The sequence below is a fragment of the Hermetia illucens genome, chromosome 1 (assembly GCF_905115235.1).
Source record: "Hermetia illucens chromosome 1, iHerIll2.2.curated.20191125, whole genome shotgun sequence".
NCBI classification, from domain to species: Eukaryota; Metazoa; Arthropoda; class Insecta; order Diptera; family Stratiomyidae; genus Hermetia; species Hermetia illucens.
The window spans coordinates 60,922,369-60,983,316 of NC_051849.1; the positions used below are offsets into that span (position 1 = coordinate 60,922,369).

Here is a 60,948-nt window from a genome sequence, read left to right on the forward strand (position 1 = left end):
GATGGCTGTGTGCTGGAGAGTTTTTTGCTGAGACACAGGGATTATATGTGTGCTATTTAAGATGGCATGGCCGCCATTCGAGCTTATAAAATGCTCATAATGGAAGAGCGGGTAAGAACAACCATTGCAGAATGCGGGGTTCGGCGAGAATGTGGTTACACTATTATGGCACCGGTTCAATACAATAACAGGCATAATACTGTACGCAAGATGATTCACCATAGCCTTACATACAAGCATGGGCCGCAGCACTACTTGATAGTTCTTACAGCATAGACCGGCAAGTCCTATCTGGTCGCCATATTCCACACAACAAGCCCGAAGTGCTGTTAGTTAATAAGACGGGTCGCTTTGCATATATTATTGATGTTGCTATCCCCCATAAAAGTAGCATTGAATTGAAGTTCATGGAGAAGAAGGTGAACTATGAACCACTAGCTCGGGAAATCAAAGAAATTTTACATCTCGAGCGGGTGGTTGTATTTCCCATAATATTGTCAGCTATAGGTATTGAGAAATATAAGCCTCATAAACGTTCACGCCCCTACAGAGGAGACTGCAGAGTCGGAGAAGGATACCTTCTACGAGGCAGTAGAACGAACCCTCGAAGCCTATCCCAGATATGATATCAAAATCATACTTGGGGATTTTAACAGCCAAGTAGGGAAGGAGCCCGTATTCAGGCGATACGTTGGCTCCCACAGCTTACACGAAAAAACAAATGATAACGGACTGCGGACTATTCAATTAGCAGGGTCACACGAAATGGTTGTTGGAAGTACCTGGTTTGCGCGGAAAGCGGTCCACAAACAAACGTGGGCCTCTCCAGACGGGACCACTTTCAACCAAATTGACCACGTGTTGATCGAACGCCGCCACCTCTCAGCCTTGATGAATGTCAGAACATATAGGGGGGCCAATATAGACTCGAACCACTTTCTCGTTGGCATGGTGCTCCGAGCTCGAATAACAATACCACCTAGAATCCCCTCTGACAATCAGGTGAGAGTGAACACTGAAGCCATCCACAACACAACCCTCCGCGACACCTATAAGAGGGAAATGGATGCCGGAATAACCGCAGTCAACAGAGGACCTGGAGATGAAGCATCAACAAATGATCTTCACAACCACCTGAAGAACTATCATGGATACGGCCACAAATATACTTGGCCCCAGCCGTAAAAGGAGTCGGAACGGCTGGTTTGACGATGAATGTAAGCTAGCAACGGAACGGAAGAATGCCGCATACCGAGTAATGTTGCATTCTCAAAGAACACGGGCACGCGCAGAGACTTATCACGAACTCCGTCGAGCGGAGAAGCGACTTCACAGACGGAAAAAGGAAGCCTGGGAGAACCAACAAGTCTGTGAACTAGAAAAGTACAGGGAACAACCGCACCAGGCGCGGTAGTTTTACCAACAAGTCAGCAGGATGAAGTCTTATACACCTCGATGCTCATCCTGCCGAGACAAAGAGGGAAATCTGATTTCCGACAGAATGGGCATATTAGAGCGATGGGTTTTGTACTTTGATGAGCTACTAAACAACCAGAACATCGGCGAGTTGGAGGTCCCGCCAACTGAAGACGACGGACAAATACTGCCACCACCAAGTTTAGGAGGAACAGTCCGTGCAATTCATCGGCTAAAAAATCATAAGTCGGCAGGAGCCGATGGAATTACAGCCGAATTGGTTAAATATGGAGGCGACCAGTTACACCAAGTGGTTCATCAACTTGTGCTCAAGGTATGGGACAGCGAATCAATGCCTGACGATTGGCAACGAGGCATTATCTGTCTCATACATAAAAAGGGAGATATCACACAGTGCAGCAATTATAGAGGTATCACGTTGCTGAGTACCATCTATAAGATATTCTCCACTATCGTGCTAGGCCGGATAGCCCCATACGCCCAGAACGTCATTGGCCCATACCAAAGAGGCTTCACTCCAGGCAAATCAGCAACAGATCAGATTTTCTATCTGCGGCAGGCGATGGAAAAACTGTTGGAATATGGACAACAGTTGCACCATCTGTTCATCGACTTTAAAGCCGCCTATGATAGCATAGCCAGGGTAAAACTGTACACGGCCATGAGAGAATTCGGTATCCCGACGAAATTAATAAGACTGACTAGGCTGACCCTGACCAATGTGCGAGGCCAGATAAAAGCAGCAGGATCACTCTCAAGACCATTCGACATCAACAACGGTCTACGACAAGGGGATGCCCTATCATGCGTCCTCTTTAACCTGGCCCTCGAGAAAGTGATCCGTGATGCCGAGGTGAATGCAAGAGGTACGATCCTCTTCAAGTCCATCCAACTACTGGCCTATGCTGACGATATCGACATCATGGGAAGAACCACCCGAGATGTACAAACTGCCTTCATCCAGATCGAGCAGGCGGCGCGAGATCTTGGGCTACACATCAATGAAGGCAAGACAAAATATATGGTGGCAATGTCAGCACCGAAGCCGAATCAACCAACAACATCAAACCGCACTGGTCAAACACAAACACGAAGGAGAATAAGGATAGGAGAATACAACTTTGAGACCGTTGACAATTTCTCCTATCTAGGGTCGAAAATCACAACAACGATGATGAAATCCGCGCACGGTTGTTGTCAGCCAACAGAGCCTATTTCAGCTTACAAAGACTGTTCCGCTCGAAACGTCTCACCATAGGGTCAAAGCTCTTACTGTACAAGACTATGATCTTGCCAGTCCTGATGTATTCCTCGGAAACTTGGGTTCTTAGCAAGAAAAATTGCGAACTCTTGGCCGCGTTCGAGAGAAGAATCCTCCGAAGAATTTTTGGCCCCCTACATGAGGATGGACGATTCCGTAGCCTACACAATGACGAAATCTATGAGCGATACCATGACCGTCCGGTTGTGGATAAAATCCGGCTCAATAGGTTACGGTGGGCGGGTCACTTAATCCGTATGGATGAGGATGATCCCACCCGGAAAGTCTATAAGGGCAATATCTATGGTAGAAAAAGAAGACGAGGCAGGCCCTGCCTAAGATGGAGCGATGGTGTGGGCCAGGACGCCAGACAGCTTTTAGGGATATCGAATTGGTGGACCTCGGCGCAAAACCGGGATGTCTGGAGTTCCTTATTAAGGCAGGCCTAGACCGGATACCGGTTGTTGCGCCGTTGATGATGATGATAGGTATTGTACCAAAATCCCCCACGGTTTCCCTTGATATCCTGGCACTATCACGCAGTCTATGTAGAAATATTCCATTCTGCATACGTGCTCGATGTTGCGGGGAGTTCTGGACAGATTCCCCCATTAACCTACCATCAGCCACCAACGCCCCTTTATCTTTTATCTGGCGAGGTTGTGGCAACACGGGATATATCATAATAATACTCGTTGGTGCAGCAATCCATATTGTATTAGGGCTTTGGAGTGTGTTAAAGCACTTCATTTGACATCGTGACGGTACGCTACAGTACGCTGCAGGAGGCAATGTGGACAGCATTGGGCTCCCCCGAGATTATTACCCTGATTTGGCTTAGGTACTTATTGAAAGCTGAGTCGACTGGTATCCAAAATCCAATCACGACAACAAATCCCTCTGCCACCAGTGAGATTTGAACCGTGACCTTCCCCTACGACAGCGTAACACTAACCAATTGAGCCATCCGGGCGCTGCTGTGTAAATACTGCCGACTTTTTGCAGCTGAGGTGAAATATGTTTGTTGTTTTACCGTGTGAATTTATTGTAGTCTTAGGTTTCGTAGAATGTCAATAATTTATCAAAGTGACATAGTGATGCACTCAAGTTATTCATATAAGAAAATCAAAAAACATTTTATCCGTGAGGCGTCGAGTTTCCCGAGTTTGCCTTGTTTGGTATTGTGCTCTACTCAGCAATATCAGAATTCAGTGTGAGAATTAGTTAATAAAATATATGCTTATGAAGTTGGATACCTTGTAGAGTATTATCGTTGGATGGGATCGATTGACCTATGTAAACACCTGTAGTTTCCTAATTTAAGGGGAGAAGATAAACCGGTTGGGAGAAATGGCGTTCAAGGTCAGAAGTAGGAAAACACATTCCATTTTGTGGAAATAGCCATTGCTCTAATTTGTTCAGTGGTGCCGTTGTTTCCCAGTAAATTACTCATATAATCCAAAAAGATTTGTTATTCAAGGTTTTGTGGTTTTTCTGTTTGTGCCAATGCCTTGAAATATTAATAGCATTTAACTTCGATAAGTTGCTGTTCGGGGTATGGAGGCATGCAAGTGATGGCGATTCTATAATATCTGCAAACCTTAACCACATATTCAATAAAATATGTTATTTTGTACAGTAAGGAATCGTTTCCAATGTACGATGTTCCGATATACATATCTACATCGTAGGTAAATCGTTTTTGTAACTTACACTGGTTTTATCGAATATCACCACTGAAACAGACTAACTTATGTATTCACCACTGCGTAATGCTATGGTATTTTAAGCTACTTGTCCTTAGTTCTACAAATCTATATTTATCCCTAAGAAGACACACATGTGTGTATGGGTCGACAAAATATTCAGCACATGAAAAACATATTACTGATAGACTAGCGATGGATTAACCAGCATATAGTTTATCAGAAAGTGAATCATCCCCTACATTTTATGGACGCCCATTTTGAATTTAACCCTTCAACTGCAAATGGGGTCATTATGACCTAGCAAGTTTTTTTTCACATAACGAGAGGATCTATTCGACGCCACATTTTCTCCCCCACTCTTAATCTATTGTCATCATCATCAACGGCGCAACAACCGGCCTCCGTATAAGGAACTCCAGACACCTCAGTTTTGCACCAAGATCCATAAATTCGATATCCCTAAAAGCTGTTTGGCGTCCTGATTTACACCATCGTTCCATCTCAGGCAGGGTTAGCGTTGTCTTCTTTTTCTACCATAGATATTGCCTTTAAAGACTTTCCGGGCTCGACCATCCTTATGCCTCCCACCGCAACCTATTGAGACAGATTTTATCCACAACCAGACGGTCGTAGTATCGCTCAATTCTTCGGAGTATTCTTCTCTCGAACGCGGCCAAGAGTTCGTGATTGTTTTGCTAAGAACCCAGTCTTCTCTCCTCGCCTCCGAATACATAACGGCTGGCAAGATCATAGTTTTATACAGTAAGAGCTTTGACCCTATGATGAGAAGTTTCGAGCGAAAAAGTTTTTGTAAGCTGAAACAGGCTCTGTTGGCTGCCAACAATCCTGCGCGGTTTTTTGACTTTAGAAAGGAGAAATTTTAAACGGTCTCAAAGTTGTTGTTCGTTCTTTGGATTTTGGCGCTGACGTGGCCACCATCGGCTTCGTCTTGCCTTCATTAATGTGCAGCTCAAGATTTCGGGCCACTTTCTCGATCTGGATGAAGGTAGACCGTACATCTCGGGTTCTCGTCAGCATAGGCTAGTTGTCGGGTGGACTTGAGGAGGATTATGCCTCTTGCATTTACATCTGCATCACGAATCATTTTTTCCAGGACCAGGTTAAGGAGGACGGATGATAGGGCGTCTGTTAATGTCGAATAGTGAATGGAGAGTGGTCTTGCTCCTTCTATTTGGCCTCGCACAATGGTCAGGGTCAGCCTAGTTAGTCTTATCAATTTCGTCGGGATACCGAATTTGCCCATGGCCATGTACATTTTTACCCCAGTGATCCTATCATAGGTGGCCTTAAAGCATCTGATGTTCATATTCCCACCGCTTGCCGAAGAGAGAAAATCTGACCTGTTGCTAATTTGCCTGGAGTGAAGCCTCTTTGGTATGGGCCTATGATGTTCTGGGCGTATATGGCTTTCGGGCCTAGCAAGATAAAGGAGAATATCCTACAGATGGTATTCAGCAACGTGATAGCTCTATAATGGCTGCACTGTTTGATGTCCCCCTTTTTATGTATGGGGCAGATAACACCTCGCTGTCAATCGTCAGGCATTGATTCGCTGTCCCACACTTTGAGCATCAGTTGATGAACCACTTGGTGTAGTTTTTCGCCTTCATATTTAACCAATTCGGCTGTAATTCCACTGGCTCTTGGCGACTTATTATTTTTAAGCCGATGGATTGCACGGAGTTTTCTTTTATACTTGGTGGTAGCAGTATTTGTCCGTCATCTTCAGTTGGCGGGACCTCCAACTTGCCCATACTTTGGTTGTTATGCAGTTCATCAAAATACTCAACCCATCACTTCAATATGCCCATTCTGTCGGAAATCAGATTTCCCTGTTGGGCTCGGCAGAATGAGCAGCATGAGCATGAGGTGTATAAGGTTTCATCCTGCTGACTTGTTGGTAAAACTTGCGTGGCTAGTGCGGTTGCTCCCTGTACTTTTCGAGTTCGCAGACCTGTTGGTTCTTCCAGGCTTCCTTTTTCCATCTGTGAAGTCGCTTCGCGGTGATTGTGAAGATCATTTGTTGATGCTTCCTCTCCAGGACATTTGTTAACTGCGGTTATTGCGGTATCCATTTCACCCTTATAGGGCTGTGGTGTGAACGACTTGAGTATACACTCTCACCTGATTATCGGAGGCGAGTGGGAACTCGGAGTACCATGCCACATTATACCCGGTATACATTATGGTCATTCATAAATTCCACCACTATATCGAAGACAGCTGCTGTAAAAGACGAGAAGGAGAAGATTACGTCGCCTATGTTATTTTTTAGCATTCTCTACCAGGAAGTTGCATACAGCCGCATTTTGCGCACGTGTGCAAAAATAAATACAAATAAGGGGAAGGATATTTGTCAAAAAATAATTGCTATCTATCTATTGCGGCTTTTTCTCCAAAGTAGGTTGCAACAGAGCCCTAATTTGAGAACGGGTTTGTTTGTTTCTTATGTTAGTACGTAGCCCGTAATGTACATGTATATTTTGCATGCCAAATTACTCAGTTCAATGTTATATTGGGATTTATAATTTGGAGTTGTAGTAGCTACCGTAACTTTATTAGTAATGATACGATTTTGATCAAAATTAGGAATATCATATTTATATCTGGCACATGTATTCCAATAATTGTTTTGGAACCATAAGTTAAACTTTGGGGGGTTACCCAAAAGCATTATAATATACTATTATTAGCTTCATTAGAGTAGATATTGATACGGAGGGTATTTTGAGGCTTAAACATCGTATAGAGGCAACTTCATGATTTTTTTCAGATCTTTCGGTTGGGTAGTTCGTTAAAGAAATCATCACTTTCGACTGTCTGCACTCCCCACCTTTCAAACAAATGTCAAAACTGGCGTTGAAAAGTTCTAATTGAGACCTTTCATTGAATACCAAACATGACTATATTCGGTGAAGAAAAATCGTACACTCCCCTTTTGCATGTATGAGAAGCCCCCCCATCCTTAATCTCAACGTACAAAGATGTAACCCACTGCATGGGGCGTTCATAGTTCCCACCCTTTCACCAAATTTCGTGTCAATAGGTATAGATGCTTCTGGGAAAAGGGCGTGTAACAGACAGACAGACATTGAACCGATTTTAATAAGGTTTTGTTTTACAAACTAAATTTCTGGAAAATTCTTTTTAGGAATTAAAATTCAGCACCGTCTTTGTCGCCAGTAGAAATTTCGGGAACAACTTGTTGCCATCTTCAGTACCGGGTGTATGATTTTGACAAGTCGTTTCAGATCTCCCTCGCCATCTGGAGGGTCGAGCTTATCGCAAAGCTATTTTTCCAATGGGGCCCTCGGGCGACAGCGAACGATAAACGAACCGTATATGGTCCTTTGCAGAAAAAAGTGGAGGAAAACTTAAGGACGAACATGCTTCGGGGAAAGACTTCATCCAAGTAGTTTCTAGGGCACAAAACAAAGGCCAAGACGACGCGGCGATAAAAATCTTTTGGCTTAAGTAAAGGCTGGTACTAATAGCGAAGCAAGAAACAGAGAAGAAGAAACTAAGGCGAGTTAGACTACCAGCTACAGATAGAGGACAAAATCATGGCGGAAATCGCAATAAGGTTAAGTTTAAGATAACCGTCATAGCAAACGAAAAAAATGACCTTCAACAAACAAAATTTAACGATGGATGAGTACAATGACAATGTAGTCAATTTTATATCCTTAGGTATAAAACTGACAAAAGACGGAAATTAACTGGAAGAAATAAATGCAAACATAGCTTTTCACTTGGTCCTCTGGAATCCGAGTCCTCCGAGTATACAAAACGATAATAAAACCTTTGCAACGCTATGAGCTGTATCAAATATTTGACTACTCTTCGAAAGCTGCAAGGGCATGCCACGTTCAGCGTATGAATGACACTCGGGTATATGAAAAGAATATTCAAAGCGAGAACAGGAGGACTAAGATCGGTGGGAAAACCCCGAAAGTGCTAGACAGATTCTGTTGATGGAGACACCACATCACTGCTTGGATTTCGAAAATGGAAGAAGGACATTCTTTAGTCAAGGCCAGAAATGGGCTGCATAGCTTCGACGACGACGTAGCCTTCATTAAATATGCATTAAGTATGTCAGGCTCGTATGCCACTTTAATGTGATTCTGATATTCTATGCACATGTGACACGAAAGAAATCTAAAGTAACTATTAATATAGTAGGATTTCTACCAAACTTTACAGTAGTTTGGTTTTAATATGGTCTATATTATATCAGACATTTTTGATTCTAGGATGAACTTCAGTGATGGGGGCTTCCATTATTAATTTTTCAGGGTCATAATTCACGAGAATAGTTAACATATGAGAAAAATTCTGAAGTGCAATAAATGAAGAATTTTCTTTTCCCCAGTTTTTTTATATTTGCTTTATATAAAGGTACATTACCACATTTCAGAAATTTACTGAAAACCCCTTAAACTCCATTCTAGGATAGTTGGACTAACATGAACCTTAATAAAGAGGACGATGCTGCAATGTTTGGTGGGAATCATACTATCGTTAGCAAATTTTTAGTAGATTAAAATGGGACTTGGGCACCGTAAGATATCGTAGGTTGCCAATATCACATTAAACTAGAACCGCTATACAGCTAACAAATGCTACATCTACGCCGATTAGATATTCTTTATAAACTATATATTTTATTCTTATACATATACTATAAATAGTCAAATTTTTATTTATTGCTTTTTTTTTTACTTTCTAGATTATAAGTACTTAATATCAGTTCTTTGCATTGGTGAGAACCATGTACAACGGTATTGAATGAGTTAATGGAAGCACGAGGATTTGCCTTAAGTAAAATGGACGTGAAGTGTTCTCATTTTAGCTGTTAACTTATTTTAGGATGAATAACAAATTCAAATCTTCGTAGAAACTTCAAAGAGCAAATATCATGCCACCTTGAAAATAAACGTGTTAATATTCGATTTGTAAGATTTATGTGAAAAATTAAGATCGGCTTATTGTGGGTCCTTCACCTCTAATTTAATCGTAAGCAGCTGCCTAGAATAATAAATTGTTCACTTATTAAAACACCTAATCTATTTGTTTCATTTCACGCAACCAATTTCAATTTTTAGTTCAAGTTCAAGTTTTTTGGGAAGGCAAAACTCTCTCTCTCTCTCTGAAAAGGGAGATATCGCGCAGTTCAGCAATTATAGAAAAATTATTTTGCTGAGTACCATCTATAAGATATTCTCCGCTATCTTTCTAGGTCGGATACCCCCTTTCGCTCAGAGCATCATTGGCCTATACCAAAGAGAGGGATGGAAAAATCGTTGGAATACATTAGTTAGTTTTCATCGACTTTAAGACCGCCTATGATAGCATAGCGAGGGTAAAAGTGTACACGGCTATGAGCGAATTCGGTATCCCGACGAAAATAATAAGACTGACTAGGCTGACCCTGACCAATGTGCGAGGCCAGATAAAAGCAGTAGGATCACTCTCGAGACCATTCGACATCAACAAGGGTGTAAGACAAGAGGACGGCCTATCATGCGTCCTCTTTAACCTTTTTTTTTGAGGAGGTCGAAATCTTCAAAAGACACTGGTCTGGACACACCAGTGTGTGGGATTTTTACCCACTAAAACCACCCCCGACTCCTTCCCTGCCCCGCGGAACCACCATAAGGTATTACATCACGGGGCGGAGTCAGCTCACTCTAGCTTTGTCACCTTTCTTCCACACGCGGCGCACGTGACCGCGTTTTTCTCCTTTCCTCTGCCTTTCGCAATTTATCTTGAATAGATGCGATCATGGAGTTGACCGCATCTCAATTCTCTTGATGTGCTAGCATTTTCGGCACCAGATTTTCTGGTACCAGCACCTCTCCTAGATTCTCTTCTAGATTCCTCGTTTCTTCCACAAATCTCGGGCAGTGGAAGAATACATGCTCTGGGTCCTCTGGGACTCCATCACAATTTGGACAGTCGGGTGAGGTCTCCAATTTAAACCTGTGAAGGTATTGGAGATATCCTCCATGTCCCGTGAGAAACTGGGTGAGATTATAATTAATCTCACCGTGTCGTCTCTCCTACCACTCCTTGATGGCAGGAATGAGCCTGTGAGTCCACCGACCCTTTCCCGAGCGTTCCCACCGCTCTTGCCATCTATTTATGGATCTCTCCCTCTCAGTCTTCTTCGTTCGCGATGATAAAGAGGTTGGCTTCGCATTGTATATATTCGCCATCTCATCTGCCAAGATGTCAATCGGCATCATTCCAGAGATGACGAATGCTGCATCATCTGAGACAGTCCTGAAATCAGAGCATACCCTCAAGGCTGTCCTCCTGTATACTGCAGTCAGTTTGTTAGTATTAACTGACATCTGCAGTGCCTCCTTCCAAACTGGGGTCTCATAGAGCATGATTGAGGTCACCACCCTGGCTATAAGCAACCTAGAGGTATGCCGTGGCCCTCCCACGTTCGGCATCATCCTTGCCAGGGCCATACTAGTAGTGGACGATCTATCGCAAACATACTGCACGTGTTGTTTATAACTGAGCTTCCTGTCTATCACCACCCCCAAGTATTTGATGGTCGGCTTGGAAGTGATGATATGATTCCCGATTCTTATACAGGCGTAGTTTCTCTTCCGGCGCTTCGTGATGAGGACCGCTTCTGTTTTTTCCTCCGCCAGTGTCAGACCTGAGCTCTTTAGCCAACTTTTAACAGCACTGATTGCTTCGCTTGAGTATAACTCAGCATCTTCGAGATGCTTTGCGACAACAACCAGTACAATGTCGTCAGCCACTGTGGCTTCCTTCGGAAGGGGAAGATTAAGTACATCGTTGTACATGATGTTCCACAGTAGTGGGCCCAATACGGAGCCCTGCGGGACACCCGCGGAAACGACGTACTCCTGCGGTCCGTCATCAGTGTCGTACCAGAGCCTCCTTTCAGTTAAATAACTATCGACGATAGCAGCGAGATAGGCGGGAATACCAACCTTCGCTAAGGATTTCCGAATTAGATTCCAATTGGCCGAATTGAATGCATTTTTCACATCCAGGGTTACTACCACGCAATATTTGCTGGTACTACCCTTTCCGTGGATTGCATCTTCGGCCAAGCCAGTAACTTTAACCTGGCTTTGGAAAAAGTGATCTGTGATGCTGAGGTAAATGCAAGAGGTACGATCCTTCTTAAGTCCACTGGTCTATGCTGACGACGTCGACATCATGGCGAGAACGGCCCGAGACGTACGAATTACCTGCTACACATCAATGAAGGCAAGACAAAATATATGATGGCAACGTCAGCATCAAATATCAACCAACCAATAACATCAAACCGCACTATTTAATTTTTGCTATCTTTTACATAGGAGAATTACAGTGGAAGAACCACGTAAACGCAATGGTGTTGTCCAGTGCATGAATTGTCAAGAATTTGATCAGACCAAAACATATTGTACACTTTCTAGTGTGTGTGCAACCTGCGGTGAGCTCCACAAAACAGTTCTTTCCACAAAAAAAAAAGGATCTTTCAGCCAGAAAATGCAGTAATTGCGGATCAAACCATAATGTCAATTATAGCTAGCTTCTGGTTTCTTCAAGCTTCCTTGTAAGCTCACTGCTTGACCTCCTGGTCAATCCTACCCATTGCTCTCTGGACCGCTCGCCTGGCCCGATGATAGGCCGACCGAAGATCAGACAATTCACAATACCACCAGGACTTGGGCCTTCTACTGAAAGAAGTATAACGTCTCGGAATCGATGAGTCGAGATCGATGGGGTAGCCATAAACTCTTTTCAAGGATGTATCAGGCATAGTGTCCTGGTCCAACCATACATCTGTGAATGTTTGCTAGTTAATTGCTTTCGCAGACCAGCCTGATGTTCTGCTCATTTTTAGACGAGCATATTTCCAACCGTAGGGTCAGGTTTCACTCTTCTTGATATGTCTGTGTAGGATACGTTTCCCATGCTTGAAATGATGATCGCTTCGGGGCGAATCATGATTTTCTCCTTTTATTTTTGGCTTTTTTGGTCCGAACGTAGTCCAACCGTCGTGTATCTTTTGCGAGATCGGCTTCCTTGGTGACGCTAGTGTTTTAGGCACTATTTTCCAGCCTACCAAGGTTTTAGGCCCCTTCCTGAAAGCGGGTGATACACCTTTTGTTTTTTGGGAACCTGCTGATTTCCTGGACGTTCGTCTTGTTTTTCCTTAATCCTCTTTTTCTCTCCCCATCTACGAGTATACGGTTGGGTGTCACCTGCGTTCACTGCGTTATCGGAAGGAGTTATTTTAGTGCTCTCCTTCGGTTCTTTCGCATCTTTTCGCGATTTGTTATATACAATCCTAAAGCTCTAACCATATACTTAATTGCTTGGGGCACTTTATCTTTATCTTTGATAAATTTCGATAACTTAACAATTTTCGCTCCGAGCAAATTGAAGGGTGATTCTTCCAAGTCGAATTTTTGTTCCACAGCCTCCATTCTTCTTTCCATATATTTTCTGACATTAACGGGGTTCTCTTGGCCCAGACTTTTTTCCGCTTTGGATATTGGAAGAGATCTCACAATCGTTGAGTTTCTTCTAAACTGGTCCGGCTCTCGGTCCTAAGGAGTTTCCCTTAATCTTTATGCTCGGATGCAGTTGGTCTGCACTGACATCAACCGCATTTTCTGACGACCACCGTTCTCCCTTGCGCACATCCATCTGCGCTTTTGGTATGGGTGTTCTGAGAACCGATGTGTCCGGTTTAAACACCTCTTTGTCTAAGCTACTTTGATGCCACGGTGACGAATCTGTCCGCCACCGAGGCACTGCATGTCAGGGATATCGACGACCGGGAGTCTTCTTGCCCACTCTCAAAACCCGCGGGTCCTGGGGTTCCAAGTCCTGCACTAAAGTTTATACACCTTCTCGTCGTCCAGATCGGTTTATTATTCTGGGTGACCTTTCAATAGCCATGCACACACACCTTCGAATGCGTACAAGTACATTTTCATACGTATCCGCCGAGCATTCCCTTATCCGCACGAAGGGACGGGCCTGTTGGGAGATTGGCAACTCCTCACACTCTGTCTATCTGCATGTTACACTCGACTTACTCGCAAATGGCAGAACCAATTGTCACAATATTTGGTGAGAAGGTGTTGTTTTAGATAATTATCCATAATGAAAAAAGTTTAATCTGGACAAACCATAATAAGGGATCTAGAAGATTACGGGAGGTTTTTAGTAACAGAAACTTTGGTCTGTACATGAAAACATAAATAATTTGGCTGACAGTAATTTTCATTAGTAATCAGAGTAATTTAATTGATTATTACAATTTTTAGTTTATTGCTAAGTGGTCATGTTTTATTGATACATTTTTAATAGTAAGGTTATAATTATGAAACAGCAAAAATTGCGTTTTTCCTATTTTATTTAGGACATACTTTACTCGCTGGTGCTTATTAGCAGAATGCAATAGTATTATGCACTTCGAAGTATAATCTTAATTTCATCATTTTTATCATTTTATAGTACAATTTATCTTTAGCCTCGAAATTGTGGTTCCGCGTCTTTGCAATCGATTGACAGTGGAACGGCTGGACTGGAGTCGATTTGAGGCAGCGATGCAAACACAATCTTTTCTAAGTGAAGTGATAAGTCGCATTAGGTTAAAAACGAAAAAAGAAGTGATAGTGAAGAAATTCGCTGGAGGACAAATTGGAGACACCACCCCAAATTTTCAGGGAGTAGTCTGTTGCAAGGAAAACTAAATTGGTAGGAATTTAGCTCGCATGGGAGTTTCGGATGGGTAACCTCTATTTGACGCTTTGCTTGAGACTTTCTGATGTACTGTGTTGCGGCGGCCGCAACTGACCGATGGATAAACTGCATTTTCTCGTAATCGATAATTTTCAAATATTTGTTGAATCTGTCCAGATTTCTATTTAATCGAGGTGCAGTATAACCAGAAGAAAAGGGGCGAAGTTGCTGGAGAAGAAAATCGTAAAGCGGCACCATGCAAAGTTGAGTAGGGATGTCAGGCTACTGCAAAGAGATAACCCCGTAAATGCAAATGTGATTATATTCAACGGTGAGATGGAGGGTGGAAGAAGGAGGAAACAAAAGGAATTTTCATTGAGGTTTTGGGGCGGAAAGGCGGAAGCGAATTTTGTAAATTTATTGAGGTGAGGAAGTGTTGGGATAATCCAAAAGAAGTTTCCAATAAGTACAAACTCTTTGTAAACTGTTCATCAAGGGAGTATTGGTGGCATCATATTAGTCCCTAATAAATTTTAAACTCCCCTGGAGAGCTCTCGAGGGAAGGGGACCGTCTTTTTTAAGGTTTTGTGTAAAACAAAACCTTATTAAAATCGATTCAATGTCTGTCTGTCACACGCATTTTTCTCCAAAACGGCTAAACCGATCCGAACGAAATTTGGTGGACAGATGGGAACTATGAAATCCCACGCATACAGTGAGTGGCATAAATTTAGGTGGAGTTTAAAGGGGGGCTCCCCATACATGCAAAGAGGGGATTCAAAAATTTTTTTCACCGGATATAGTTGTGTAGGGTATCAAATGAAAGGTCTCGACTTGTATTTTCCGAAACTGACATTAGTTTTGGCATAAATTGCAAAGTGCGTGAGTAAGGAGTCAAAATGTACGCATTTGAAGTGAGACAGGACTCATTTTCGGAAACTACCCTACCCAAAAATCCGAAAAAAATCAGGGTGGTGCGCCTAGATGAAATATAGGCTTCAAAATATATCCCATTCCGATATTTGCTCAAATAAACTTACTAATAGTATATTACTACTTTTTAGAAATTTACTGAAAAACCCGCCTTAAATTCATCCTAGGACTTCTGAATTTTATACCAGCATAGGGGACAATATTTTGTATATATATGCTAAATTTCATGGAAATCAGGCAATTAGCGTCAAAGTTATAGCAGTTCAAACTTAGCAATTTCCCGCGAGTTTACTGCTTCCAAAGCCATGTAAATCAGATGCTGACGTCATAATTACCCGGAATAATTGACATTCGCGTGGAATATTAAAGTCACATTTATGAAGAATCTATTTATCTGCAGCCCTTTTAAAGGTTTTGTGTAAAACACTTATGTGAAATCTAATCTTCGAGAGATGTCCCATTCCGGTATCTGCTCAAAAAATTTACTAATAGTATATTAGCAACTTTTAGAAATAGACTAAAAAACTCCCCTTAAGTTCATCCTAAGTGTACTAAATTTTGCACCGACATAGAAGACAGCCTCGTGCATACACATGCCAAATTTCATGAAAATCCAACTATTATTGGGAAAGTTATAGCAGTTTAATTTTATCAATTTCGTGTTAATCAACAGCATCCTAAGCCATACAAATAAGATGCTAACGTCATAATTAACGAGAATAATTGAAAGTGGTCAAAGGGTAGTATAGGTCCCGGGGCGAAACGTGGATTGGTACCCACGATGGAGCATAAAACCTGGAAAATGCCTGCTGAACCAACACCAACAGCTCTACTACCAAACCCTATCTCCACCTCCACGTGGTGACCGCTGGGAGCTCTCTCTTGACGAAAAGCTGCAGACGGAGAAGGATGAAGGCGAGTCTCCCGCGCCTAAAAACGGGACAAATTGTACCAACCGGTCCTCCAGGTTGGGGGTTGGGTAGGGCTGACAACCCTACACGGAAAACAACTTGTTACGAAGCCACAACAGGAGCCTCGGACAGGACGGATTTTAAAACGACGAACCCGGCAACGACAAAGGAACAACGATTTGCGCATTTTCTCATGGAACGTGCGCTCCCTGTACAGGGATGAAGCTGACCAGCAGCTAGCCGATACCCTGTCCCAATATAGGGCTGATATAACAGCGTTGCAAGAGATGCGATGGACAGGGACCGGTTTCCTGGAGAAGAGCCACTACACCATATATTATAGCGGTCATCCAGTAAACCATGTGCTCGGAGTAGGTTTCTTAGTCAGCCAAAAAACGAAACCTGCTGTTATCGGCTTTGAAAACATAAGCGAACGGCTATGCACTCTGCGCTTGCGAGGCAAGTTTAGAAATATAAGCCTCATAAACGTTCACGCCCCTACAGAGGAGACTGCAGAGTCGGAGAAGGATACCTTCTACGAGGCAGTAGAACGAACCCTCGAAGCCTGTCCCAGATATGATATCAAAATCATACTTGGGGATTTTAACAGCCAAGTAGGGAAGGAGCCCGTATTCAGGCGATACGTTGGCTCCCACAGCTTACACGGAAAAATAAATGATAACGGACTGCGGACTATTCAATTAGCAGGGTCACACGAAAAGGTTGTTGGAAGTACCTGGTTTGCGCGGAAAGCGGTCCACAAACAAACGTGGGTCTCTCCAGACGGGACCACTTTCAACCAAATTGACCACGTGTTGATCGAACGCCGCCACCTCTCAGCCTTGATGAATGTCAGAACATATAGGGGGGCCAATATAGACTCGGACCACTTTCTCGTTGGCATGGTGCTCCGAGCCCGAATAACAATACCACCTAGAATCCCCTCTGACAATCAGGTGAGAGTGAACACTGAAGCCATCCACAACACAACCCTCCGCGACACCTATAAGAGGGAAATGGATGCCGCAATAACCGCAGTCAACAGAGGACCTGGAGATGAAGCATCAACAAATCATCTTCACAACCACCTGAAGAACGTTATCATGGATACGGCCACAAATATACTTGGCCCCAGCCGTAAAAGGAGTCGGAACGGCTGGTTTGACGATGAATGTAAGCTAGCAACGGAACGGAAGAATGCAGCATACCGAGTAATGTTGCATTCTCAAAGAACGCGGGCACGCGCAGAGACTTATCACGAACTCCGTCGAGCGGAGAAGCGACTTCACAGACGGAAAAAGGAAGCCTGGGAGAACCAACAAGTCTGTGAACTAGAAAAGTACAGGGAGCAACCGCACCAGGCGCGGGGGTTTTACCAATAAGTCAGCAGGATGAAGCCTTATACACCTCGATGCTCATCCTGTCGAGACAAAGAGGGAAATCTGATTTCCGACAGAATGGGCATATTAGAGCGATGGGTTGAGTACTTTGATGAGCTACTGAACAACCAGAACATCGGCGAGTTGGAGGTCCCGCCAACTGAAAACGACGGAGAAATACTGCCACCACCAAGTTTAGGAGAAACAGTCCGTGCAATTCATCGGCTAAAAAATTATAAGTCGCCAGGAGCCGACGGAATTACAGCCGAATTGGTTAAATATGGAGGCGACCAGTTACACCAAGTGGTTCATGAATCTATTTATCTGCAGCCCTTTTTAAGGTTTTGTGTAAAACACTTATGTGAAATCTAATCTTCGAGAGATGTCCCATTCCGGTATCTGCTCAAAAAATTCACTAATAGTATATTATCAACTTTTAGAAATAGACTAAAAAACTCCCCTTAAGTTCATCCTAAGTGTACTAAATTTCGCACCGACATAGAGGACAGCATACACATGCCAAGTTTCATGAAAATCCAACTATTAGTGGGAAAGTTATAGCAGTTCAAACTTATCAATTTCGTGCTAATTAACAGCATTCTAAGCCATACAAATAAGATGCTGACGTCATAATTAACGAGAATAAATGAAATTCCAGTGAAATATTAAAATTCCATTCAAGAGGAATCTAATTCTCCCTAGCCCTTTTTAAGGTTTTGTGTAAACACAAAACCTTATTAAAATCGGTTTACTGTCTGTCTGTCTGTCTGTCTGTCTGTCCGTCACACGCATTTTTCTCGGAGACGGTTGCAGCGATTGACACCAAATTTGGTGGAAAGCTGGGAACTGTGAACGCTCACGCATACAGTGAATTACATCCTTTTACAACGAATTTAAGGGGGGGGGTCCCCATACATGCAAAAGGGGGGTGTAAATTTTTTTTTCATCAAATATAGTCATGTGGGGTATCAAATTAAAGGTCTCGGTTAGTACTTTTCGAAGCTGGTCTTAGTTTTGACATTTGTTGGAAAGGTGGGGAGTGCGGGGGGTTGAAAGTGACCATTCTTTTACGGGGGCCATTCTCAGAAACTACCAAACCGAAAAATCTGAAAAAAATCAAGAGGCTGCCACTATATGGTGCCTGGGCTCCGAAATACCTTCCACACTGATATCTGCACAAATAAAGTTAATAATAGTATATTAATATAATTTTCAGTAATTCGCTTCAAAACCCCCCTTAGGTTCAAGCTAGGACCACAAAATTTCGCAGCAATATAGAGTATAACATAGAGCATGATCTTACCAAGTTTAATACGTCAAAGTTGTCGCTTCTTTGCAAATTCAAGACTGTGAATGTCAATATCATCCGAAAGTGGATATTCTCACGTAATATATGCATATATTACATGCCACGTACTAAGAAATACACAAAACCTTTCGTACCTGAAGCGTCCAGCTTCCGGTTTCCCGACTTGTTTATATTTGATGTTGGTTAAATTGTTTTCATTCGCTAATAATATTAAACTGAGAGCGTGAAGCGTATGAGGTTGACCATTATCAACATAGGGCTTTCCATCAAATGATTTATTTAAATCGCTTTCTAGAAAATAGAGGGCAATGGAATTTTTAGCTATATTACACGGAGCTGTCGTGCACTCATCGCTCCTCACATCTTTTTCTTTTTCTTCAGTTCACAAGCGGGGTCGGCTCATGATGATCGGTTTCGTCATTTTATTTTATCAAATGCCTGATCAGGATGTAATCGCGAGAGCTTTAAATCCCTATCCAGCGTATCAAGCCACCATTGTTTTGGCCGGCTTTTTGGTTGCGTACGATTGCTTTTGATGTTCTGATCAATACTGGTTGTTGAATTCGAAAACGCCTCTCTTTTTCGCAGTTTTTCCACGATCGATGCAAACCCATATCGATCGCGGATATTCTCACTTCAGACGTAATCGAAACGTGTCACGCCACCAGTGCAATGCAACATCTTCGTCCCCATTACCGGAAGACGCCGTTCATTGTCCTTTATAGTCGGCCAACACTCAGAACTATAGGGAGTGGCAGACGGACGACATTGCAGTAAATTTTAAATTTGGGACGTGCGCTGATACGTCGATCACAAAGAACACCAGGTTGCATTAATGCGTGAAACAATTTCATTACGCAGTTCTTCATTGGCTGATAACGTTGACTCGAGATATTTAAATCGCTGAGTTCTGGCAATGACAGTAACCTGCCCTTCGAGATACTTAAATCGCTCAGTTCTGGCAATGGCAGTAACCTGTCCAGAACTGAACGATTTCAATATCTCGGGTCAATGTTATAAGCCAATGGAGAACTACGCTATGCTCCTCACATAGGGAAACACAAAACCTTTTATACCTGAAGCGTCAAGCTTCCGGTTTCCCGACTTGTTTATATTTGATGTTGGTTAAATTGTTGGCATTTGCTAATAATATTAAACTCAGAGTGTGAAGCGTATGAGGTTGACTATTTCAATACAGGGCTTTCCATCAAATGATTTATTTAAATTACTTTCTAAACAAGTCGGGAAACCGGAAGCTGGACGCTTCAGGTACTAAAGGTTTTGTGTATTTCATAGTACGTAGCACGTAATATATCCATACATTATGTGGAAATATCTTCACTTTCGGATGATATTGACATTTATAGTCTTGAATTTGCGAAGAAACGACAACTTTGACGTATTATAACTTTGTTAGTAATAGTGCGATTTCCACCAGACTTGGTAAGATCATGCTCTATGTTATACCCTATATTGTAAAACGCCTCTCTTGCAGTTTTTCCACGATCGTTGCAAACCCATATCGACCGCGGATATTCTCATTTCAGACGTAATCAAAACGTGTCACGCCACCAGTGCAATGCAACATCTTCATCCCCATTACCGCAAGACGCCATTCATTGTCCTTTATAGTCAACACTCAAACTATAGAGAGCGACAGACGGACGACATTGCAGTAAATTTTAGATTTGGGACGTGCGCTGATACGTCGATCACAAAGAACACCAGTTGCGGAATGTCACTTCATCCAGGTGGCGTTAACGCTTGAAACATTTCATTACGCAGTTCTCCATTGGCTGGTAGCATTGACTCGAGATATTTAAATCGCTCAGTTCTTTCAATGGCAGTAATCTGCCCCTCCAGATATTTAAATCGCTAAGTTCTGGCAATGGTGGTAACCTGCCCAGAACTGAGCGATTTAAATATCTCGGGTCAATGCTATAAGCCAATGGAGAACTACGTTATGCTCCTCACATAGGGAAACACAAAACCTTTTATACCTGAAGCGTCAAGCTTCCGGTTTCCCGACTTGTTTATTTTTATGTTCAGGTTTAGATCGTGTCTTGTTCATTTCTATAAATGCATGCGAATCTCTGCGTTTGGTTTATTTTTCGGGATCCGTTTTTGGGATAGCTCTTCCCTCTTGGTCGTCTTCGACCACTAAGGATGGTCTTTTGACCATGGAAAAACCAAGTTTGTCATTATAAAATAAGCCTCAGTTTCAGCGATTACCTCCTTACCGGCGCTAAATTTCTTTCTAACGAGTTTTTGAGGCTTGAGAACGCTGGGGAGAATACGGTGGATGCGGAAGCAGTTCGAATCATAATTAATGCAATTTTGCGATCATTTTTATTGATTTGTAACACGATGCATTGTCTTGACGAAAGACTACATTCTTTTTTTTCAAATGGGACCGACCGACCGACCGACTTCACTGTGCACATCCAAAATTATTTTGTGGACTTTTTCCTCGGGGCTCATTTTGCCTCTTTTAAACTTAGCAAACCGTTGATTTTCCTGCTGTAATTCCGAATAATGTTTACCAAGTCAAGCTTTGCTTCAGCAGTATTTTTCTTCGCCAAAAGTAATTATTTATTAACAGGCGCTATTCCTATTTATCTAACTAACAAAAGTTGCTTCACTCAAAATGCTCTATTCCACAAACTAATACTCCGACAGCTGTCAAATTTGTACCTGTCTTTTGAAGGTTAGGGTGAATTAAAAATCGTATGGATTTAATATTGGTAGCGCCACCTGAGTGTTAGCCCCTTTTAGCCCAACTTTGTCCTGTATGGGGAGAAATGGATAGGTCACACATTAAGAAGGAAGGAAAATTCTATTCTTTCCCTTTGGAAGTCGGTGAGGTAGATATATGCTATCTAGATTGGTGGTATGTCATCCTCCCGAAAGAGGTTTACAATAATCATGATTGCAATCGGTTTGTCTGCCAGGGGATGAATCTACCCCTAAAACACCCACACTTACAGGTTTACCATTGTTATTCAATCCAAATGTTGTCGATGCATCGCTTCGCATGAATGTAGTAGTAGGTCTTACATTTATGTTGTGAGAAGAGAATGTTCTACAATTGTATTGGAAAAGGATATAAGTTGCAAGCGTTTAGCAATATACTGCAGTCGGAATTTAAACATAATAGTGATAGAACGTGGAATCAGTTCCAAGGAGCAGTTAGTGAGTATTAATTCAAAACTCTGAATATTATTATTAAGTTTTTCTGAATGTTTTGAACCCCAAAATGGCAAAGGGCTGGAAATATAGTCGCTCTTATGATAGAGTGCAAAACTTTTTACGTTTGCTTTATGTGGGTAGAAACCAAAGAAAGTGTTCTGGGACTTGATTGCAATTTGTTTATCGTGGAACCACAAAGCATACCGCATTCCTTACACGGACGAACGTATCCTAGGATAAATTAATAAGGTCGAATGACATAGAGTTTCCTGAGGATTCACTAAAATTGGATCATGTATTTTCAATGAAGTAGCATTGAGCTACATCGCTGGGAAATATTGATAATGTTTTGTCCTTTGAATATTCAACTAGCCAGTTCGCACAAAAGAGAAATCGTTACATTGCTGCCTCGACATAAAATAGAAAAGGGATTTTCTATTTGAAGGTATACAGCAATTTGTCCTGTGGCCTTATTTGTATTTCAGGCATGACAATCCATTCGTATTTTATTAGAGTAACAAATTTTTAATCTAGAATTCTAACGCTAATCCGTTTCACAAAAAATACTGTTTTCATGTTCAATACGATGTAGATTGTTTTCTAATCATCAGCGTGCTCTTTTTGCGATGTACCAGATTTCTCTTTCTATGCAACCAGGGAGATAGAGGACTCCAATAGGCGATTTTGTGCGCCAATTCTTTGACTTTGTGCTCTGCTTCGATACAGGTTTCACTTTGACCATCACATTAGAGCAACTTATATCAGGTGGAACTACATTTTCTGTTGTCGACTTGAAAGCCTTTGAAACCATAAGAACGATCTTGCTTTAAATGGTGATTCCACTGCTTCTGACGGTCTATCTGTTACCGTGTGAACGTATTTCAGAAAGTACAGAGTTTAATTTCCTCCTGGACTCCTCTTCTGTTGTGCACCATGAATGTACAAATGTAATGGAATAGTCGTCCTTCCTTAATCTTCTTTTTCTTCGGCTTGTGTTTCGTTCGGAAGTGGAGTTAGCTCATTTTCATCGCCATGATGCGAGTTTTCGGCAGTCAATCCCACCCTCAACTTCGGCCTTCGACAGAATTTCCCTTGGTGAGCTATTAAAGCGGATATTTCAAAACTCATATTTGGAACAGATGGTTAGCACGTTACGGACTGCTTCCAGATCTTCAGCATGGTTGTCTTGGATATTCAACAACTTACCTTACCATCCAAGGAGAGATGGCAGAGCGTACCATTCTGACCATCAGGATAATTTCTACCGGAACTCTCTACCATAATATCCTACAGGAGTTTTCGGAAATAACTCACCCAGGCGAAACCGCCGAAATGGTGCCTTACCGAACTAAGTATCATATATTTACAACGCCATGACCACTAATTGCTTTAAAACTCAGACAATTAGCTGTGGACAAGTGAAAATCGTGAATCTGAGATTTCACCTAAGCGCTCTATGGTAAAAGTGTATTTTCAACAATAGAACTGGTAAAAGCATTTAGCCAGATCCCCTTAGCTAAAGAGGACATACCCAAGATTGTCATCACAACACCGTTCGGATTTTACGATTTTACCAGCTTTTTGATCTTTTCTTATGCCTACATAAATAACATATTAGTGGGTTCATTTTCACGTGAAAAGCACACAAATCAATTAAGAATTCTGTCGCAATGGATGAAAGAGTATGGAGTAGCGGAGAATCCAAGCAAATATAGTCTTGGTCAGAAACAGGTTCCTTTCTTAAGATAGCTGGTTTCAAGGGAGGGGACATATCCCTTGTCAGTCAAGGTCAAAACGGTCCAGTCGTACCTGCAACCACGAAACGTGCCGCTGCTCGGAGCATTCTTGGATATGTTAAATTTTTACAGAAGCTTCATACCCAAAGTAACAGTAGTACCGATACCACCCAACAAAATTCATCACGACAAAATTAAAGGATCCAATCAACTGGACCTACAAATCTACCGCAGGTTCTAAAGTTTCCAACATGGCATTGGAACAGGAAACGTTACTTACGCATCCGAAATGTGATGCACATTTGGCCATTTTCTGTGATTCATCTGACTTCGCGATTGGATCAGTCCTGCAACACTGGATTCTTCTCAAGGAAGCTCCATCTAGCAGAACGTTTATACCAAACATATGACCGGGAACTACTGGAAATGTATTCAGTGATAAAACACTTTCGTCATACAGTCGATTTATCCATCATCTTGACGAATCACAAGCCCTTCTATAGAAAGTGTTAGTGAGTACTCCCCACGTTAAATTCGTTTAGATTATATGGGGCAGTGTACCACCGGATCCTGTTGCGACAATTGAGGAGTATGTGGTATCTCAATCTACCGACAATAAACTCAAAATTTTGCAACAGAGAAACGTAGGGCTCCGACTAAAGCAATTCTAAATACTGGGAGTCAGCTGCTGGTGTGGTATGTCTTCTGATATCATTTGACCTTACGTCACTCGTTCATTCCGAAAACCTGATTTGAACAGCTTACAGCACTTATTCAACCATTGAACAGATGCCACTGTTAATCTGATAGCACTGGGTCATCTGTGAAAACCGATTGCACGAGGTGGACGCGTGGTTATGAGATTTGTCGGTAACCAAAGGTGACTCGTTATGTAATTGCACCATCTAATTGCTAGAGGGTTAAGTAGAGTAGTCACTTGGTAGAAAAGACAGTCTACTCACATATTTCACATTGTGAACACTACCATGGAAATCGGGTCGGTGTTACAGATGAATGCAAGTAAACACATTAACTTTTCTAGAAAAGGCTTTTGTTGAATTTCTACCGATTTATCCAGCTCATTTGCCCTGGTAATTCCTAAAGTCTATAACAGAGTAATTTCTTTCATTGGGGTTTAAGGTTTTCGTAGCGAAACAAACAGGATGAGCCCTCTGCGATACTCCACTCCTATTACGTATTGAAAAGCATCCAAACTTAGAGGAAATCCGGAAATAGAAGACGTATGGTCGTTCTGTTCATCATTAATTGACTATTCTTATAGTCTTATAATCAATTACGACAATTCTATCATTTCCGAAATCTCCACATTATGTTTTAAGGTTTCGGATACGATTTTTCCTGAAGAATTCGCCATTTAGGAATACATAGGCCACTGTTAATATGGAAATTGCGGCTCCTTAATCTACTATGAATTTGAGGGGATCTAAATTTATTTTTGCATGGGGAAGGTTGGCCTGTAAGGGAACATTGTCATTTCAGTTTTGTTTTACAAAAACCTTATTAGAATCGATTCGATGGCTATCTATCTGTCACACCCGATTTACTCAGGAACGGCTAAACCCATTATCACGAAATTTGGTGAGAACGTGTTGTCTGTGAATCTCTTACATAAAACAGGTGGTATCATTTTCCACTGGATTTTAGGGCGTACATTTTTTTCACAGAATATGGTCGTATGGGGTATCAAATGAAAGGGCTCAATTAGTATGATACTTTTCGAAACTAATGATATTGTTGACACCGGGTGAAACATGAAGACTCAAAATGTGTCTTCCAAAAAAATGTAACAAGTCTCAACCCAAAAATATGAAAAAAAATCGCATGCGTGCATCCGTATGAAACCTAGGCCCTAAAATACACCACATTCCGCTGTTTGCTTAAATAATTTTCCCGAAAACCTCCCTTAAGTTCATCCATACAAAATTTGATAGAGTTATGAAAAATAATATAATACATAATTTTGGAAAATTTGACAAGAATCCAACTATTAATAAGGAGAAACTCATAATTATCCATATCATTGTGATTATCAAACAAAAGTGAACTCATATGAACGACGGAGTTGGAGTTGGAAACATATGTATATCAAGGAATCTTTCGAATTGGAGATAACGCGAATGGGAAAACAGGAATTTCTCACAGAATTTTGAACACAAAACTTTTATACTGAAAACGTCAAGCATCCGGTATTCCGACTTGTTATTTATATCCCAAGATTCAGGAGGGGGAGGTTGGAACCCTGTATTATGTGTACTAACCTGTTAAAATCATTGTGTTGTGTTGTTATGGTTCTGACACGATTTCTGTTATTCCGTTCCGTATCATCATCTCATTTTTTTGGACTAGATTGTTGGATTGGAGTCTATCCACTTGTATCAACATTTGGGTAGACTGAGTTGAAAAATATATCAATTGCGTCCTCTAATGTTGATGATAAGCAAATTGTTTCCTATCACTTCCATCATATCATTGCCTAAGCCAAAGATGGGAAGGGTTTTATTGTTAAGTCTACGTGGTTTGCTTTTGATTCCGCTATAAAAATTGGCACTATGTGTTTTGAATTTCATAGCTGTGAATAGTCACATCCTTTGATGGACTGTCACTGTCAGAAGGGTTAAAGTTGCAAAAAACATGTGAAATTTACTATGTGTCTCAGCTTTTACTCCCCATGATGTCACTGCAAATAAGATTTGCATCATTGTCATAAAATGCGCTACTGAGAGAAGATCCTTTTTTCTCCCCACTTTTGATATATCTATAAATGTAGGCTATTTTGAGTCAATTATTGATGCTACGTAACTTCCTCGTGAGGAACTCTTGATTTTGGAGTGATGAATAAAGTTTACGAATTTGGTAGTCGCAAACACGCAGCACCATGACTATGAATATTGATGGGTAGCATCCTCAATCAACAATAAAATTACTTTTAGAGCTGAAATCTTTTGTACGAACTAACAATAAAACTGTATTAACCCAAAAAAAAAACTTTCACACACCTTCGACTTTGTGTGCAATACAGGTGGAACTAAAAATAATCCTTCACTTAACCACTCCACTATGTGTTCATCGAAACTGTGTAGCGGCTTTGCGACATGAGCGGTATGTCATTCGCCTTTCCCAAGTATAATCCGACAGCAGAATGTATTCAATAATATATAATATTCGCTATTTTGATTTTTTTTTCTTCCGTTGTAACATTTAATTACCCCTCTCAATTTCATAATTCCTATCTCGACATTCCTTTAGATCCAACATTTAAAATAATTACTTGAAAAAACCTAACAATTAGTCGCTTTCCCCTAAACTCAAGAATCCAATTTCATTTGAACAAATTTCACTTTGAATTTAATAACAATTCTTTATTGCCATTGAACATTGACCGATAAAATTATACGTTTACCTGTTTTGATGCTATGTAAACTTGCACCAGTTACGTATTATTAAATATATAGACCCAGCGGTTGACCTGGACTAGAGCGAATGAGTATGCACTTAGCCATGCAAAAATGGTGTTAATTTTTGCTTTCACTGACCCTACGTTAAATTTCAACACCAGGGTCGTCGGAATCAGAAATGAACGGGGATGGGACTGGCTGATTAGAGGGACAGCTGATTAGCTGGACACGGGAAGACCGTTTTTGCTGGTAGAAAAAAGTGGTCGCGGAGGAGTTCTGTTGTAGTGGTTTGACGAAGACGTTACCTTCATAAGATTAATTGTTTTGTTGTTCATCGAGTGGTAAGTTTTGAATTGAGAATTGTCGCGATGATGTGAAAAATGTTCGTGAGTTTAAAGCGGGATGGTGTACATTTTTAAGGTTTTGTGTAAAACAAAAGCTTAATAAAATCGATTCACAATCTGTTTGTTTGTCACCCGCACTTTTTTCCAAAACGATTAAATCAACTCGAAAGAAATTTGGTAGAGATATGGGAATGAATGAAATCCTACATAAATTGACATCCAGTTTTCACCGAATATAGCCACGTAGGGTATCAAATGAAAGCTCTTGATTACTGTAAAGTGCGCGAATAAGGGGTCAAAATATGCACACTTAAAGTGCAACAGGACTCATTTTCGGAAACTATCCACCCAAAAGATCTATTAAAAATGACGGTGGCGCGCTTAGAGGAAATTTAGGCCTCCAAATTTTGCCCCACTATTCGGATATCTGTTCAAATAAACTTACTAATCGTATATTACCAACTTTTCGAAATTGACTGAAAAGCCCTCCCCCCCTAAAGTTCATTTTATCACCAGTATAGAGGACAGTATCGTGTATACGCATGCCAAGTTTCATGGAAATCCGGCTAATAACCGCAAAGTTATAGCAGTTCAAACTTATTAATTTTTCGCGAATTTAATGCATCTGAAGTTATGTAAATGAGATGCTGACGTCATAATTAACGTGAATATTCGATATTCGAGTCAAATATTAACATTCCATTCATGAAACATCTACTTCACTCCAGCTCATTTTCAAGGTTTTGTGTAAAACAACACCGTACTAAAACCGGTTTACTGTCCGTGTGTCGGTCTGTCTGCCTATCACATTTTTCTCGGAAACGGTTATAGCAATTGACACCACACTTGGTGGAAAGGTATGAACTGTGAACGTTCACTCATACATTATTTTATGTGGAACTTTGTTATCAATGGTGTTATGAACTAAAAAATACGAAACCGCTAATCGTGGGGCCATTCGACGTCTAGGCGGTACGATGACCAGGAACGTTGCTTCACAAGCTGCGGCTGTTTCGCCGCTATCTTTTGCGACCAGTTCAGTAGGTTTGCATAGACAGTGGGTGAAGTGAGCTAAGGGAATGAACCTCTTCTTCACCCGCTCCTACTAGCAAATAACGGCGGGGGCGTGTACAACATCTTACCGCCCCTTGTTGGACCAGGGATTCGTCGAGCGTTTCCACACAATTCGCGCACGTGAATGTGAAGCTGTTGAGGTTCGGGAGGAATTCCAAAGAGTGTCTGTGGAATTCTCGGAAATTGATCCTTTGCATAGACCAGGTATTCCCAGGCTCTAAGCATCTCCACCAACTGCGAGAACTCTATCTCAAATCAATGATTAGATTGCATCTCGGCTATGTCCTGGTATGTTGCTGCTGTACAGTCACTTGTTTCGCTTTCGCGATAGTTGAGAGACCGAAGAGATCCACCATGAAAAATTGGTCTGGAACGTCGTCATGACTCACTAAGGCAGGACATTGCTAGGCTGACTCAATGCAGCTCTGTAAATGCCAGCAGATGGGTGAAGAGTAAAGTGCAGAGGTTTTAGAGGAACTATGCCATCTCCAGTGAAACACCCGTAGTTGAAATTCTGGACCTACTAAAGCAGAAACTTTCTGTCGTATGCAGTGGGTTACGACGGCACGGCGAAAATCGCCCTAGTTGTGTTCAGAATGCAATATACGCGAGGAACCAGCGGAGCTTTTTCATATCTCTCAACGAATCCCAACAGAACGTCCAAACAGTGCAGTTTCTGTAACGGAAGCGAAAGAATATTAGGGTGGAGTTTGGTTGGAGTTACCCGCTCAGCACGCTGAGCATTCTGAGTGGATCACCGCGAAAGAACGCGGGGCCCAGGTCTGAATCGGGTGCAGAATTTCTGGTACAAGAAATTTACCAGTATACACAGTCGGTTGGTACATAGCAAAACTTAGGTAATTTTTTGGCCGGAGGAATTTCCACACTTCCTCACTACGGGAATTCCTTATCTCTAAAAAGTACACGGTTCAGGACCCCGCGGACACAAGAACGATTACTTGCTTACCAACCCTCTACAAATTCATAACGTCCATTATTAGTGGAAGGGTCAATGCGCACTTCGAGACCAACAACATTCTATCCGAGGAGCAGAAGGGCTGCCGGGTTGGGTCAAAGGGTTGCAAAGAGCAACTCGTTATCGACTCGGTAGTTGTCAGACAAGCAACTAGAGGCCAAAGAAACCTCTTTAGTTGCTATATCGATTATGCCAAGGCTAGCGTCCTGCATACCTGGATAATCGATGTCCTACGTCTATATCGCATTGATCCGAAACTAATAAAGTTTTTGACGACCGTCATGGAAGGATGGCATACCACCTTATTGGTGCATTGCATTCATTTGAGGGTGTTTCTACCTCAGAGCCCATCCATATAAGGAGAGGCATCTTTCAGGCGGATTGGTTGAGTCCCCTTTGGTTCTGCATGCACTGAATGATGCAAGAGGGCATGGTTTTGCAATAAAGTATGGCCTACGTACTAAGTGCAAGCTGACACACTTATACTTAGATGACATCAAGTTGTATGCTGGTAAATACGATCACTTTAAGAGTTTGTTGCGAATAATAGACTTGTCTTGGAGTTTGGATTAGACAAGTGTTAAATCTAAGCCATCCGCAAAGGTCATCACGCCCCGCCTGCCGTACATAGCACTGGTGACCTCCACATCGAAGCTATGACCGAGGCAGACTTTTATAAGTACCTAGGTGGTGATCTTATAATGGTCTGCTGTCTGAATTCCTGCCACGTGTAAGGCTGGTACTGAAATCATATTTCTGGGGGAAGAATAAAGTAAGCGAATTGAATGTATTCGCTATCCCTTCAGTGGCGTATGCATTTGGAATATTGCCGTGAACGAAATCCGATCTGGAAAACGTCCAGCGGTGGATAAGGACTATTATGTCCAAATTTTGAATACATCATCCAACTCTGCCATGGAGCGGATGAATCTCCCTCGTGGCATCGGAGGTAGGGGCGTGGTTGACGTGGCGGCGCAACATCACCGTCAAGTCGACTCGCTGCGCGCTTATTTTTACAGCCAAGGGCAAGCGAGTGCCTTGCATGCGGCTGTTTGTAAGACAGACTGTGGGCGGACCGCACTTAACTTGAAAGATCGATCTTTCAATCCTCTGAGTCGGATCGATGAATGGAAGCCAAAGGTAATGCACGGTAAACACGTGAATTGCCTTTGGCAATCATTTGCCGATTTGCATTTGTGGAACAAATGGCTGTATGCTGGGGAGCTCTTTGATGAGTAGGAGGCATTTATGTGTGCCATTCAGGGTGGCGTAGTTGCCACCCGAGGTTATAAAAAGCTAATAATGAAAAAACGGGTGGAGAACGACTAATACAGACTGTGTGGTTCGGCGTTAGAGACGTTGGATCATCTCATTTCTGCAATACACCACCAGGCATAATGCTGTATATAAGATAATTCATTAAAGCCTTACATACAAGCGTGGACTGATCACGGGAACGTGTTCGGTTCACCGACGTGAGCCGTAAGCAGTACTTGATAGTTCCGCTTACAGCATGTACTAGGAGCGGTGTTCGATGTTGCGGGGAGTTCTCGAGGGATCCTCCCATTAAACTACCACCAGCCCCCCTTATCTCTTAAGTAGGTAATATCGTCCGAGCCTAAATGCTTGGCACTTAGAGCTGGTATTATGTAAAATCCAGCATCTGTCGAGATTGTGACAACTCGAAAAAGTCAAAGTCCACTGTTCATTATATAATAAAAAACTTTAAACAAGTCAGGAAACTCGGCGCTTCAGGTATAAACGGTTTCTGTTTGTTTCTTCTGTGAGTATATTTGAGTGCAGAACTATCTACACTACATTCAGCATGTCAGACTACTCATTTTAGTGTGATATTGATATTTAGAACTTTTGTATAGTATTATTAACTTAATTTGAGCAGATATCGATATGGAGAGAATTTTAAGGCCTAGACACAGTATAGAGGCAGCTTCTTGATTTTTAAGGTTTTGTGTGAAACAGAACCTTATTAGAATCTGTGTGTCTGTCTGTCTTTTTAAGGTTTTGTGTAAAACAAAACCTTATTAAAATCGATTCAATGTCTGTCTGTCTGTCACACGCATTTTTCTCCAAAACAGCTGAACCGATTCGAACGAAATTTGGTAGACAGATGGGAACTATAAAATCCCACGCATACAGCGAGTGGCATAAATTTAGGTGGAGTTTAAAGGGGGGCTCCCCATACATGCAAAGGCGGATTCAAAAATTTTTTTCACCGGATATAGTTGTGTAGGATATCAAATGAAAGGTCTCGATTTGCACTTTCCGAGGCTGCCATTAGTTTTGGCATAAATTGCAAAGTGCGTGAGTAAGGAGTCAAAATGTACGCACTTGAAGTGAGACAGGACTCATTTTCGGAAACTACCCAACCTAAAAATCCGAGAAAAATCAGGGTGGTGCGGGTAGATGAAATCTAGGCCTCAAAATATGTCCCATTCCGATATCTGCCCAAATAAACTTGCTAATAGTATATTACTACTTTTTAGAAATTTACTGAAAAACTCCCCTTAGATTCATCTTAGGTCTTCCGAATTTTGTACCAGCATAGAGGACAATATTTTGTATATACATGCACAATTTCGTAGAAATCTGGCAATTAACGCCAAAGTTATAGCAGTTCAAACTTAGCAATTTTGCGCGAATTTACCGCTTCCAAAGCCATGCAAATCAGATGCTGACGTCATAATTACCCGGAATAATTGACATTCGCATGAAATATTAAAGTCGCATTTATGAAGAATCTACTTATCTGCAGCACTTTTTAAGATTTTGTGTAAAACACTTATGTGAAATCTAATCTTCGAGAGATGTCCTATTCCGGTATCTGCTCAAAAAATTTACTAATAGTATATTATCAACTTTTAGGAATTGACTAAAAAACTCCCCTTAAGTTCATCCTCGTGCATACACATGCCAAGTTTCATGAAAATCCAACTAATATTGGGAAAGTTATAGCAGTTCAAACTTATCAATTTCGTGCTAATTAACAGCATCCTAAGCCATACAAATAAGATGCTGACGTCATAATTAACGAGAATAATTGAAATTCGAGTGAAATATGAAAATTCCATTCAAGAGGAATCTAATTCTCCCTAGCCCTTTTTTATATTTGATGTTGGTTAAATTGTTTTCATTCGCTAATAATATTAAACTGAGAGCGTGAAGCGTATGAGGTTGACCATTATCAACATAGGGCTTTCCATCAAATGATTTATTTAAATCGCTTTCTAGAAAATAGAGGGCAATGGAGTTTTTAGCTATATTACACGGAGCTGTCGTGCACTCGTCGCTCCTCACATCTTTTCCTTTTTCTTCAGCCTTCGGTTCAGAAGCGGGGTCGGCTCGTGGTGATCGGTTTCGTCATTTTATTTTATCAAATGCCTGATCAGAATGTAATCGCGAGACCTTTAAATCCCCATCCAGCGTATCAAGCCACCATTGTTTTGGCCGCCTTTTTGGTTGCTTACCATTGCTTTCGATGTTCTGATCAATACTGGTTGTTGAATTCTCGTTGGCGAGAATTACGTGACCACACCATCGAAAACGCCTCTCTTGCAGTTTTTCCACGATCGATGCAAACCCATATCGGTCGCGGATATTCTCATTTCAGACATAATCAAAACGTGTCACGCCACCAGTGCAATGCAACATCTTCGTCCCCATTACCGCAAGACGCCGTTCATTGTCCTTTATAGTCGCCCAACACTCAGAACTATAGAGAGTGGCAGACGAACGACATTGCAGTAAATTTTAGATTTGGGACGTGCGCTGATACGTCGATCACAAAGAACACCAGTTGGGGAATGCCACTTCATCCAGGTTGCATTAATGCGTGAAACAATTTCATTACGCAGTACTCCATTGGCCGATATCGTTGACTCGAGATTTTTAAATCGCTGAGTTCTGGCAATGGCAGTAACCTGCCCAGAACTGAATGATTTCAATATCTCGGGTCAATGCTATAAGCCAATGGAGAACTACGTTATGCTCCTCACATAGGGAAACACAAGACCTTTTATACCTGAAGCGTCAAGCTTCCGGTTTCCCGACTTGTTTTTTTTTTTGAGGAGGTGGAAATCGTCAAAAGACACTAGTCTGGACACACCAGCGTGTGGGATTTTTACCCACTAAAACCACCCCCGACTCCCTCCCTGCCCCGCGGAACCACCATAAGGTATTACATCACGGGGCGGAGTCAGCTCACTCTAGCTTAATCCCATTTCTTCTATACGCGGTGCACGTGACCGCGCTTTTCTCCTTTCCTCTGCCTTTCGCAATTTATCTTGAATAGATGCGATCATGGAGTTGACCGCATCTTAATTCTCCTGATGTACTAGCATTTTCGGCACCAGATTTTCTGGTACCAGCATCTCTCCTAGTCTCCTCTAGATTCCTCGTTTCTTCCACAAATCTCGGACAGTGGAAGAATACACGCTCTGGGTCCTCTGGGACTCCATCACAATTTGGACAGTCGGGTGAGGTCTCCAATTTAAACCTGGGAAGGTATTGGAGATATCCTCCATGTCCCGTGAGAAACTGGGTGAGATTATAATTAATCTCACCGTGTCGTCTCTCCAACCACTCCCTGATGGCAGGAATGAGCCTGTGAATCCACCGACCCTTTCCCGAGCGTTCCCACCGCTCATCTATTGCCATCTATTTATGGATCTCTCCCTCTCAGCGTTCTTCGTCTGCAATAAGGGAGAGATTGGCTTCGAATGGTATACACGTATTTGATGGTCGGCTTGGAATTTCTCTTCCAGCGCTCCGTGATGAGGACCGCTTCTGCTTTTTGCTCCGCAAGCGTCAGACCAGAGCTCTCTAACCAGCATTTGACAGCACTGATTGCCTCGCTTGAGTATAATTCAGCATCTTTGAGATGTTTTGCGACAACAACCAGTGCTATGTCGTCAACGTAACCCACCACTGTGGCTTCCTCCGGAAGGGGAAGATTAAATACATCGTTGTACATGATGGTCCACAGTAGTGGGCCCAATACGGAGCCCTGTGGGACACCCGCGGAAACAGCGTACTCCTGGGGTCCGTCATCGGTATCATGCCAGAGCCTCCTTTCAGTTAAATAACTATCGACGATAGCAGCGAGATAGGCGGGAATACCAACCTTCGCTAGGGATTTGCGTATTAGATTCCAATTAGCCGAATCGAATGCATTTTTCACATCCAGGGTTACTACCACGCAATATTTGCTGGTACTACCCTTTCCGTGAATTGCATCTTCGGCCAAGCCAGTAACCAATTTGATGGCATCAATGATTGATCTGGTTTTTCGGAACCCATACTGCCGATTTGAAAGGCCGCATTGGTTCTCAACAACCGGGAGTAATCTATTATAGATTACCCACTCTAACATTTTCCCCACCGTGTCCAAAAGACATACGGGTCGGTATTACGATGGTTCACCTGGAGGTTTACCAGGCTTAGGGAAACGTCTCACCATAGGGTCAAAGCTCTTACTTTACAAAACTATGATCTTGCAAGTCCTTATGTATTCCTTGGAAACTGTGAACTCTTGGCCGCTTTGGAGAGAAGGGTGGGCGGGTCGCTTAATCCGTATGGATGAGGATGATCCAAACCGGAAATCTATAAGAGCAATATCTACGATAGAAAAAGAAGACGAGGTTGACCCTGGCTAAGATGGAGCCATGGCGTAGGTCAGGACGCCAGACAGCTTTTAGGGATATCGAATTGGTGGACCTCGTCGCAAAACCGGGATGTCTGGAGTTCCTTATTAAGACAGGCCTAGATCGGATACCGGTTATTGCGCCGTTGATGATGATGAATCGTTTGTGTTTCGGCAATTGTTTATTTCTGATAATGGTATGACAATAAATAGTTGCTAGCTATATACTGCCAGTTCGGGAACCGAGAAGATGTGCTGCTGATAATTTAAGATAAGCGGATCTACATTTTTTGTATATTTATATATTTTATTGTAACTTCAAAAGATTTAAAGAAAACCCCGTTCATATCCCACTTTTTAAAATGTGAATTAACACAAATTAATATTTTAAATATTATTGGATCCTTTCACATAAAATCCTACATTTTTATAGGAAACAATTAATTTCGAGTTAGCCAGAATGAAGTCACAGGAGAAATTTGTCCAGTTTGGCGATTTTATGGGAATTGCTGTTGTTTTCTATAAATCATTGGGGCTCGACGCATTCGCTCCACAAGAAAAACGAAGCATTCTTCTGAAGATTTTTCAAGTTTTAGTCTTGGTTTTGGGCACTGGGAATTTGTTTTTGGCAATCGCATTGGAAGTCACCTATTTCATAAAGTCGTTTGGAGTCCTTACAAATATTTTAGAAATAACAGCACTGCTTCCCTGCACTATTATTAGCACTGCATCGGCTACGAAAATCTTGACAGTTTGGAGCAGAAACGCACAACTGACCCCCATTCTGCATCAACTGGAGGATATGTTTCCGCAAACTGTTGCTGAACAAGAAAAATATGACATCAAATTCTACCGAAAGCATATGCGGAGAGTGGTACTGCCTTGCGTTGTATTGACACTGATAACAGGAGCCATATTCAGTTTTTTTGAAATATCCGAGTCAACGATTAATTACTTTCGCAATGGAAATTTTGAAAAAAAGTATCCGTATTTTTTCTGGTACCCTTTTGATGATCAGACGAATTGGGTTTACCCAATACTTTATTTGCATCAATTTTATGCGGGTTTTGTAACAGTGGGCGCTAGTATAGCGACGGATTTGCTTTTGTGTTGCATTGTTACTCAATTTCGAATGCATTTGGACTTTACATCGAGGCAGCTCTTGAAAATGGTACCCAGAGGAGGATCAAATGATATACGTTATTTGAAGCAGTTGATCCAGCGTCATATAACAATTTTACGGTAATAGTATGCATAAAATTTATTAAAAGGTGAAACTTATCAAAAGTCCACTTGTTTTTCCTTTTTAGATTTTCGGACGACATAAATGATGTTTTCGGCATTTCGAGTCTTTGTACTTTTTTGTCCTCAGCTCCGATCATTTGTTTTACTGGATTTCAAGTATCGATCGGCGTCACTAACAAGACTTTCGCTAAATATATTCTGTTTTTGGTATATCAATTACTTACGGTGTTTGCGGTTTGCTACCATGGAAATATCGTCATTGATTCGGTAAGCAGAGTGAATTACTGAATGAGTAGTACATATGTAGTAGATTTTTCACATCTTTTCCTCCTAATTCCTCCTAAGGAAATGTTGTCTTCAAACTAAGTAGAAAAAAAAAATCAAAATTTCATCCACAGTTTTTATTCCTTCCTTTCTCAACTATCCAAAACTGTGAATTATATCATTAGATTCCGGACTTTAGAGTATATGAACAAATAGTAGTTCTGGCCCCTTAGTAGTAGCACGGGAAGTTCCCAAAGCCGTAGACAACTCTTTGTTGACTTTAATGAGATGACGTGGGGGGAGCCAGCTTGGGCACTCTAGTCGAGCGGATGACTAGTATTAAATATGAATTAGTAAATCGTTTAGTCTTGAGCGAGCGTTAATCCATTAGTGAATTCTAGGACCAATTAAGGGTAGGTCAAACTTCAATTGATCGAGGGGGGGCTCTTTGTTCCCAGGGATATCCCACGAAACACTCAAGGAGAAAATAAGGAAGGAGGAGGAGCTGGTTGCGTTCAGGTAGAGTATGAAAATGCTTTGCTAAGTGAAGAAGGTACCAACAGTTACGACAAACCCCTCCCCCTCCCCCCAAAAAACAAAGACCTCGAAAACTGATGCCGGTGTGAAAAGAGCAAATCTAATATTCTTCAGTGCTCTCTTCTGAATCATATAGAGGCTTAAAGGAAATTATTGAAATGAAAAGATGACTTTGACTTAGGCCTAATTGAAGCCCAGTCGAATGTCATTTCCAGAGCTCGAAATTGAAGATTTATTCGAATATGCGTTGCAATTGTGAAAGACGCGCAGTCTGCGACTTTCCTCCAGAAAAACTTCCTCAAATTCGTGGAAAGCGAGCTGTTGGTTTTCTTCTACAGCCTATAGCTAAAAACACACAAAGAATAGAAACAGCCGTATTCCCCGCGGAATGAGCCGTTACACAACAAACCAGAGAAAAAGTTGAACCATGATATGGGCATTATTTCCTGCAAATTTCATTCGCGTTGATGTCAAGCGGATTAGTAGTGTCCCGATTGCTCCCTTTTCACCATTGAGGAGCTGGAAGAGGCAGTTCACCCTATGAAATATAAGGATACTATGTATTGCGACAGAGTTACATAAACTGGTGTTCAATCGTATTGTTCGACGAATTTAACATTTTCTCGAAGGGGTCATTTTTGCTCGTCGCTGGAACGTGACGAGGCTTGCGCTGATAAGCAAAGTGAAAGGAGACTCCTATGCAAGCCATAAATGCAATCATCTCGACGGATAGCTTTCCTAGAAGGGCAGCTTAGGATGGGGATTATATAGGGACAGCATGTGTAATGTGCACCTGGAACGCTTCCTATGATAGTTTGTTAAAGCTCGACATGCCAGAAGAATCGACCTGGGTCGGTAATGCGAATAATCATCATCAACGGCGCAACAACCGGTATCCAGTCTAGGCCTGCCTTAATAAGGAACTCCAGACATCCCGGTTTTGCGCCGAGGTTCACCAATTCGATATCCCTAAAAGCTGTCTGGCGTCCTGACCCACGCCATCGCTCCATCTTAGGCAGAGTCTGCCTCGTCTTCTTTTTCTACCATAGATATTGCCCTTATAGACTTTCCGGGTGGGATCATCCTCATCCATACGGATTAAGTGACCCGCCCACCGTAACCTATTGAGCCGGATTTTATCCACAACCGGACGGTCATGGTATCGCTCATAGATTTCGTCATTGTGTAGGCTACGGAATCGTCCATCCTCATGTAGGGGGCCAAAAATTCTTCGGAGGATTCTTCTCTCGAACGCGGCCAAGAGTTCGCAATTTTTCTTGCTAAGAACCCAAGTTTCCGAGGAATACATGAGGACTGGCAAGATCATAGTCTTGTACAGGAAGAGCTTTGACCCTATGGTGAGACGTTTCGAGCGGAACAGCCTTTGTAAGCTGAAATAGGCTCTGTTGGCTGACAACAACCGTGCGCGGATTTCATCATCGTAGTTGTTATCGGTTGTGATTTTCGACCCAAGATAGGAGAAATTGTCAACGGTCTCAAAGTTGTATTCTCCTATCCTTATTCTTCTTCGTGTTTGGCCAGTGCGGTTTGATGTTGTTGGTTGATTCGTCTTCGGTGCTGACGTTGCCACCATATATTTTGTCTTGCCTTCATTGATGTGCAAGCCAAGATCTCGCGCCGCCTGCTCGATCTGGATGAAGGCAGTTTGTACATCTCGGGTGGTTCTTCCCATGTCGATATCGTCAGCATAGGCCAGTAGTTGGGTGGACTTGAAGAGGATCGTACCTCATGCATTCACCTCGGCATCACGGATCACTTTCTCGGGGGCCAGGTTAAAGAGGACGCATGATAGCGCATCCCCTTGTCGTAGACCGTTGTTGATGTCGAATGGTCTTGAGAGTGATCCTGCTGCTTTTATCTGGCCTCGCACATTGGTCAGGGTCAGCCTAGTCAGTCTTATTAATTTCGTCGGGATACCGAATTCTGCGAATGCGAATAATGTTGGGATAAATTTTTGCACTGTCGAATAGGCATAAAGCAGACTTGATATGTTGGTGCAGCGGGTAGGCGGATGGGCGATCGCCCATGGTTTCAGATTTGAGCTGAAGAAAGTAGTCATTTTGACTGAAGAGAAAATTCCGACCCTGTGTCTCATGGTGACCCGTGATGGTCATGTACCTTCGATTGGCACACGACTTGGAGATGAATAGTGTTGAGCAAACAGCGACGCTAACAGATAAACGTGTGTTACACATTGAGTTGGAGTTCTTCTTTAGCGAAGAAGAATGAGCTAGACCGGCGAATACACCGCAAGGCAGGGGTTTTCTTTAACACCATTTTCATAATACATAATTCTCTGAGTTGAAACCTCCTCCCATCATCAGAGAACAATCTGAAACCGTTAGATACATTGTTCCAAACTGGTCCTCCCGTTCTCCTAGCTTAGGTTGACGACATGGGGAACGGTTAACAAAGCGTCGAGAACAAATAAAGGACAGAATATAGTGGAGCGGTGAGTGAAAATATTCCATTCTCATATGTTGTATAGCGGCCATTGCTCGCCGCTATCATTTGGGCTTCGGTAGCTATGTTTTCAGCCTAAGCGGGAGCGGGAGTGCTAGTGCGAAGCAATGTATCAAATGGTTTCAAACAAGTTCTCTGATGATGGGGAAGTGGCTTACCGAAAACAATAATAATAACTCTTTTAGTATGCGCAATTTGTAGTCATGACGAAGTACTTCATCACGTTTGGAAAGCAGACCAGATTATCATAATAGAAAAAGAAATTTTTAAGGAAATCAATTAGAATGCACCGATCGTGAAAGAGGGATACTTCCTGTGATTATGATCATGTAGTCCACGCTGATGATAACTCGGTATGGTGGAGCTGGATTTTCGGGGCAGTGAGAAACGATCCATTAGGTGGTAATTTCATAATTATAGACACCCCTCGGGTTAGGCTTATGACCGAGCAAAATGGTGAACCCGATGCGGAGGGCCGATCTCGCTACCTAACCGATTCTTGTATGGTTGTTTAAAGTCCCCCGAAACTTGATACATATGTACAACAACGCAATATACTCGACATATCTCCAACCACTTTTTCCACTGACAGCAAGCCTCAAATTTTCCCAAATATACCCATATGGGATATCAAAGAAAAGGTCTCGATTAACGCTTTCGCAAAAGATGAGGTGTCGAAAACTGCAAATGCAAAGTGAGATAGGATTTATTCCCAAGAACTACCTAACTAAAAAGTCCAAAAATAAATTGATAATATACATAGTGTTTCAGAAATTTACTGAAAATCCTCTTAACTATATCTTGGGAATAGAATTGCATTAACATAAACCTTACGAAAAAGCACGATTCTGGAAAGTTTAGTAGAAATTTCACTACTGCTAACAAAGTTATAGCAGATTAGCATCGGGTTTGGGCACCACAGGATATCGTAAGATGTCACCATCGCAAAGTAGAATTGCTATGCACCCAAAAAATATTATACCAGTATATATACGAGAAATTCATGATAAATTCCATATTTTCTTCGTTTTAATTATTTTCAGAGCCTTGAAGTGGGTGACGCTGCTTATGGTCAGGATTGGTTTCAAGCCAGCAAAGAATACAAGAAAATTTTGTTGGTTTTAATGACTAGAGCAACTAAACATTCAACCTTGAGAGCCACGAGTTTCGTAACTGCTTCGTTGAGGACGTTTAGCAGTGTAGGTTAAGGACTCTGATATAAATGGTCGAATTTTAATCTATTTTTTATACTTTCTAGATTATAAGTACTTCATATCAGTTCTTTGCATTGGTGAGAACCATGTACAACGATGATAACTGAGTTAATGAAAGCTAGAGGCTTTGTCTTAGCTAAAGTAGACTTGGAGCGTCCAATTTCAACTGTTAAATTGTTTAGGAAGTATAACATATATGTTCGTAGAAACTTCAAAAAGCAAATATGATGCCTTGATGTAAAAAAAAACTTAATTAGAATCACTGTAATATTTGTTCGCCACATCTAATTTATTCGTAAACAGCTAGTTGTGAAGTGTTTTCTCTCAAAATATGGACCTTTTTGAAGCCGCTCCCACATATTTTTACATGCCACTTTGATTTTCCTTTGTCGGGTTGTCATTAATTTTGTCACTTTTTCTTGAGTTCTACTTCCTTGGATTTATATCAGGGTCAATAAAAAATTGGTTTGACGACCGACATATCTTGTCCTCCTTCCACAATATCGAATAATATTCGTATATTTTTCCTTCGTTCCTTACTAGCATAATATCTTCATCCCTATTATAATAATAAATTGTTTACTTATTAAAGTACCTAATCTATTCGTTTCATTTCACGGTAATTAATTTCAGCTTTTAATGTTTTGTGAAAAAGCTTTTCCTAACCGAAGCAACTTCAAAATACCTTTTCATGGCGCAATCTACACTGCATTTCTCGTCCTTTTTCATATTGCTGAAATTTCAGTGCATTATATTTTTCTACACCCACAAGAATCATTAGAGTTCTCAGCTTTTTTTTTGGGGGGGGGGGGGCGAACGCAATGCTGATCGTATTGCTTCCTACAGTGTACTGTAGTGTACCGTTACGGTTTTCCAAGAAGTGCTCTAACACACCTCCAGGCCCTGATCCAATTCGATTGTTGCACCATCGATTATTATTATTATAAGGTGTTGTTAAACCCACCTTTGCCGTTTATGGGGAAAGCAGCAACAAAACAGGTTAATGATCATTTTTGATTTCTGAAACATTCTGTATTATAATTTATAATTGAAGACTACTTAAATAGGTTTTTGGAGTGTTGGGAACTTTAAAGATAATAGGACTTGTGGTAAAAATTTCAAACGAAAATTAGATTGATCATCCCTGTTTGTCGTAAAAGGTGACGAAAAGGGATAGAAATTTGTGGGCTAGCAACCTGCAGATTTTGGAACTTTCTTGCTACCGAAACATCAAGAACATCCGGAATAGGGGTTAACCTCACGCCGAAGAGCTTTGGTTATCGAAAACGGACTGTGAGTGGTTTCTGGGATGTGCGCATGCTCCTCGACAACGGCGTTGAGGATCCCCAGAATGTTCCCTTTCTCCAACTTTAGCGAGAATTCCAACGATGTAAGTTGACATTCTGGGCGTAACCGAAGTAAAGTGTTAAAACTCCGGAGAGTACTCCCCTCTCTCTACCCCCACCAAGGGACCTGCACTTTTATACTCGGGAAAGCCAGGTGGTAGCAGACACGAATCCGGTGTCGAGTTATTTGCGACAACTACCGCAATGCACACTCTCACAGACTTCTAACTGCAACATTCCATTTCAGGTTAAGGATAATCATAATTGTATAATGCTACGCTCCAACGGAGACTTCCGATATAGTGCAGAAGGATGTTTTCTACGAGCAATTAAAGTTTCGGGGAGGCTTCCTAAAGATGACATTTTGATCGTGGATTTCTGAAACTTCTATCGTCTCGTCATTGGTGGCACATTGTTCGAGTACAGAGCCTGCCATAAAGTCATTTGGTTTCAGCTGACCGGCGCCGTACGACCAATTAGATAGACTACTTCGCGATCAGTAGTAGATTTAGGCGTTGTTTCCTGGATCAATTTGTGCATCTACGTTGCGTGGTTTCGCATTAACATCCCCAGACTTACTCTCGTTATCCTGTCTAAAATCTGAAAGTGCTTTTATCTCAACACTAAGATCAAGTTGAAACTGTTCTGTGCTAGTGTTCTTTCTGTGTTACTGTATGGGAGTAGCAAATGTAAAGTGCAGCAGAAACAAGGTAATCTCTTCGACCTGTATTTCCGTAACCGCAGGATCTTAAATACCGAATGGAAGGACATTAATACTTTCAACCAGAAAAATAACGTTGAGGAGCGTGCTGCATTTAGCATCCTTGACGTATGCTCATATCGCCGGATAAAATGTGGCAGCCACCACAATTTTGTCAAAGTAAGATATTGGGTATTAGCCAGCTATCAGGTTCGGCATTAAAAGGAAAGACGAAAGGGCATCGACTTATGCCGAAACGTTTAACGAAAAAGTGGTGAACATCGTGAACCAACATTGAAAACCAATAGATATGGAATGGAGTGATCTGAAAGACGCAATCAAGGCAATTGCAGGGAAAAGCAGGACGCGAGCCTCTTTGAAAAAGGAGTGAATAGTTTGGCAAAGAATGCCAGCAACGAATCGACGGGAAACAAGACGAAACGATCGAATTCAAGAAATCGATAGTTGGATGAGATTTGTATGTTGACATTCCATTGAATATTGCCTATGCGATGGTTTAATCTGTTTTCACCTGATCACCGTGAGATTTCCAGACTCTTTTGCACGCTACAAACGTTCACGCATTCTTTCTAAGTTTCTGAGTTACAGGGAAAGGTTAAAGAGTTTGCGGACACAAGTTAGAAGGAAACGTCAATTTTTCCGAAGCAGTAATCACTTCTATAGAATTGTCCACCAAACTTTTTGCTATTTTTTTATGGGTAATTTTATCTTGATAAGCTTCATGACCTTCTAACCTGTTTAGTGGTATCATTTCTTCCCAATAATATATTCGTAATCGAAGAGCATTTGTTATTCAAGATTTCGTGGTTTTCTGTTTGTACATACCAAAGATAACATCCAATTATTAATAACATTTCATTTCGATAAATTACTGTTTGGTGTATGCAGCATGATGAAAATTCGATAATATCTGCAAATCTCAACCACATGCTCAATAAAATACATCGTTTTAAACAGCAACGAACAATTTCCACCGTACGATTGCTCCGATATATGTACATAGTTCGCTTCTTCATAATGATTGGTAGGTGGCTTGTCCCAGCAAAGGTTGATTTGATGGTGATACCACCACATCATATTATATGTGATAATCGATAATAACTTACGTACTATGGAATGTCAAGTTGCATGTCCTTCTTAGTCCTGCAAATATATATTTATATTACAAATATGAATATAAATCCAGAAAATATTTTATAAAAGAAAACATAACATTGATGAACTAAATCAACGCCTAGATTTTGTTGATGTTTTCTATTTAATTGTTCTAAATTTACAGAATTTAGTTAAATTTAATTTCATTAATAATTCTCTGATTTGCTATCACGGAACTATTTTCATTGAAGCAATGAGCAATCGTGATATTTCAATATATTGTACATAAGTAGGTAGGTTTTGTATCTTATGCAGCTACCTTGCCAGTGATAGCGGCCGTTTACAGCTTACGTGAAATATAAACGAAATTTATTGTCCTTTCTAATGAGGACCCAGATTAAAATCATTGTCTATCCGTCTGTCATAGGCATTTTCCTCAAAACGGCTGTAACGATGGCGACGAAATTTGATGGGAACTGTTAACGCCCCCACATGTAGTCAGTTGTATCCTGCTACGTTGAGTTTAAGGGGGGGGGGGTCCCCTGCACGCAAAAGGAGGAGGGGGGGTTGTTTTTTGTCACCAAATATTGTCGTGTGGAGTATCAAATTATGATACCATCGAAACCGGTTTTAGCTTTGGTATTTGCTGGAAAGGTGGGGAATACGGGAGCTGTAAACTGATGTTTTTTCATGAACCCATTCGCAGAAAATACCCAACCGGAAAATTTGAAAAAAATTATGAAACTGTCTCTATACGGTGCCCAAGCCTCAAAATACCCTTCATACTGATATCCATTCAAATGAAGTTGATAATAGTATACTACTATATTTTTGGGAAATTTACTGGAAACCCCCCCCCCCCCCCCTTAATAAGGAACTCCAGACATCCCGGTTTTGCGCCGAGGTCCACCAATTCCATATCCCTAAAAGCTGTTTGATGTCCTGACTTACGCCATCGCTCCATCTCAGGCAGGGTCTGCCTCGTCTTCTTTTTCTACCATAGATATTGCCCTTATAGACTTTCCGGGCTGGATCATCCTCATCCATACGGATTAAGTGACCCGCCTACCGTCACATATTGAGTCGGATTTTATCCACAACCGGACGGTTGTAGTATCGCTCAAAGATTTCGCCGTTATGTAGGCTACGGAATCGTCCATTCTCATGTAGAGAGCTAAAAATTCTTCGGAGGATTCTTCTCTCGAACGCGGCCAAGAGTTCGCAATTCTTCTTGCTAAGAACCCAAGTCTCCGAAGAATACATGAGGACTGGCAAAATCATTGTCTTGTAAAATAAAAGCTTTGACCCTATGGCGAGACGTTTCGAGCGGAATAGTTTTTGTGAAATCCGGACATCGTCGTACGAAATACCTAAATGTTTAGAAACGGGGTAAAATGAGTTGCATGTGTTCCCTGTTTTTCCACAAGAACTCAACGTACAGTCTTTAGGGTACAATGTAAATAAAATCAACGAAAAAGAATAAAATAAAAACCCTTGCTGTGGGGGGGAAATAATAGAAACTCTATTTTCGTATGCAAAATTGAAATCCGAGCAGAACTAAAAATCGTCATAATGACATTAAAAACTCAAAAAAGAAAAATCTAATAATAATAATAATCGCTGGTGCAACAATCCATATTGGATTAGGGCCTTGAAGTGTGTTAGAGTACTTCATTCAAGACCGTAACGGTACTTTATAGGATTATAGTACTCTGTAGGAGGCAATATGGGCATCATTGCGCTCGCCCGAGATTATTACCCTGATTTGACTCAGATACTCATTCACGGCTGAGTCGACTGATATCCGACATCAAATCACGATACAAATTTCACTGCCATCAGTGAGATTTGAACCGCGACCTTCCGTAGGACAGCCTTGTAGTCTAATCACTTAGTTATCTGGACATCAGAAAAAAATACTAATTAATACTCCGCATGGAGGCTTTTAGCATGATATCCAGCCTTCACTGGCTAGTGGCATGGATTCGACCAAACGCTATACATATTGGGTTGGAATTTTTCTCCATTATTCGAGAAGCTGTTCCATCAATTATTTCCACGAATACTCATTATCGCAAGGAAGAGGAAACTACAGGCTAAATCTAAATCAGAAAAAGCTGGATGCCTATTAGACAAGGAAGATCCTTTAGCCAAAAAATGTGGTAACTGCGGGAACAACATCATTGCTAATTACAGAGGATATCCTGTCTACGTTCATGTGTGTCAAAGATCCTGACACCGACCAAAAGACCCTTAAAAGGCGGTCTAAAGCCAAACACTGTTTCCTGCACTCCGAACAGATTTGTGCCTACTAAAACCCAGTCGACCTTGTCTTATGTTGATCCTGAGAATTTTAATGGTCCTGAATCAGATTGGTGGCACTCATTCACAGCATGAACCAATTTGCAGCATCAATGCAAAACTTGATGCAAAAACTGATCCGAAACCAGACGCTGATTCTCCAACCCCTTCTTGGAAAAAAATGAGCTCTGCTAAAATCTGTCACTGGAATGCGAATGGTATTAGCCAACATAAAGTGGAATTACAAGTATTCCTTTTCAACAGTGTATCGATTATATCATGTATCGTTATGTTGGAGACTCACCTCACGGACAAATATAATTTTATGATACCTGGCTACAAATTCTATGCGGAAAAGGTCATGGAGGTTCAGGAAGCCTGATTAAAAACCGTGTTGAGTATTACGCCATGGAACACTTTGCTAAAGACTATAAGTAAGCTACATATTGGGTTGGGGAAAACAAATGTTGTATTTTGTCAATAGATGATGACACTTAAACACATCTTGTGCTGTACTTATCGCATCGGGTCATATTATATGGCGATTTGAAGATGACAATCTGTGCTACAAGTGTCTTTTTAACAGTGTTGTGATTGTATGTTTCAGTCTCAAGTTATAGCGCGTCAAAAATGGTGTCCACCAAGCAAGAAATTCGTCATATTTTACGATTTTACTATCTGAGATAAAAATGCAACGAAGCCGGCCCAAAAAATTTGTGAAGTTTATGGGTCCGATACTGTCACGATTCGCACAGCACAGCGTTCGCTCGATCGATTTCGTTCTGGTGTAATGGATGCCGAAGATACCTCCCGTACTGGTAGTCCAATCGTCGTAGAAACCGATAAAATCGACGAAATCCTCCAAGTAGACCGGCATGTGAGCATTCGCTCGATTAGCCAGGAACTGGGTATAGACCATAAAACCGCTTGAAACCATTTGGAGAAGATTGGATTCCAATAAAGCTGGATGTTTGGGTGCCACACGAGTTGACGCAAAAAATCTCTTGGACCGAATCAACGCCTGCGATGCACTGCTGAAACGGAACAAATTCGACCCATTTTTGAAGCGGATGGTGACTGGTGATGGAAAGTGGATCATGTACGATATCCTCAAGCGAAAAAAATCGTGGTCGAAACTCAGCGAGCCGACCCAAACCATCGCCAGCTCGGATTGACGGCCAGGAAGGTTTTGCTGTGTCTTTGGTGGGATTGGAAGGGAATCATCCACTATGAGCTGCTCAACTATGGCCAGACCCTCAATTCGGTCCTCTACTGTGAGCAACTCGACCGTTTGAAGCAGGCAATTGACCAGAAGCGTTCAGAATTGGTCAATAGAAATGGTGTTGTGTTCCACCAGGACAACGCTCGGCCTCACACATCTTTGATGACCTGCCAGAAGCTTCGGGAGCTCGGATGGGATGTCCTATCGTACCCCCCGTATAGTCCGGACCTGACACCAAGTGATTACCATCTCATCCGGTCCATGAAAAACGCTCTTGGTGCTACTAAGTTCGCCTGAAAACAGGCTTGCGAAAACTGGCTGTCTGAGTTTTTTGCAAATAAGAAGGGGGGTTTTATAAGGGGGGGATAATGAAGTTGCTTTCTAAATGTGTCCGGATAGCTGAGTGGTTAGAGCGCAAGACTATCGTACGGAAGGTCGCGGTTCAGATCTCACTGGTGGCAGAGGAATTTGTATCGTGATTTAACGTCGTATACCAGTCGACTCTGCTGTGAATGAGTACCTGAGTCAAATCAGGGTAATAATCTCGGGCGAGCGCAATGCTGACCACATTGTCTCCTAGTGTACCGTTACGGTCTTGAATGAAGTGCTCTAACACATTTCAAGGCCCTGATCCAACATGAATTGTTGCGCCAACGATTATTATTTCTAAATAGCAACAAGTTCGCGAACAAAACGGCGCATATTCTACTTAAATCGGATAATTCTAAGTATGTTAAATAAAGCGTCAAATTTCGATCACAAATACGACATTTCTTTTTCCCCAACCCAATATATATACGTGAAATGAGGGGATCCGGTTACTGTTGTTACTGCTGTATATTGCCCTCCGCATCTCCGCAGAACAGTTTGCAAGCTTGGTAGAAGATTTATTGCTACTGGAAACTTCTATGTCAAATACACGTACTGGAACTCGCGACTGATCTAGCCTAGAAGCAAAACTCTCTGGACTGCAATATCGACGAACTGTGAACTCGACGAGTTATCGAGCGGCCATCCAACCTACTAGGCAACTGAATGCCGTAAAATAATTGATCTTAGCGATTTTGACATAACGGGAAATATAAATGGAAACCAACTATTTGCGCAGCCTTGCTTTGATCTAGGTTCCGATTATTTTCCGGTTCTCATAACTTTTTCAAATCCTCAACCAATTTCTACCGAGTCTACCAAACTGACTACAAAAAAAACTGATTGGCTTAAGTATTGAAATACATCTCTTCGTATTTAAAAGCAAATGGGTCCTTGAAATCAAACATCTAACTCGACCAGGCTGTACATTGTTTCACTGAAGTATTAACACCGGTTGCCCTGTATGCAACACCGAAGTTCCAATGTGCAATTTCAAATCATCCATAGTGTTAAAAAATAATAGACCAGCTTATAAGAAAAAAACGACAACTGAGGCGTGAAATGCAACGGTTCAGATCGCCGAATTCGAAAAAGAAGGGGGAGCTACAAGAAGCATTAAGAAAGGAAAAAAATGAAGATCTGATGTGCTTCCTTGAAAATCTAACACTCTTTTCCGACTGCCAATTATTCCCTTTGGAGAGTGGTCAAGAAGCTCATTAGGCTAATCCTGCGTGAATCAGAAATCCGATTGCCGGACTTCACTTGGGCGACGAATGCTGCCGAAAAATGTTCAATTTTTGCTCAACACTTGAGGGGCGTTTTCCAACCAAACCCACATATAGCAGAGAAAGAATTACCACTTTCGATTCCCAAAGGTGCACACCGATTCCTTTGAAAATTTCTGAGGTCTTAAGATTCTGGCAAGACCACATTGGTTTCAAAAGGTTCATGGTTTCGAACTTTTTACAGGCAAAATTATCCAATAACTGCCGAGATCTTCACTCATTCAACGAATACACATATTTAACGATGTCTTACGCCTTGGTTACTTTCCGAAACACTGGAAATTGTCGCAAATACCGATGATCCCGAAGGAAGGTAAAGATCCTACGTTCGTCACTTCCTGTACACCGATAAGCCTTCTTCCCTCACTATCGAAGCTATTCGAGAAACCCCTACCATCCAAACTACAACAACACTTGGACGAAAAGGGATTATTCCTTCTCACCGGTTCAGAGTCAGAAGAAAACATGGAACTGTTGAACAGGGCCATCGACTAGCCTTCGAGATAAGCTGTGCTTGGAAAGGTAGAAAGTACTGCTCGGTCGTATTACTTGACGTGACACAAGCATTTGACAAAGTCTGGCATGAAGGTCTCATCTACAAAATCAAGGAAAATGTACTTAGGAATACCCATAAAATTCTCGAATCGTATCTGACTGGCAGGAGATTTGGTATTAAAAGAAAACTTTCACCTCATGCGTATGTAACATCAAAGCGGGGGACCCGAGGTAGTATCCTCGGCCTGTGTTATATACTGCAGATTTGCTCCCAAAGGAGCGTCTATTTATTTCAACCTTCGCTGACGATACGGCGATACTCAGCACACATTCCAATCCTAGTGTTGTATCTCGACATCCTTAGGAATAAACCTAGGTAGAAGGCAACTTGGAAAAAACATATTTAGGCCAAACAAATTCAGGTCAACTTAAGATTCAAAAACCTGCACTGCCTACTCAACAAATTTTCCAAGCTGCCCTTCAAATTCAAAGTGCTAATGTATAACGCATATAAAGCCAATTTGCACTTATGGTGCACAACTTTGGGGACCTGCTCACACATCCAACATCGAAATCCTTCCTAAAATGTCTCAAATATTAAGAACGATTACTTCCGCATCGCGGTACATTTGAAACTGAAATATCCACTGTGACTGGGAGATCTTAAAAATAAAGGACGCTGAAGCAAACATACCTTGATCACACATCCAAGTTGCTTAGCCAGGAACTTATCACATAAAAATCAATACCATCCCCAAAAGCAATTGCCTTCATATATTTCCGGACGTTGGTGATTTGATTGATATGTAGTAGAAAGGTGCAAAACTGAATGTAATGCAATAAAGAAAAATCAGGAAAAGTGGAAGAAAAGAAAGCTGGTAATGTGGACATAACTGACCTAATACTGTTATGTGAACCTGGGGGGCTCTTAACTGACGACAGCGGAAGGTACTGCGAAAGAAGGCGAAGCTTCTTGGGAATGGCAACATGGGCATTGCTGCACTACCAAGTGTGACGATACTCGTATCCAGCTCCCTCATCATGTTTATTGGGGGAGTAGCACATGCAATCTTAGAGGAGAGAAGCTATTTGATTTTATCACTTCAACTGATCTCATTACCGCTTACGTTCGTGGAGGTAAGAAGAAATTGATTAGAGACCGACGGGTGCTAGACGAAGTCTCACCGTCAGACACCGTTAGTTAGAATCTACTGACTAGTGCAGACGAAAAGTCTGTAATATAAAGACGATATCCTAGGAAAACGGACTGAACAAAGTTCAGTGAGCTCCTTGGCAACAAAGTGCAGCTTCATAGGCGTCTAAGGACTTCTTTGGCGATAGAAGATCAATTGAAAACTCTGAAACGATAAAATGGTTCCCTGATGGAGTCGACGACTAAAAAAACTCAGGCGACTTATGAATCGTGCTATTAAGAGAAATAAAAATGACGACTGGTTACACTTGAGGAACTCAGAATGTTAATATAAGAAGTTCGGGAGTCTGTGCGGAACTGAAAGGCGAAAGATAGATTTCAAAGTCGTACAGAGTCCTTAAAAGGGATAGTTTAACTTTCTTTACAGTTAATTCCTATGAGAATTATTAAGCCAAACATTGTGAACATGAATCATTTTAATAGAATTTCTTTAAGTGAACTTTGATCAATTGCATGCGCGTAATATTTAGACTTTTATATTTTAACTTTAATATTTTGTGTCACCGTATGCTCGTTAGAGGCAGAAGAGACTCTCGCTTCATGTGTTTCTTTTCTGCCCCTAACTCATGGCACACTTTTCTCGCCGGTCCTCCACTCCCGTGGCGAGCTCCGCAAAGTGGATAGATCCGCGCCATCTATTCGTTCGCATTCGCAACATTCGAAATAAATTTCGAATGCTGCGAATCCTGCCGCGCCACATCACTCCGCCCCCAGATGAAACCTAGGGGTTTCGGCGACTGATCCCATAACTTCGTTCGCCGTCAATCCACAAAACGGACACGACGCTGCTTCGGGGCGGACACGGGTTTCAGCCTGGACAGAGAGACCGCCTTCCTGCGTCCACCGATCTCGAGCTGGAAGAAATGTTCTCCCCGCTCGAGAACGCGGTACGGGCCCTCATATGGAGGCTGCAGCGGCTTCCGGACGGCATCCGTCCTGATCAGCACGTGCGTGCATGTGTCCAGTTCCTTGTTCGAACAAGCAGGTATGGACGAGTGTCGAGTGGGTGGTGGCGCTTTGATGCGTCGGAGATTGTCCCTCAGCAGACGCACCAACCCCGACTCCGTGAGACCCGATCTCTTGTCGAAGACCGGATCGCTTGGGAGTCTTGGGTTCTCCCCGTATACCAGCTCTGCGGGGCTGGCAGCAAATTCCTCTCGTCGGGTTGTACGCAGGCCGAGTAGGACGAGAGGCAAGACTTGGGACCAGGACGGATCGTCACGTGCCATAATGGCGGCTTTCAGCGTCCGGTGCCAACGTTCTAGCATCCCATTGGATTGCGGGTGGTATGCAGTAGTCCGCTGGCGTTTAAAACCAAGGAGTTTGCCTAACTTGGAGAAAAGGGTGGACTCAAATTGCATTCCCTGCTCAGTGATGACCACTGCAGGGACGCCAAAGCGAGGTATCCACTCTCGACAGAGGGCTTCGGCACATGATTGCGCCGTAATGTCTTTCAGAGGTATTGCCTCAGGCCACCGCGTAAACTTGTCGGTGATTGTGAGACAATACCTATAACCGTGCGAGTCTCGCAAAGGCCCTACTATGTCGAGGTGTATCGTGTGGAAACGCTTGGTAGTGCGGGGGAATGAGCCCAATTCTTTCCTTACAAGCCTGGAGACTTTACACTTTTGGCATGCGATGCACTCTCTGGCCCAGGAATTGATATCCTTGTTCATGGAGGGCCAGAAGTATTTTCCGGTGACTAACCGGTTTGTTGTCCTGATGCCGGGATGCGCCAAGTCGTGAACTGCGTGGAACACTTCCTTGCGAAATGTGGCCGGAATGTATGGCCGAGGTCCCTTTTCCGAGTCTTCGCAGCAGAGAGAGATGTTTGAGCCGAAGATGGGCAACTCCCGAAATTTGTATTTGGGGTTGGATTTGAGGCTCTGAAATGCTGCGTCATCCTCCTGCGCCTTGGCAATAGCCGAGAAATCGAGTGAGGCGGGGATGTTAACCTCGGAGATACGAGACAAAGCGTCAGCAACTATGTTGTCCTTGCCGGACACGTGCTGGATGTCTGACGTAAACTGGCTTATAAAGCTCAGATGACGAAGCTGACGAGGGGACGCTTTGTCGGGCTTCTGTTTCAAAGCATACGTGAGAGGCTTATGGTCCGTGAACACTGTGAACGGCCTGCCTTCTAGGGAGAAACGGAAGTATTTGATGCTCAAATACGCGGCGAGCAGTTCGCGATCGTAAGTACTGTAGTTCCGTTGAGCGGAATTCAACTGCTTCGAGAAGAAGCTCAACGGCTGCCAAACTTGATCCACCTTTTGGTGAAGGGCAGCACCTACTGCGATGTCAGAGGCATCAACAAAAACGGCTCGGGGTGCATCTTGCAGAGGGAATGCCAAGAGTGTAGCGTCGGCCAATTGTTGACGGGATTTGTCAAACGCGCAGATAGCCTCTTCAGACCACACGATCTCTCGTGTGTCCTTAGTTTTGGGGCCAGACAAGTACGCGTTCAAAATGGACTGGTGATGGGCGGCCTTGGGCAGGAAACGACGGTAGAAGTTCAGCATGCCCAAGAACCTCCTCAACTCCCTCACTGTCTTTGGACGCGGGAAGCTTGTTATCGCTTGCACCTTGTCTGGGTCGGGCTGTATTCCTTCAGGGGAAATGAAATGGCCGAGGAATCTCACTTGTTTTTGGAGAAATTTGCATTTCTCAACGTTTAGGACTAAACCGGCCTCAAGGAGACGTTGAAAAATGCACTCGAGATGGGCTAAGTGCTCAGACTCAGTGGAAGAAGCGACCAAAACATCATCCAAATATACGAATCAGAACTCGAGGTTTCGCAGGACTGAGTGAATGAACCTTTGAAAGGTTTGCGCCGCATTGCACAATCCGAAAGTCATCCGGGTGAACTCGAAGAGTCCAAAGGGTGTGCATATTGCCGTCTTTGGAATGTCTTCAGGAGCTACTGGGATTTGGTGATAAGCCTTGGTTAAGTCCAAGGTCGAAAAGATGCGGCAATTCGCGAGGTGATGCGCAAAGTCGTGGATGAGTGGAATTGGATATCGGTCAGGAACAGTCTGTGCATTTAGCCTTCTGTAATCCCCACATGGGCGCCATTCGCCGTTTGGCTTAGGGACCATATGCAGTGGGGAAGACCAACAGCTGTTTGAGGGCCTGCAGATACCCTGTTGAACGAGTTGTTCAAACTCTTTCCGTGCAATTGCCAGTTTCTGAGATGGTAGAGGACGCACCTTCGAGAAGATCGGGGAACCAGTAGTGATAATGTGGTGCTGCACATTGTGCTTCACTGGTTTGGAGAGACTACACTTGGTAGTAATCTGGCTGAACTTTTGGAGAAGTGCCCGAACACGAGAGTCGGTAATGTCTTCTAAAAGAACGGAAAGATTATTGCCTGGGTGAGATACCATATATCCCGACGAATTAAGGTTGGTCGTGGAATCTATAAGAGACTTGTTTTGCAAGTCCACCAGCAATCCATAGTGACACAGGAAGTCTGCGCCTAGTATGGGGAAGCTGACATCCGCCAGGATGAAACGCCACGAAAACGTCCTACGCAAGCCAAGACTCACGTCCACTTGCCTATACCCGTACGTGTTTATGCGGGAGGAATTTGCTGCCGCAAGTTTGAGCGGTTGTGGGAAAAGTTGATGTTGCCGAGGTACGGGAAGAACCGAAACCTCCGCACCAGTATCGATGAGGTAGCTGCGCCCGCTGAGGGGGTCGAAAATAGTTAGGCGAGGTGGCGCTGCGTTGTGGGTGGCCGTCGCCAAGACCCCCCGCGGACCTAGTTTTTTGCGGTAGGAGAGAATCTACACGGTAGCGTACATCTTGTCGCTTTATCCCCGAATCTGCGGTGGTACCAGCAAATCCCTCGGTCCGCGGTCTGTCCTGACGACCTGCTACCTGATCGCCCTTTTCGGGTGGCAGACCGCGAGCGTGCTCGCGATCTGGCGCCCGAACGCTGAGCGTCTAACGTCGCCCGCATCTCGGCCACACTGGCTGTTAAAGCGGCTATCTCGCGCCTCAAGTCACCCACCTCATCCGACGGTGGTTGAACGGCCGCCAAGGTTGGGCGTACGTACACCTCCTGCACCTGGTCGGCCGTCGCTGCCAGTTCCTCCAAGGAACCGGAGACGCAAGCGAGGATCGCCTGGGTGCCCTCCGGGAGCCGTCGCAGCCAGACTTGATCAGGTCATCGCCAATCTTGCTCCCACCCAATTGCCTCATTTCACAAAGCAATTGGCTGGGAGTTCGATCACCCAACGTTAAACCCGCCAGCAAGTGTTCTAATTTTGCCGACTCGCTTGCCGACAGGCGCCTGATCAACTCGCTCTTGAGCTGTGAGTACGATGCCGACTTGACTACGTCGGACACCAGAAGTATGGACTCCTCGTGCAGGCCGACCACCGCGTAGTTGAAGCGGGTCGCTTCCGATGTGATGCCGGACATTTGGAACTGCGCTTCCAAATGCACGAACCACAGCTCGGGGTTCCGCCGCCAAAACGGAGGAACGCGTACGGCGAGGGCGGTCACTTGCGGGTCCGATGGGCCTGCCGCGTCTTTGCTATCAAACGACATCTTGTTTCACGAAAAATACGAGTTGTAATGCAGACGCGGTGAATTTATAACGAAACGCGGTGAATTTTATTCCGACACGGCAGGCCGCACCCACAAATGCACGCACGAACAGAGAAATGACGACTGAAGCGGACGCTCTCCAGCGCAGACCAAAAACAACACCAAAGAAATGGAGAACCCGCGATGCGAAACACCTAACGCCGTCTCTTGCAGCGATTTCAATTTTTATTACCACTTTTTAACTTTTACTAATATTATTAACAATTAGCGCGAAAATTTCTAAAAATTTCAATTAAAATTACTAAGAAATTTCAAAACTAATGACAATAAAATGATAATTAAATTTGATGCTTGATATCCTCTTGGGATGAACGTGATCGGACGAGAACTGGTGGATTGTTGTGTATGGCCGTTGGCTTTCCTGCGTAACTCCTTGCGTGTGCTACTTTCTAGCCGAGCTGGCTGGACCCGTAGACGAATGGAGATTTATGCGCCTTCGACGAAAATTGAAGCGAAGAAAGTTTACTCGAAGTGCCTGCCTGTGCCCGTTGTAGAGTGCTGATGGGTTGCGATGCGGCGTTGTTTACGTCGTCGGCTCGTAGCACTGATGGGATTTTGTATACTTCCGCCGTTGCTGCGTTGTCTATGTTGAAAGGTGGTCGCGCTCGTTGAATTGATGGTGGCTGCGGTGCTGGCGTCTGGGGCTGCGGTGCTGATGTTTGGTTAACTTTGGCTGAACAAGTACGTGCCCTGGCTCTGCTGGTGGTGTTGCTGCGACTGTTGCGGCTACTGCTGTTATTGTTGGGGGATCACTTTCGCTACCTTGATTGTGCCGGTAATCACATTTGGAGTTTGCGACGGAATAGCCAGTGGAACGATAGTCGCGGAGGAGGCAATGTTCACGTTTTGTGCGATGATCTGCCCGCTTGATTGGTTCACGCTGACGATTGGCGTTATAGACTGCGGAGCGGGGCTGGACACGCTGGCTCCTTGCTGCGATGTTCGCTCCGGGGTCACCAATTTAATTTTCTTTACAGTTAATTCCTATGAGAATTATTAAGCCAAACATTGTGAACATGAATCATTTTAACAGAATTTCTTTAAGTGAACTTTGATCAATTGCATGCGCGTAATATTTAGACTTTTATATTTTAACTTTAATATTTTGTGTCACTGTATGCTCGTTAGAGGCAGAAGAGACTCTCGCTTCATGTGTTTCTTTTCTGCCCCTAACTCAAGTCACACTTTTCTCGCCAGTCCTCCACTCCCGTGGCGAGCTCCGCAAAGTGGATAGATCCACGCCATCTATTCGTTCGCATTCGCAACATTCGAAATAAATTTCGAATGCTGCGAACATTCGAAATAAATTTCGAATGCTGCGAATCCTGCCGCGCCACAATAGGTCGACCAAGTTGGATTCTTGTAAGAAACCGGATGAAACTTTCACGAACTACAGAGTTGAGTCTGTACTCTTTTGGAGGTACATCATCCGGGAGAACAGGTGACAGGGAGATAATTCAACACGACAATGTTGCAAAAAAAATTGGAATACTGTGGGAATGGTTGTTGTAAATGGAAAAGCGACAGCTGCTGCAGATCCTTTGAACAATGCAAAACACCTGGCATAGGTGGCATTTATCCAGCGATACTAAAGGAAAATACAGAGCACTTAGAGTAACTTATAAGAAGTATTTTCGTATCAAATATTGCTCTGAGCTGCATGTCTATCTTTTGACAAAAGGTGTAGTTGTCCATGTCCCACCTAAGCCTAGGAAATCTAGATTATCTAGATTAGCTTAACATCATTCTCGCTGAAATGTCTGCGGAGATTGGTTGAGCGTCACATTCGCGGGGATGCACTAAGGTCGCGCCCACTAAATTAAAACTAAAATGCATATCAGCGTGGAAATTCTCTTCACTCTTTGAAGTCAAAGATAGAGCAGGTATTTCTGAAAGGTGAGTACGCGATGGGATAGATATCGAGGAGACTTTCGACAGTGCGCCTTTCATAAACTTTCTGTTGACACTAGAGAGCATGGTGTCGATAATGCTTTGATTAAGTGGATATATGCTATGCTATGTCGATATTGACTTGATACATTTCTGTGGAGTATGTTGATTAATTCACAACTATGCGAAGTGTAGAATCTGCGAAACTCATGAGGATGACGTAGCTATGCAAAGCGTTGGCCGAGATCTCGAAACGATGTGTAGAAGCATATAACTCTCCTTTGATTTGGTTGACAGTTGGGGCTTCAAGCCACCTTAAAAGTTGGGGCTCTGATATTACCATTAATAATAAGAATTTGAGGCTTTAAAATTGTGTATAGGTCGGGGGATATGAGAGGAAAATTGATGTACCTTTTGGAAAATTTTAAACGGTCATGTTTATATTAACAATTTGAAGAAAAGCAACGAAATCCATGTTGACTAGTTACGAGAAAATTTGGGCATTGGGAATTGTATACGAGTATAATTTGTTGTCTTTGAACTGGGGAAATTGTCAGAAAGTGGGACAACTTTTTGGAAAATTCTTAAAGTAATATATAATACAATTTAGGAATTTGCCGAAAAAATCGCCCAGCCTTTGAAAAAAAAAATGAAGAAATTAACGTCTATATCTCCGTTTATGTTTAGAATTTCGTCAAAAGGTGCGATATTTGTCATTACCAGAAGGGAGAGGCTTGCAAAATCGTATAAAAGGTGTGGGGGAAAGTCTTAGTATTGAGAATTAGGAGTACCAAGTATATACAGTATATATTTGTGCTAGGGTGAGTGTAGGTGGAGGGAACATCAACCCACTAATATGAGAGTAAGAATGCATATGTATGAACGGGTCCCTTTCAATGTACAATGCAGCAACAAAACAAGAACGCTAGCACCGAAGAGCCTACACTCGATTTTAGTGTTGAGATATCTGCACTTCTAGATTTTAGACAGAGTAACAAAAGCGGATCTAGTGCTGCTAATGCGTCAGACAACATCCAGTTCGATGCTACCGTCGGCAAAAACCACGCTTCCTAGATATACAAATTGGGCAATCCTTCCATGTTGTTCCCATTAACGTGGAGAGGGAAAGTTCGATGACCCATCAGACTGAGTTGGTTTAATTGGTCTTTGTTGCCTCTCTTTCGCCAAGGTCCATGAAACAGATATCATCAGTGTAATCGAGATGTGAGAGGAAAGATGTTATCGGCCATTGAATTCCTCCACGTCTTTCGGACAAGGCAGCAGGAAGAACGCGACCAACGCCAAGAAGAAATGATATCGGCCGCAGGTGACCCTGGCGGACTTCGCTTTGGATCTCGAAATACTCCGAGATTTTACCTCTTGGCTCTTTTAATAGCGGTTTGTTTTTCCGGAATGTCTCTCCTGCGTAAGGGCACTCTAGTAACATGCTCACTTTCTCGAAATCGATGAAGAGCAGGTGAAGCGAAGATATAGTGTTGTAATCACCTCTGAGGCTCCCACCCCACATTGGCATTGTCAGACCATAGTATTGGAGGATGCCTCTTATCTACATGAGTTTCACGAGGCTAGAGGGAAGTAGGGGTAGGAACCTCAGAGGCCGCGTTCCACAATACATCTGAGGCTGGAGGAACATTGATCGAGGATGTGACAGCCATGAATCCGCTCTACATACACGGGCGAGTCGTCCTTTTTAAGGCTTGATGTAAAACAAAACTTTATTACAATCGGGTTACTGTCAGTCTGTCACACCCATTTTTCTTGGAAACGCTTACAGCCATTGGTACTAATTTTGGTGGAAAGGTGGGAACTGTAAACGCTTATGCATACAGTTACATACAGTGAGTTACATCATTCTAAAATTTAAGGCGGGTGCACATTTTTTTCACTAAATATGGTCATATGGGGTATCAAATGAAAAGTCTTGGTTAGTACTTTTCAATGCCGACATTTGTTGGAAAGGTGGGAGTGGCGGGGGATCGAAACTAATCATTTCATTACCCAACCGAAAAATTTTAAGAAAATCAAGAGGCCGATCTATATCGTGCCTAGCCTACGAAATACCCTTCATACCGATATTTGTTCAAATAAAGTTAATAATAATATATTACTATAATTTTAAGTAATTTATTGCAAAATCGCCTTAAATTCATCCCAGAATAAGCTAATTTTGCAGCAATGTAGGCTATAATATAGACCCAAACTTGGTGGAAATTGCACTTTTATTAACAAAGTTACAATAGGTCAAAGCTGTCGCTTCTGTGCAAATCCAAGACTGTCAGTATCACCCAAAAGTGGATATTCTCACATAATATATGCATATATTACTTGTTAGGTACTAATGGGATAAATGTCCACTCAAATGTATAAAAGAAAAACTCAAAACCTTTCATACCAGAAGCGTCCAGCTTCCGGTTTCGCGACTTGTTTTTATTTTATTTCATTTTCAGGTTTAGCTCGCGTGTTGTTTATTTCGATAGGTGCGCGCGAATTCCCACGTTTGGTGTATTTTTCAGGATCCGGTGTGGACTCACGCACCGGGAAGGACACGTGAATTTTATGCAATGGCACGTGAGGGATCGAATTGGTCATTCCCGAGCCCTGAGGTATGCAAGCACGTGTCGACGGAGCGCTTCGATGGAGCTTCAATGTTTGCGGGCGAACCTTCACGATCAATTTCGCTTTTTCTTCTGGTTTTTGGGTTGACTCTGCCCTTTTGGTCGTCTCCGGCCATGAAGGATAGTTATTTGACCATCGCAATTTCAATTAGTCATTACAAGTTGAAAAAAGAACTAGGTTTTTTTCCTTATCCTGTAAATGTTTTTTTTTCGCATACAATCGTTTCGGAGACCACGTGCCTCCTTGCTCAGTGGTGCAGAGTAAAAAAAAAACATGGACATTAACTTCAACTTAGTCATTACAGTATTTTGTTGCATTAATTTTCCATTATTCGCATTTTAAACTACCTTATCGAAGCCAATTTGCTTCACAGCAAGACCACGGTTTCTTTTATTTAATGTGTAATATTCGTAAATTTTCCATAAAGTACCGTTACCGTTACGATATTACATTTTGAAATTAAGATGAAAAATCGTTACCTATATCTTCGAAGTGACTTTTTCGCAATTGAAAAAATTTTCATTTATCAGAAACTTTATGTAGTTTCCGAAAATGGTATCGAATCAGGTATTAAATAATTTAGGAAATGGAAGATTGCGATTTTATTGGGAAGGTCAAGCTTTTGGAGACTACGAAAAAAAAACCCAATAACTTTGCAACGGTAAAAGATAGAGTGCCCATTCGCGAACTAAATTTCCTGAAACAAGTGGTACTATCCACCATTAACGTTTCTACCATCATGAACAGGACACTCTGTATATAACATATATCAAACTCAAATATGGATGGACAACAACAATATTTGTCCAACTGACCGGCGATAGGCACTTGGGGCTCTCTAAAATTTTTAAATTGCCCGCTTCAAATGAACTTCTCCAAATGATTTTCCGCTATTGCAAAACAGGATGCGGGTACCA

The 60,948-nt window shown here is 42.4% G+C and overlaps 1 protein-coding gene across 1 annotated transcript; it reads left to right on the forward strand.

Annotated features, from left to right (window-relative positions):
• Nucleotides 1-21,789: 21,789 nt before the first annotated feature.
• On the forward strand, nucleotides 21,790-41,432 carry LOC119661270 (putative odorant receptor 92a). The gene is made up of 5 exons (XM_038070530.1): nucleotides 21,790-21,893; nucleotides 35,529-36,337; nucleotides 36,406-36,607; nucleotides 40,669-40,824; nucleotides 40,884-41,432. Exons 2-5 carry the CDS (start codon nucleotides 35,556-35,558, stop codon nucleotides 40,944-40,946), a joined length of 1,203 nt encoding a protein of 400 aa, XP_037926458.1. The 5' UTR covers nucleotides 21,790-21,893; nucleotides 35,529-35,555; the 3' UTR covers nucleotides 40,947-41,432.
• Nucleotides 41,433-60,948: the final 19,516 nt, after the last annotated feature.

What these genes read in the sequence shown, in the direction of transcription:
- LOC119661270 (XM_038070530.1), top strand. Translation starts at nt 35,556, where the DNA reads ATGAAGTCACAGGAGAAATTTGTCCAGTTTGGCGATTTTATGGGAATT. An exon ending in CGTCATATAACAATTTTACG is followed by an intron (nt 36,338 to 36,405) that starts GTAATAGTATGC and finishes TTTCCTTTTTAG; the next exon opens with ATTTTCGGACGACATAAATG. An exon ending in CGTTGAGGACGTTTAGCAGT is followed by an intron (nt 40,825 to 40,883) that starts GTAGGTTAAGGA and finishes TATACTTTCTAG; the next exon opens with ATTATAAGTACTTCATATCA.